The sequence below is a fragment of the Salminus brasiliensis genome, chromosome 5 (assembly GCF_030463535.1).
Source record: "Salminus brasiliensis chromosome 5, fSalBra1.hap2, whole genome shotgun sequence".
Taxonomy (NCBI): domain Eukaryota; kingdom Metazoa; phylum Chordata; class Actinopteri; order Characiformes; family Bryconidae; genus Salminus; species Salminus brasiliensis.
Window position 1 is genome coordinate 34,115,557 of NC_132882.1, and position 72,089 is coordinate 34,187,645.

Genomic DNA, 72,089 nt, shown 5'->3' on the forward strand with positions numbered 1-72,089 from the left:
CGGTTTGCTTGTAATCAGTGTATGTGCATTAAAGCTGAGTGAGTTTCTGGGCTCCAGATAGACTCTTGCATCTTTCATCCATCATGGGGAACGCAAAAGAATTGTCAACGGATCTACAGGCAAAGGTAGTTGAACTGTAGAAAACAGGAAAGAACAAAATATTAATTTACAGAAACTGGAGGAAGAATGGGCAGCTTTACCATCTGAGAAAATAAAGAGCCACAACTACAACAAAAGACTTCAAGCGGTCATTGATGTAAGAGGGGGCAATACACAGTATTAAGAACTGGGGTATGTAAACTTTTGATCAGGGTCATTTGGATGTTTTTGGTTGTCAATATGATTTAAAAAGAGAAAACAGTCGTTTGACAATAAATGGCTTTATCCAAACACTAATCATGAGTGGAAGAAAAGTTTGTGTTAACATTCATTCTCTGAAAAAAGCAAAAATTCTGCCGGGGTATGTAAACTTTTGAGCACAACTGTATCTCTAAAAGCACATGTTTGTACCTTTTGGAATGGAGACACAGCTGTACCATAGTTTAAAGCTACATTTTAGCCTCTTAGGATACGTTATAGTACCTTTACTGGTATAAGAAACATGGATACAAAGAAGGACTTGCGCTGAAAGGTATATCTCTATACTCTCTCTCTCTGCCATATATATATATATATATAATAACATGGTATATGATCACACCATCTTTGTACTTTTCAGTTTATTATGTATGGTGTGCCAAATAGCGGGGTGAGTGCGGTGAGATTCACTGTTAAGCTTGTGTCATGGAATGTAAGGGGACTAATTGGTCCAGTAAAGTGAGCAAGAATTCTCAGATTAAAGAAACCATTGGTAGGTCAAAGTTTTCATTTGGGCTTTAATACCAAAGGTGTCATAAGGTGGGGGTCTCTTTTCCGAGTCAGTGTGTGAGAAAGGTACATTAATTTCTGCCATTCATTTATCCATTTCTGTTAAATTCCTTCTACATTTCTCCTTCTCTCATCTCTTCTTATCCTTTGCAGCTTTTATCAGTTTCTGTCCCTCATTTTCAAACAACTGGAAAATGCCATGTTCTGTTCGTCTCTTTTCTTTATGTTTTTCTCCTTTCTTTTGATCTGCCTTATAAGTAGACAAAAACACTCTCCTATAAGTACCTGCATTGTTTTATTTACATCTGGGTTAAGGGTCCCCTCTATTGGCTATAGTCGATCAATGTCAGGCCAGCATTTATGCCATTTCTCTGATATTTTTGCAATGCCTGTAAGTTAAAGGGTTATTCTTCTGAACTACTGTCAGCCCTGCAGCGCCGCGCATGATTGGCGTCCGGCTCCCTTGCACCTGAGTCGAGTAAGTTCATCAGTGCCTGACGAGCGCGGTTTTGGGGTGAGGTTTTTGTTTGTTAGTTTCGTTGGTTCTGTTGCGTTCTAGCCTTCCTCCCCCCGTTTGATTTGTCCCCTCTCGCTTTGCTCCCGGACTGCTTTCCAGCCTCAGGTGGTTGTCCAGGTTTAACCCCGTTCAGTTGTCACCTGTTTGTTTTCTGTTTTCGGTTGTTGGACCCTGTACTTTGCTGCCTCGTTTTGTTTATGTTTGTTCATTTTGGTTTGGTCATTAAAGCCTGTTTCTCTGCATTGCTCTGTCCCTGCGAGTGTTCCCTTGTCTCGCCTAGCCAGCATGACAACTACATCAACAGGAGTAATTACTTTTCAACTTTTAGTTTCCTCTTTTGACATTACAATGACTCTTTTATTCCCTTACAGTAAATTAAAACAAATTACTAAAACTAAAACTACTTAAAGCTATTTAGATGACTTCCCTGTTTTTTTTTCTTCAAGTCACTATTTTACCATAACCAGTAAAAATTAAATGAATTTGTCAACTTCAGAGGAATCAAAATACTTATTGAGGTGATAGCAATGCACAACACTTAATTTACCTATATTGACCAAATCCTTTTGACTTCAAATCCTCAAACAGTCTCAATAATGAATCACACAGCTCAAATCGGAACAGACTATTGAAACTTGCATATACAACTCTCAACAGAGTTTCCACCAGGTCATTACTTTCCAACACATTAACTGTTCAGTCTGTTGCCAAGCCTCTCTCTTAAATAACTACAGCATTTAGACTACACTAGTAAATTCAGAAATATGCTTATAATAGCCTTGAAATGAAAGCAAACTAAATGTGTATCAACAATACTGACTATATATAGAATGCAGGTAGATGGTGAAACCATACTGGCCTGATCAAAAGTGAAGTCAGCAGCAGCCCCCCCTGCCGTCAGCCTCAATCTGTGTGATGCACTGGACAGCTGCCTTCTCTGCAGCCCCTCCGTTTTCCTCAACTCTCACACACCCAGGTTGGATGAGAAAGAAACAGACAAGCAATTTATATCTTATGGACCCACTAGGCCCTTTAACAGCACAAAAACGTTATCTATCAATACTCAGGTTATATCTATATATATATATACATATATCTTTAAACAAGTTATACTTTCATACCAGGCATCATCAACAAAAATGTTCAATTTTATTTCACTGAAAAGACATCTTAAATTGTCCAACAATACATTTATCACTCACAAACTTTATTTCCAAAAGCTGCGGAGAGGTCGAGGAGAATCAGAACCGATGACAGTTTGGCAGCTTTATCTGCATGGAGCTTCTCTGTAACTGCAATGAGAGCAGTTTCAGTAGAGTGTGCAGCTTTGAAGCCAGACTGGTTAGGGTCCTGTAGATTGTTTAGAGTGAGAAAGAGAGACAGTTCATTGTAGACGGAACGTTGAAGAATCTTTGAGAGAAAGGAGAAAAGAGAAATGGGTCTGTAGTTGCCGATGTCCAAGCTGTCCAGAGTTGGTTTCTTTAGGATAGGCACAACTCTGGCAGAACTGGCAGACTTGAAGGCGGATGGTACATAACCTGACAACAAAGAGCTGTTTATGATAAAGGAGGTGAAAGGAAGGAGGTTTGGAGCAATTGTTTGGAACAGAGGGGATGGAACAGGGTCTAGCGGACAGGTGGTAGAATTAGTAGAGGTGAGAAGATGTAGGAGGTCCTCTGTGGAAAGAGGAGAGAAGTAGGACAGAGATGAGGGAGGAGGAGGACCGTGTCTAGAGGGTGGGGTAGAGGCAGGGGGGGAAGGATCGGCGGATCTTGTCAACCTTTTCTTCAAAGAAGGAGACTAAATGTTCTGCAGAAAGGGTGGTGGGGGAGTCGGGAGGGTTGATGAGAGAGGAGAAGATGGTGAAAAGTTTGCGTGGGTCAGATGCAGATGTTTCCAGTTTCCCCCTGTAGAAAGATGCTTTAGCAGCAGTAACGTCCGTTCTGGACCTGGAGAGAAGAGACGTCGGAGATGGGAGTGGAGGTCAGAGTCAGGTTGTGACTTTCTCTACTTCCTTTCAGCCAGTCTTAGCTCTTTACGGTTGTTGCAGAGAACATTTGACAGCCACGGGGAAGGTGGAGAAGAATTTGCTGACCTAGATGAAAAAGGGCAGAGAAGATGGACAGAGGTGAAGATAGATGAGAGGAGAGTGTTTGTGGCAGAGAGGAGAAATATTCAAGATGTGGAAGAGTGGTCAGAACAGTTGAGCTGAGCTGAGGGGAAAACAGAGCGAAGATTGCAGTGAAGAGTGGAAGAACCTGCAGAAGTAGTGGTTGAGGGGGCAGAAAGGGGGAGTGAGAAGGAGAGAAAGTGGTGATCAGAGACATCCAAAGGAGTCACAGCCACATCCAGAGCAGAGACTGGTATTCAAAAGAGGAAATGTCAAGATTAGAAAAAGAGAGCGGGGTGAAGCGCCACAGAGGAGAGAGGAGCAAGCCTGTGCCGCCGCCCCTGCCAGTCCTTCGTGGAGAGTGGGAAAAGGCAAAGGCAGATGACAAGGCGACTGGAGTTGCAGAGTTGTCCGGGGTGATCCAAGTTTCAGTCAGAGCCAGGAAGTTTAGAGACCGAGCAGAAGCAGAAGCTGAGATGAAATCTGCATTCTGCACTGCAGACTGGTAATTCCAGAGTCCCCAAGTCACCATCTTGGTATTAGAACAAGGTAGGTAAATGAGGTAGCTGGAATTGCGGTGTCTGCACCTCCGGCTGCTGTCAGAAGTGTGGCCAGGAATTGCAAAGCACATGATGACTGACCGACTCCAGGCAACAGCCCAGTGATGACCAGAAAGCAGATTTGCAACAAGAACAAACCACAGCCGTCCATTCAAGCACCCATGACGGAGGTGTCCGGACCTGACCTGGACAGAAGCAGAAATAAAAGAGGCCATGGAGACCCTGCCACCCATCGGACAGGCGGGGGGAATGTGTTATGGGTAAGAACTGGAAAGATTCTGCAGAGAATTCAAACTTGATGAAGCACCTGGGAACAAAGTGAGAGAGTTATTGCAAATTCTTTCATCGGCCTCCCAAACAAAACGGAGTATGAAAATTGCTTTAATAGTGAATTAGCATTACATAAGTTCCTGGATTCGTTCTCATCAAATCAGGACAAGTGGAAAGATTTTCAGTCTTTTTCCCCCATTAATTTTGATGTCAAGAACATATTTGTGAAGTTTTGAACTGGTCGAATCACAGATGCAGACGTTTTGTACCTATCCCGTTTCTGTGAACTCCTGAAACCAGCAGAGAAGCCTGTGGATAATTTAGGCTTTTGGTACGGAGTAAGGAAATATCAAGTCAAGCTCAAAAAAGATTCACAAGGTCATCCTTTAACTCTCCCAAATTTGCTCTCTCTGGGCCCGTACAACGGCAATTACAATTACCTATCAAGAACAAGTGTCCTTTTGTTTCATCTGTCAGTCATCTGACCATCACGCCAAAGAATGTGACACAGTAAAATGTTGAAAATGTGGCCAGTTAGGCCATAAATCTGCTGCATGCTCTAACACTGCCAAGTGCAGTTTGTCTAGCATAGTTGGCCACAGCTTCTTTAACTGCCCACAATCTTACATGAATAAAATAAAATTAGGACAAAGAAATTTGCAGCTAATACTAAATGAAGGAAAGGAACGGAAGAGATGACAAGACAAGAGGAAGAGAGACCTAAACCAAAGTTCAATTCTGTCAAACCAGCTCTGACAAAAACAAGGATATCATAAAATCACAGAATGGAAAAAATGACCCACACAGAACTCTACAAGCATCTGGAGAGACTGTGTCCAGCAGCAACGATAGTGACTCAGAGGAGTCACGAGTGGAGACTACTCATCTCACAGCGGGGAAGAGGAAACGCATGAAAATGCAACTGAGGAGGACTTTAGTACGGGCTCACTTTCTCCGACCACTAAACAAGAGAGAGAACAAAAAAAGGTCAGAAGATGATCTCCAAACGGGAAAACAAAGCAAATGTGACTGTGAAACACTGGCCTCAAGAAGCTAAAAGAAAACGGGTCTTTTCCGAGGAGACCGAGGGGAAGTGTGGATCTGAACTACTGGGAAAAGTTAGAAAAAATGATTTAAATAATTTTCCATGTCTTCTTGCAACCTAGCAGTAGCTAGTTGTAATGTTTGTGGAATTATCTAGTAGGAATAGACCAAAAAGTTAAATGTTTTAATGTGAGAAAAATTTGATATTCTATGTTCACAAGTAAAGTAAGTAAACAAGATTAATTAATTATAATGATATATGTGATATTATGGAGATATGGGGTAATAATAAATCTATTTTTTCATTAGGTGAAGATAGCGATATTATTTTTTACGAATGATATTCAAATTATAAAAGTAGGTTGATGTATGTAGATTTGATGTATGTAGATTTTTTATGTATGGAAACAAAATTAGAGTAATCAATGTATATCTGTGGTGATTTTAATACTATCACAGATGATATAGATAGTTCTTCAACTAATCTAAAAACAATTTTAAGAGAAGGGCGTATTTTAAAACAAATTATGAAAGATAATAAAGTAAATGATATGTTTCGAAGTACAAAGTTCTTTTTCCTCAAAAAATTGGATTTACAAGATTTGATAGAGTCTTTAAATCCCATATTGATAAAATATATACTTCTAAGAAAAAGTTTACTGTCTTATCCTATATGAATAAACTTTTAGTTGAATCAGATCACCTAACAGTATTGACTACTATTAAGTTTAATGAAGGAGAAAGAAATAGGAATTATTGGAAAATGAATATTGATGAAATGATAGATGAAATGAATTGTGAAAATCTTCAAGCTTTAGCAGGATTAAGTTCACTTGAAAATTTAACCCAGATAAAATAATGTCTATATATAAAAAAAAGCAAATCACAAATACATTCTATTAAATTAGGAAATGAAATGATAAACTGATGAAATAAAGAAAAAAGAGTTTTATGTAAAGAAATGTATAAAGAACTATTGATGATTTGATAAACCATTGATAATTTGACAAAAAAAAAACAACTTTTTAGACGTTCACACGCCAAACACTGAAACTTTTGATCCCTTGGAAGATTAAAATTTAAAGACTGAAAATGCAAATGTGAGAAAACAATTAAACCTACAAAAGCACCAGGTCCAGATGGGGATTTATTTGAACTTTATTAAAGAAATGTCTCCAATATTAATTAACACGGGTATATGATGAAGAGATTCAGACGGGTGTATGCATGGTTCCTTCTATGGAGTATTAACGCTTACACACAAAAAAGGTGATAAATCAAATATTGATAATTACAGGCATCTGACCTTAATGAATTCAGAAATGAATTCAGAAATGAATGAAATCCTTGCTAAGATTATTATGAATAGATTAGAAGATGTGCTAGATTTGATTATTGTAAAAGAACAAACATGTGCTGTAAAAGGTTGATATATGTGGAATAATTTGTGTTCATTAAGAGAGATACTATATAATCAGGAATATAGAAATGTTTATATTGTTGCCCTAGATCAAAAAAAGGCATTTGATTCAATTTCCAAAGATTATATTTTTGCAGTTCTCTTAAAACATGTAGTTCTTCTTAGAACATACGGTTTTCCAGGGAGTTTTATTGACATGATTAAATGTTTGTATAAGAAATCGAAAGTTCAAGTGAATGTCAATGGTCAATTAACTGATGATTTTCTGACCCTGAGAGGAGTTAAACAAGACTCCCCACTTAGTGTCGCCTCATATGTTTTAGCTATAAGCCCCTTAATTAAAAAAATCAAAAAGGGTGACACTCTAAATGGTGTTAAAGTTAATAGGAAAAAGTTCATTATCTCTGCGTATGCAGATGACATCACAGTTATCATTAAAACAAGGAAAGAATTTATGAAATTTATGAAATTATTTATCAACTTTTTAGACAGTATGAGCAAGCGTCAGGCGCCATGTTAAACATGTCTAAATCAGAGTGCTTGTAGATTGGTGAAACTACATATAAATTCCCAGTTAATATACCTGAAAAGAATCAAATAAAGATTTTAGGAACATAATGAGAGAATACTGGTTGTGTTGATGGAAACTGGAAAGAAAAGGAACTAGAAATACGAGAAGAAATTAGCCAATTTGATAATCATAATTTGAGTTATAAAGCAAAAATCAGAATTATTAAAATGTATATATTGTATAAAATTCTATTTGTGTCTTGTATATTTCCACCTACAGATGTTTGGAGTAAATTTGGGGTACCACACGGGAGGTGACAAAGCGAGAGCTAGTTTTTAAAAGTAAAGAACAGGGTGGTTTAGGGGCAATAGACTTTGGTCTGAAACCCAAAATAGTAGTTTGTAAAATTATAGCAAATTGATTATATAGACAAGCGGAGTGAGTAGGAAATATTAGCAATTGGAAACAGAAAAAAAGAGGAAGAGCTAGATCTAAAATACTGTATTATAAAATAATATATTCAGACTTTACAAATAAATATGAATGACTTAATATTAACTGGGCTTTTGATTCTAATAAAGATATATATATAAGAATATAGCAGATATTGTATATGGTGGATTAATAAATTATAAAGAGATATATACGAGACACAGCATGGTTAACCTCAGTAAGGCGGATTCCAGTAAGAACAGTGGTAAAATGGAGTTGCTACATAAAGACAACACAATGTCCACAAAGTCCAATGCCCAATTGTAATAATGAAAAAACTTTAGAGCATTTTCTTCTTGAATGTTATAGGTCAAAACGAGTTTGGGATAAACTAAAAGACATCAACCCTACATTTCAAATTACTTAAAAACTGTTGCCTTTGGTATTTTTTAATGATACACTCTCAGAATCCGAAAAGAAATGATATGGTTAATATTATGTATTGTGAAGCATAAACTGTAGAAAACAAGATGTCGCATGTCTATAAGATCATCCGTTTGTCTCAAGTGAATGTGTTTTAAACAAATCATGATGGAATTGAGAAGACGAAGGACTCTAGACTTTAAAAACATAAAGGTGATGTATGGGACTTTTTGGACTTAAATTTGATCTTGATTTTGATTGAGAATAATCTTGAGCATATATATATATATGTAATGTTGTCTTGTATGTTTCTATTGTAAAACAACTTTTCTATTGAATAATAAAGCTATTTAAAAAAGGTAAAAAAAGGTAAATGCAGCTGTGGTGCCTTGGGCCCCCGAGGTACCAAATCCCCCACACAATTTTGGGAAAAAAATCCCACCAGATGCACAATGGTTCACTGTAGTAGATTTTGCAAACGCATTTTTTAGTGTACCAGTGCATCACGATCGTAAGTTCAGGTTTGCATTCTCGTTTGATTGGAAACCATACACATTTACCCGATTGTGTCAGGGATATTGTGAGTCCCCTACCATCAAGGACAGTTTGAGACCTTTGCAGCTAACCCCAGGGTCGGCCTCCAGAACGGAGTATGGGGTTAATAGAGTTGGGTGGGCAGTGGTTACGGATACTGAGACAGTGGCCAGCGGGTCGCTCCCACCCTCGTTTTCAGCACAAGCTGTCGATCTGGTGGCGCTGATTAAGGCATGTGAAAAAGGGAAAGACAAAACAGTGGTCATTTGGACCGATAGTAGATATGGGTAGGGGGTGGTCCATGAGTATGAGGCCATATGGAAGCACAAGAATCCTAACAAGCTCAGCATCTCACTGTTGCAAGCAATACTTTTACCCAAAGCAGTTACTGTTCACAAATACGAGGCACACACAAAGTGAACAGAGGCAATGAAAGAGTGGATGCGGCAGCAAAACTGTCAGCAAGCAAGTCGCTAGTGCAGGGCTCACTGCAAACTATGCATATATGAAACCTGACAATAAATGTCAAAGACATACAAACCTCAGCAACAGCCCAGAAGAAGAAAACCTGGGCAGCAGGTGGCTGCGTAAAACAAGACGATGTACGGCAGGATGCACTAAGACGACCCTGCCTCCCAAAAGTATACTTTAGATACTTTGCAATGATTGCTCATGGGAATGCTCACATGCAAAGGGGGGGTGGTATCTCATGTACAGAAAGAATGTAAATCAAATTACAAGTAGGTGCCAACTTGGCACGGGGGGCACATCCTCAGCCAGACATGCCATTTGAACACGGGCAAATTTTGTTGAACTCACACCAAGTGAGGGGAAAATGTACTGTCTGGTCTGTGTGGACATGTTCTCTAATTGGGTGGAAGTGTTCTGAACAACAAAGCAAAACGCGCAAGCGGTATATAGAGCTCTCTTACAAGAGATTATTCCCAGGTGGGGCCTGCTAAAGCGAACCTCTAGTGACAATGGCACTCCATTCAAACATGAGGCATTCAAAAAGATCAGCGAATTGTCGGTTCTTTTTTTCTATAAATTCCCCCAATCAGCTAATAAGCATTTAGAAATGGTGCATAAAAGAATCCAGCTCCGTAGTCAATAGAAAGGCAGAGTGCAACCTTTATTTCTGCATAAAGTGTACAAAATAAGTTGAAGACTAAGGCACTACAAGTAATGTGTTAGCCTGAGACAGCCAGCACTCTCCCAAAGCAGTCTAAAAAGTGGGGCTCCTCCTGGGCCTTATATACTGTCCTTGTCTAGCTGTGGCTACCCCTACGCATATTTTTTTATCATAATGTCTCACGGTTGGGTCTGCTTATATCACTAAGGGAAGCCCCTTACCCCTGCTAACACCTGCAAGGCCATTTGTGCTGACTACCACACTACTGCAGAATTTTGTTTTTTTTCCAATCAGTTCGCCTCTGATTCACCCCTAGTAGGCTCTGCTTAGTCCCCCAAGGGTATTACACTAATCTTGAGTACAGAAGTGCTGACTGTCTCAGGCATGGTCATTATAGCAGAATACACATAGAAAACATGTTTATGAGTACATAATGTATTCTTACACGCAAATAATCCATCAGTAGCCTGGGCTGTGCAGCTGGTCAAGTTTGAGAAAAAGCAGAGCTGCCGTCCACAAGGGCTAAGAAACAGCTCTGCCTCCTCTTTGCTGGAAGTGCTTGGCCTGCTCTGACTGTTCATACACCACTAAACATTACACAGGATTTCTTCTACGGTGTTAAAAGTTTTCATTTTCCTTCATTAGTTTTTAATATGTATTACTTGTAGCTCAACGCTGACCACCTGAGTGGACACAAAACTCCCTCATAAAAGTTTAGATTTAAAATAAATCAAAATAGTTTTTCAGCCTGAAAGGAGAATAAAAACATTCTGGAAAACATCCTTGATTTTTTTTTTATTTTATTTTATTAAAAGTTTAAATTAAACGTTTTATTTTATTATGAAATTATTATTATTATTATTATTACTCTATACTAATGTTTTTTAGAAATGCTAAATTCTTTAGTTTAACAGAGTCTGTATCGCTCCTCCAGGCTCCGCTCCTCCAGGCCCTGCTCCGCTCCTCCAGGCTCCATGAGACAACATGACAGAACATCTACAACATTTCAAGTGATTTGGAAAATATTAAATACCTGAACTGGATCTCAGGATAGAGAATCTGAAGCAGAGCTGAAGCCTCTGTCTCCTGGTTTCCTGCATCACTGTGGGAGCACAGGTTGTAGCTCGACCGGTCCATGGAGCAGAACTTTTGCGATCACCTGAGACGAATCCTTCTCTTTAGATCTTAGCTCAGCCTGAACAGAGAATATAACAAAATATTAACAATTCAGCTGAAGGTGGCGCTATTGCAAGTGTCACAGATAAGAACAGAGCTTTATGAGGAGAATATTCACACACCTTAAAGTTGAATCTCAGTCTAGATCATCTGAAGGGGAGCCGAAATCTTGGCCTCCTTGTTTCCTGCATCACAGTGGGCTGTGGGAGCACAAGTTCTAGCTCAACCACCAGCCCACGGAGCGGGACTTTCCCTTCAGAATCGAGTCCGGTCAGTACATCGTCATCACCTGGAGTCGTGCTAAAGGGCTACAAAGGATGTTTTCTTTTCGACTTCATCAGGATCTGTTGGAGGAACAAAATGACGAAGATTAAACAACTAAAACATTTCTGACAAATATGAAGTTTTTACAGTATAAAATCTGGAGCTGTCAAGATCTCTCACCACTCGACTCACATACCTTAAACTTGGGGAACTTCAGTCTCCTGTTATCCTGCATCACTGTGGGCTGTGGGAGCACAGGTTTCTGCTCGACCACAAACCAATGGAGCAGGAATTTCCCCTAAAAATGAAACAGACAGTATGTCGTCACCTGGAGCCGTGTAAGAGGGCTACAAAGGATGTACCCTTGTCGACTTCTTCAGGAACTGTTGGAGGGACAAAATCACAAAGATTAAACACTGAATAAATATATTTTTTAGAAATATTCAAAGTGATTTTACAGTATAAAATCTGGGGCGGTCAAGACCTCTCACCACTCGACTCACATACCTTAAACTTGGGGAATCTCAGCCTCCCGGATCTCTGCCTTACGGTGGACTGTGGGAGAACAGCTTCAGCCTCCACCACCGGCCCACAGAGCACATCCTCACAAGCCTGCTGGGAACACGAGGATGCAGAAGCTTCTGCAGAGGAAGCAGAACGAGGAGCATCTTGCTGGGAAGAAGAGAAGGCTTTGTGCACCACAGAGTCCATCCTGAAAAACTTCTTCACCCTCCTTCGAAGTTTCCGGGAGGCTCTGAGAACTGGTGCTACAACATAAGCCTTAGCTGCCCTTTTAACTGCAGCACCAAATGGACTACAGCTGAAGCAGCCGTCCTCCTCCTCCACAACCTCTACGCTTCTGCAAGTTGAACCAGCACCAGTTCTACTGCTCTCGTCCTTCCGCTCAGGCTTTAGAGACTCACAGTTCAAGTCTCGACAGGAGAGCACCTCTGTCTCTCTGCTCAAAGAGGGAGACTGAGACTCTTGCTCTGTGGACTGGAGTGGGTTCACGTCTCGATCGGAATAAGCTCTGCTGTTTCCCTCAAGCTGATCATCGACCGTCACCACAAGAAACCTGCCTATGACTCTGGAGATCATACAGAACAGATGAGGAACATAAGTCATCTTTGATTATTTACTTATTGGTAATGAACTGATACTGTATGTTACCTATTTATCTGTTTACAAAAAGGTTTTAATGGGAGGAGCCAAGATATATCAGGACAAATAAAGCACTTCAGAATCAATTCAGAAACAGTGGAAACAACAAATAAATCAAACATACCGGCTGGTTTTCTCCAAACGCTTCATCCTGTCCTGCTCAGATTTAGTGCAGCCCTTACAGTATGCAGTTTCACCACCAAACACATTGTGTCCCAGAGAGCTTTCAGCCTTAGCCAGTGATGAGCCTTCAGTTCCACTGTTGATGAAAATACAAGAGAAATTTAGCAAAGGAACAAATAACTGACCGATCTGGGGGTGTTTCACAGAGCAGGACTCTCAGTTCAGACAGTGACCTTCAGCCTGGAGTCCAGCCTGTCCAATAGGAGAGGAGCTGAAGGACATTCCGATCCTCACCATTGGGCTAAAGTTATCTGGTAGCTGAGAAATGCTGCTTAGGAAACAACAGGGATTTTTCTCATTAACTTATTAAATATTTCAATACGCTGTTACTATAGTAACAGAGGACTTTGAGCTCATTTTGTGTATATCTGCGTTCATTCAGATATATGAGTAAGTTATAATAATGTTATGATACAGAATAAGAGATTATATATATATATATATATATATATATATATATATATATATATATATATATATATATATATATATATATATATAGGAAAACCTGGAAGTAGATACTCCACCTCCAGCACAATGGGTTAATTATGGTTCTTACCTTGACTGCAGCCATTGGTGCTGTGCCACCTCTGTCACTGAAGGTCGAGTGTGAGGATCAAACTGTAGCAGATAAGAGATGAAGGTGCGGCAGGGCTCCACCACTGTGCTCTTATCTGGATAGACTAAGGCCTTACGTTGGAGACGTAGGAGATTCTCGTCAGTGGAGTCCTTGAAGGGCAGGTCTCCAGTGACCATGACATAAAGAATCACACCCAGGCTCCACACATCACTCTTCTTTGGATCATAAGGAACATCCATAAGCACTTCAGGTGCAGCGTAAGGAGGAGAGCAACAGAACGTCTGACTTACGTCATCAGCGTTTCTATAAAAGCGTCCAAAACCAAAGTCCGCCAGTTTGATCTGGTCATCAGCGGTCAGCAGCACATTCGCACATGTGAGGTCTCGATGGACAATGTCCTGCTGGTGAAGATAGACCATGGCACTGAGGAGCTGGGAGAACCACGTTTTGGCCCGGCTGATGGGTACATGGTGGAGCTCCCTGATCTTCCTCAGGAGATCTGTTGCAGCAGCCTCCATGACGATGAACACCTGTCCATGGTGCATTGAAATGTCATGGAGGTGAACAATGTGAGGGTGGTTCACTGCTCTCAGAATGTCAAGTTCCCGAGGCAGGAATTTTAAATCCTTATCTGTCTCGGCCATCATGTCCAGTATTTTTATAGCCACTTGGTTGGAGTACTTCTTGGACGTGGCCAGTATAACCTTGCTGAATCTTCCCTCACCGAGGTCATCCAGCACCTTGAAGCCCAGACTTTTCAGGGCTCTGTGAGTTTGCATATTTTCCCTGTAAATGGAAGATAGAGAAGTTAGAAGTTCGAAGGTTAAGAACGTTGTGAGGACCCCTTTCCCGTGTGTAGTCCTGTTGGAATTAACAGTTTATTTAATCCTGACTATGTTTTGATCTTAATCCTTATAGCACTGCTAAGACCTGTTAGAGCCCCCTATTCTTTATATCTGTGCATTCATTCAGATATATGGGAAAGTTAGAATGCTGTTATGACACAGCACTGATTCTTATTTCCATTTTAAGATTGAATCAGTTCAAAGTCTGTATATAAAACCTGGGACTGGATACTCCAGTTCCAGCACAGTGGGTTAATTATGGTCCTTACCTCGACTGCAGCCAAGGGTGACGTGCCACCTCGGTCATTGAAGGCCTAGTGTCAGGATCGAACTGCAGCAGATAGGAGATGAAGGTGCAGCAGGGCTCCTCCACTGTGACCTCATCTGGATACACTAAGGCCTTATGCTGGAGACGGGGGAGATTCTTCATATTGGAGGCTTGGAAGGGCAGGGTCCCGGTGAACATGACAAAAAGTATCACACCCAGACTCCACACATCACTCTTTTTAGGATGATCCATGAGCACCTCAGGTGCAGCGTAAAAAGGAGTGCAGGAAAACGACTGACTTAGATCATCAAAGCTTCTATAAAAGCGTCCAATACCAAAGTCAGCCAGTTTGACCTGGTCATCAGCGGTCAGCAGCACATTTGCACATTTAAGGTCTCGGTGGACAATGTCCTGCTGGTGCAGATAGACCATGGCACTGAGGAGCTGGGAGAACCATGTTTTGGCCTGGTCGATGGGGATGTGGTGGAGCTTCCGGATCTTACCCTCGAGATCCGTTGCTGCAGGCTCCATCACGATGAACACCTGCCCGTCTCGTTCCAAGATTTCATGGACATGAACAATGTGAGGGTGCTTCACTACTCTCAGAATGTCCACCTCCCGGTGCAGGAAATCAGGGCTGTTGTCTGTGCTCGTCTTGTCTATTATTTTAATAGCCACTTGGTTCGGGTAATTGTTGGATGTGGCCAGCTTCACCTTACCGAAAGTTCCTTCACCGATGTGGTCGACTACCTCGAAGCCCAAACCTCTCAGGACTTGGTCTGTTTCCATGGTGTCCCTGTAGATGGAAGATAAACTAAATGTTAGACTAATTCTCCCTCTCCTGCTCTACCGCTCTCACTACACACTCCCTCTCCTGCTCTACCGCTCTCACTACACTCTCCCTCTCCTGCTCTACCGCTCTCACTACACTCTCCCTCTCCTGCTCTACCCTCTCCTGCTCTACCGCTCTCACTACACACTCCCTCTCCTGCTCTACCGCTCTCACTACACCCTCCCTCTCCTGCTCTCCTGCTCTACCGCTCTCACTACACCCTCCCTCTCCTGCTCTACCGCTCTCACTACACCCTCCCTCTCCTGCTCTACCGCTCTCACTACACACTCCCTCTCCTGCTCTACCGCTCTCACTACACTCTCCCTCTCCTGCTCTGCTGCTCTACCGCTCTCACTACACACTCCCTCTCCTGCTCTACCGCTCTCACTACACCCTCCCTCTCCTGCTCTACCGCTTTCACTACACCCTCCCTCTCCTGCTCTACCGCTCTCACTACACACTCCCTCTCCTGCTCTACCGCTCTCACTACACCCTCCCTCTCCTGCTCTACCGCTTTCACTACACCCTCCCTCTCCTGCTCTACCGCTTTCACTACACCCTCCCTCTCCTGCTCTACCGCTCTCACTACACCCTCCCTCTCCTGCTCTACCGCTCTCACTACACCCTCCCTCTCCTGCTCTACCGCTCTCACTACACTCTCCCTCTCCTGCTCTACTGCTCTCACTACACACTCCCTCTCCTGCTCTACCACTCTCACTACACACTCCCACTCTGATCAGTAATCAATAAATGGTTCTTACCTTCTCCTGTGTACAAAGAAGCAGTTGTAGAACCACTGTCTGTAGTCCTTAACTGAAGTGGTTCTAGATAAGTAGGTGTAGAACCACTGTCTCTGGTTCTAACAGAGTTTGCTGTAGAGGGTCACATCACGTCACTGCTGAATCCTAACTGAGTCGAAGAGGGAGGACCGCGCTTTTATATATGTGACGTCAGCGGTGACGTAACAATCGCAAAGAACACTGGAGACCAAGTAGGAAGAACCAGTGGGCGGGGCAACTGTCAATCACTTCGGCTGCAGCCAATCAGTTACTCCAGTTTTGCTGTCAATCAGGTTTTATTCAGCCAATCCATACCTGTAACCATTGGGATTTGAAGATGAGGCAGATTATATTATTAAATGATATATAATTATATTATTATTAGGCAGATATTATTATTAAATTAACATAAATTATTATTATAATTAAATTATCATAAATTATTATTAGATATAAATTATTGTAGTAAAATTCACCAAAATGAGCTCTTAAAGAAAATAGGAGTGAACGTATGTTTCTGTGGGTGAACAGCGACACCTCCTGCTCAGAGGGAGTATTGCGCATTTCACCAATCCGCCTCCTACCATGTCCAGTTCAGTCCGGTTTCACCACTGAAAGGATCTGGTGGGTTCAGCCGTTTTCTCCATTCTGTTGAAGTATTTCTGGGCTTAGTTATCGTAACTTCATGTACTGACCATTACATTGGAGGAACACAGTCTGTGTATCTCTTGTTTTTACTGGTTCTGCTTCGTCTGTGTTTCTAAAAATGCTGCTAATTAGCAGCTGTACTCTCTTCCAGCTACAGCTAGCTGTGCTAGCACTGTGCAGCATGCGCTCTAAACACTGTGTGGGACTGATGGGGTTTCTCTGGTGTCCTGTAGCTGTTAGAGTGGAGGAGGACAGGACTGAGGAGCTGCTGTTTTCTCTCTCATTTTACTTGATTTAGATGTGACTCCAGTAAAAGCTCACAACTTGTCCTGCAGTCTCTTTATTGTGGGAGCGAGACAGCGGGGTCACACCAGGACAACCCCAACACCAGTAATAACTGCTGCTCACTGAGAGACTCTGCAGATTCTGTCCCACACAGAGATCGGAGTTCAGTCGGACTAACCGGAGACACATTTGTCCACACAGTGTAAATGCATGTGTCTAAAATCTCCTCAGGATACAGTCCAGATACTCGTCCCATGAAGTGAGCAGGTGTCTAAGGGACGACAGCTGTGGTCAGAATTAGGTCCTGGTTGAAGGTGAAGTGCTGGATCATCCCTGTATTCTAGAAATGAAAACACAGAAGGTAGAAATTCAGTGTATTTCTGTCTTTCTGAAATGAGGAGACGTACACATCACTTCCACGTTTCTCCTGCTTGGCAGGTTTGGGATGGGAATACCGGCTACAGGTGTCTTTACTGTTGGTGAGCTGCTTAAATAAGCGCTATGTGGCTGAACCTGAGCTCAGCTTTTTAATGGATCTGTTAACAGACCTCACTGTTACCTGCATGTTCTGCTGCTGTTCGCTGTTTTCTTTACACTATCAGGTGGTAAACAGCTTATTGTTGTTGTGGAAGATAAATAAACACGTTCAGCTCCAGAGCAGCTGTTTGTCGACTTGTTTCTTGGTCTTTTCTACATTGATCAAGAATACTGCATTTCTAATCCTGTAAATCCTGCATTTTGTACCGTTTCTACTTTAAAGCGCTAAACCCCGCTGCAGAAATCCACCCATAGCAGCGGAGAGGAAACTTTAAATATGAAGAAATAAGAAGTTGTTGAGCTCTTCCTCACAGTTGTGTTTTCTTCTTCCAGGTAAGATCATCAGTTCAGGTAAAGCCAGAGTTTTACCCTGTAAATATAGTTCAGGCAGTTTAATGAAGACAGACCTGGTAAAGGAAATGAACTGGGTTTATTCAGTAAATGCTGCCTCTTACGCTGAAATCTTTATATACAGCACACAGGCTTGTTGCTGGCGCTGTGCCCAGGTTTCTTGTACCAGTTCAGGTAATATTAGGCATCCTAAGAGGCTGAGATGTAGCTTTAAACTATGGTACAGCTGTGTACCCTTTCCAAAAGGTACCAACATGTGCTGTTAGAGGTAGCACTCCAGCAACAGGCCAGTTTGGAGCCTACAGTGACTGAAGTGTTCAGAAATCTCCACACAGATGTTCATAATGTCTTTCCATGCTGTTTTATTTAGTAGTAAACATCCACAGCTTTAGCATTCATTCAGAGAGCATCAGAAACAGAGCTCCATATTAACAGAGCAATGTTTATGAAGGGGAGATTAAAGAGTTAAAAACACAACCTGAACTCCGTACCATTACAAAGGTGACATTAACAGCTACAAAACAATGAGACCAAAGCAAAAAGGTGAAAATGACACCAGTGTTTAAAAGTGGATTTCATCCTGACATGGCAAAGTTTATGGTGAACTCAAACAAGGGGGGAAATCCACCTTAAAGGGTCAGACTTCCACTCCAGAGAAGATCAGCCTAATGAAACACACCTTTACATTACGCACTATTACAAAGACATCAGAGGAGTCTTTACCATCATTTACTGTAATAGCAGACACACACTGATGCAGCTTTTCTTGAAACGCTCCGTCTCTGGCAGCATCACTGATTCTCAGAGTCTTTTGTACGTCTGCTGGTAGAGATGAAAATGGTGAGCTTCTACTTCTGCTTAGCATTTCTTCAAAATCACCTAGGAGTCCTTTAGAGGAGCACTCCCAGCACTGCTCAGCTAAAGAGGCCACAAATGTTCACCGTCAAAGGATGGAGGACATCAGTCTCATCTCTCAACTTTGAGATACTGTGAACGTCTAATAATTTGATGGCTCTGCTGTTTTAAATTCATACTTTGTTCATTCCTTCATTCATGTATTTGTTTGTTCGAATACTGTTGAATGTCTTTCAGCTCCAGGACGAGTTTCACAGAATCACAACAGAGCATCTTGAATCAGAGTTCATGTCCAAACTGAATGAATTTACTCCAAAGCTTCTTGCTCTCTTCAGTTCTGAGGGTGGAGCTCTAGGGTTGGAGTTACAAGCTCTCCTCCTCAAAGTATCCTTCATTTACTTCTTAGTTTGTTCAAATCTTATTACAGGGATTTAATGACCGAACTGCAGGGATATCATTTGCTTATTAGTTAACTCTTCAACAGTTATTTTATTACTTTGACATTGTCTCAACAAAATGTGTATGACATAAATAGTTCATACAAAACTTAGTTGCTGACCAGTTAATGTTGGGCATCTGGTAGCTTGTCAGAGTTTATTAAAATGTTTAGAATCTGTATTTGGGTAATTTGTGTATACATATTCCTTCTGTGTGAGGGACACCAGTCAAATGGGTGTGTATGTAGCTCCTTTGAGGATGAAGCTGAAAGAAAGTTAATAATATTATCGATCATGAACCACATCAGGGATCCTTGATAGACTTTTTTATTTTACAGTTTTATTATTGTGTGTTTGATTTTTACTGTAAAATAACAGTGGCATGTGATGATGAAGAATAAGGATTATCATTTCAGGCTCCCACCCATCCTTGCATTAACATGACCAGTTGTCATTCAGTGCTTGATGGTGTACCTCGGGGAATCGACAGATCAGCTCTTTAAAGAGTAAGAGGTGAGTTGATGTTCATGTAAAAAGGGAAAATAGTCATGTCTCTCTTTTCTTGGCTCATCTTGTATGTCTTGGGAAGGTCAGCACCGATCAGCCATAACATCAAATTCTTGTTTCTACAGTGTCCATTTTATCAGCTCCACGTACTGTATAGGAGCACTGAGTAGTTGTACAGTTACAGACTGTAGTACATCTGTTCCTCTGTCTACTTTATTACCCTGTTCTTCATTGGTCAGGACCCCACAGGACCACCACAGAGCACTGGTGTTATGTGGAGGGTGGATCATTGCAGTCACACTGACAAGGTGAATGTGTGTAGTGTGTGTGTAGTGCTGGTACGTGTGGATCAGACGGCCGTGCTGCTGGAGTTGTTAAAGACTGTCCACTCTCTGTCCACTCTATTAGAAACTCCTACTGGTGTTGCTTCTCCACCTTGTAGGTGTAAAGTCAGAGCTGATCGCTCATCTGCTGCTACACAGTTTGTGGTCTTCTGGTCTTTCATCAGTGCCCACAGGACGCTGCCTACAGGACGCCTGATCCACTCAGGTCAGACACAGCACACACAAACACACCACTACCATGAGAGTGTCAATGGAGTGTTGACGGTGATCCACCTGCTCTGTGGGGGTCCTGACCTTTGAAGAACAGGGTGAGAAAGTATACAGAGAAACAGATGTACTACAGCCTGTAAGTGTAGAACTACTAAGTGCTCCTATATATTCATGATGAAATGGACACATGGTTAGATACAAGGAGGGGACTTTAATGAATTGGCTGTTATTTCTAGCCATTTTTCCAAGCTAATGAGTTTTCTTTCTGTGTGTAATCACTGTCCTGTGTTTTACATGAATTGACCAACTGGCAGATTTCATTGTCCTTCAGCTAACCTAAGAAATGCATTACTAACAGAGGCAGCTATGAATGAGCCTTTTATGTTGGAATTACTTTGTAAAATACTCTTAAACCAAACAGATATAAAATTGTAATTGACATACGTGCCATTATTAAGACTCCAAACTCAGAAATGAGCAACTTTAGGCCCGGGGAGGTTTATTGGATTAAACAGTTTATTTTCTTGTTGCTGTTCGCAATATTCTTGCTGTTTCATGATGCTGATGGAAATCTACAAAATCAAGACGGGAACATCAGGGTACTGACAAGGGGGATGCTGCTTCTACGAGTGCGAGATGAGAGTCACATGACTGAAGCTGGCTATCAAACCCTGTATGAGAGCGGTATGGACTTTGGAGTGAGGAAGAGAAGTCAGACACAGACAAGAGGGTAAAAACTGCTGCCTGCCTCACAAAACTGTTTCTCCATCCCTTCTCAATGGTCTCTTCTACTTTCCTCTTATTCTTAGTAGCTTATTGTGAGACACTGTTCTGTTATTGTGAGACCCTGTAGGCCGACGGATATAAAGGGTCTATGTTTGTGCTGCGGTCTAAGAAAATAGTCGTAATAACCATGGAGTTCGATACTCCCAAAAAGATAAAACTGACTCTGGCTAAAAGACGATTGCTCTTGAAAGACGCTGACACGATTCATGCATGGCGTTTGTCTAACAGTGATTATTTCAGGTTCTATTATCATGAAGAAAATGACAGTGTCGTCTTGTACAGTGGGCCGACATAGAGTTTCGCGGATGCCTCTGAACTTTTTACCTTGCAACGCGATGAATGGCATACTTTCAAAAGACATTTTGGTTGTATGTATACTTCTATTAAATTTAGAAATTCAGATTTCAAAGAAGAATGATGAAGAAGAAAAGATATTTATAGCTCAGGAATCGTATGAACAATGTGAAAGCGGCACCTTAGTGAGACACATTATGCTGATTTTTCTTCCAGTTGTCCCCCATCTCTGTGTGTATATAATATAGAGTCATACTATGTATTGACTTTATTTGTCCAGCCTAAACTACAGACACCTGAATGGCCAACGATCCTGTGAATAATCGTTACAAAATCGTTAATAAAAGTTCATTCACCAACAAAGATAAAAAAAAAAACCAGCAAGAAAGGTAAAACCAAAAGATAATGCTGCCATCCAGTGCCAGCAATGCTCAGTTTACAATCCACAACAGTGGTCAACAAAGCTCCTGAATATCCATCTTCCTACAGAGCCACAGGGCTCAGTTGTAGGGTAGATGAAGCTGATGTTAATTATGAGAGAACTGCAGTGTGGGCCTATGGTTGATGTAGCAGGTAAGGTGATATGTCTTTGGTTCACAGTCCTATATTTTAACTTAAATTGACATTTTCTTCCAGTTTTATTACATTTACATTTACATTTATGGCATTTAGCTGACGCTCTTATCCAGAGCGACTTACAAGGTTACTCGTATTACAGAGGCGGGCCAATGTAGTGTTAGGAGTCTTGCCCAAGGACTCTTATTGGTGTAGCGCAGCATAGTCACCCAGACTGGGAATCGAACCCCAGTCTCCCACATGGTGTGGTAGCTCAGTGGCAACTAGTGGTGTTATCTGTTGCGCCACACCAACCACAACATTATTAAGTCTTAGTCTTTTTTGGTGGATTGGTAGATTAAGCATTGGTAGATCAGCATGTGTTTATTTAACCAGTATCATTGTCTTAAAGTTTATAAATGATCTTTTGAGACATTACACCAATAGAGCACATTCATTTCTCACCATGAACTTGTGGAATGGCTTCATCATGAATACGGTGTCTTTATGCAATGCCAAATGTATGGGTGTAACTAGACGTTAGCATGGTGATACACGTAAATGACAAGAGCTGCAACGTTTCAGAGTTTATTTTCTTGATGAAACAAGCCAAGCCTTTCTGACTGCTTACCTCCCTTGATCTGATGGAGGCCTCACCCTAGCATCTACACTCACTCCTACACCTCACACTAGCTTCTACACTCACTCCTACACCTCACACTAGCTTCTACACACCATATTGGCTTCTACACTACTACATACACTTCACCCCTACACCTCACACTAGCTTCTACACACCATATTGGCTTCTACACTACTACCTACACTTCACCCTAGCTTCTACATTTACTCCTACACCTCACACTAGCTTCTATACTCACTTATACACTACTACCTACACCTCACACTAGCTTCTACACTCACTTCTACACTACTACCTACACCTTACACTAGCTTCTACACTTCATACTGACTTCTACACTCACTCCTACATCTCACACTAACTTCTACACTTCACACTCACTACTACACCTCACACTAGCTTCTACACTCACTCCTACATCTCACACTAACTTCTACACTCACTCCTACACTTGACACTCACTCCTACACCTCACCCTAACTTCTACACTCACTTCTACACCTCACACTAGCTTTTACACTCACTACTACACCTCACTCTATGTTCTACACTCACTACTACACCCTACACTACCTTTTACACTTGCTTCTACACCTCACACTCACTTCTACACTCACTTCTACACTAATCCCTACACCTCACACTAGCTTGTTCACTCAGTGGGTCACAGACTGTGCCACATTTGTGTTATTTGTGTTATATTGTGATCTGTCTCAGCAGACCACCACAGAATTTTCTTTCCACAGCCTGAAACACAAACCAAACAATATGCATTAGATACAGATGCACTCCTTAAGATTTGCAATGCTGAGATTATTTCTAGAAAGTCAGGAGCATGTACTAATATCACACTATCAGCTCCTCTCTATCACCAAAAGACATATTTTAGCTTGTACTGCTTCTTCTCTTAGCATTAACTTCCTTTTCTCCCTGGCTAACCTGATCCTAGGCTGACTTGTTGCATTGGAACCAACTGTGCTGCAAGATCTGCTGAAAAGTAGGCCTCCTGGATGGTTTGTACTGCAGGCACCAGCTAATCAGATTGCAGCATTCTGTGTAGAGTGATGGGATTGGATGAGAGAAAGATGCTTCAGCATGACGTTTATCTTTTCTTTTCTTTTAATGATCTCTACATTTCAAAAAGGCTACCATGCTATATACACAGATCTGAACTTCTACATTTGGGGACACCTGGTATGTACTGCGATCCTTCAGCTTTAGTTCTGCATATTCTCCCAACTACAGATCTAGTTTCTGATTTCTGTCTCTTCCACTTAGATATGTGTCTGTTTTCTTCTTGTTTACCAAGATGCTCCCATTTATCTTACCACTGGATAGGCCGTCCTCAAAGCACAGAAGCCCCTCGAGGATATCCAGGCCGTTTCTAAAGGGCAGGAATCCACATACCATCCTGAACAGAAGGACTCCTAACGACCACACTGTTGCAGGCCTGGCATGGTACCTCCGCTTTAGGAGGAATTCTGGAGGCCAGTATTCCAAGGTGCCTGAGAACATAACAGAGGAAGAGAAATAAGGAGAGCTGAGCACAGATCTTCATTTCTATCTTCATTTAACAGCTCAAGTGGCTATGGGACATCAGGCTCCTCTGAGGATCCTCATTTTGTAAGCAATGTGTGAATGTTGTAGTGATTTCAGTGCCCTTAACTCAAATATACCTGCATAATCAGTATGTCCAGCCTTCCTGACCCAGTCACCACAGCCAAAATCAATGAGCTTTAGCTCCGAGGTGTCCGTGTTGATGAGGAAGTTCTCTGTTTTGATGTCCCGGTGCAGGACACCTCGCTTGTGGCATTTTTTTGCCGCCCCAACTGCCTGGACCATTAAGTTTCTGGCCATGTCTTCAGTGATGGAACCTCCGAAGTTGTCAAGGAAGGCATCCAAGTCCATGCAGGGGTGAGGACGCTCAAGGATTAAAATGTAGCGCTCAGGCTCATCAAACCAGTCGATGAGCTTTATAATATTGCTAACGGGTGGCTCACTCATCGTCTGCATGAGAGCCACTTCAGCAGGCACGGACTTGGAGTCAGCAGGCTGCAGGAAAACATTGTGAGATCAGATAATGAGAACTGATCATGTGAAATCCAGTTCTGTGTTACTACTAGTATGCTTTATGGACAGGTTTTGAAGGTAAAACTGGGTTCTAGGTACACTTACACTTTGGACGTATAGATCACCTTCCTGTTTTGGGACAAATTTAATGGCCACCTGCACACAAGGATAATACAGGGTATTAGGATTATGGGGACTGAAAAGACAATAGAGGAGATAATGAAGTTATGGAGAGACTGAGGTAACAACCTGTAGGAGATCGGAGAGACGTGTTCCCGCGAAGACTGTTCCAAAGCTTCCTTCGCCCAGTTTCTTTCCAAAAATATATAAATCATCAAAGGTATCTGTGGAAAATAGTGGAGAACATGACTATTAACTTTCTTTAGATCATTTATCATGAGTTTATCTATTAACATCACCTGCTGTAAAAGGGGCAGTGGAATTTACGTCATGTAAACTTGGATAATTAAAGGTTCCCTTATATACACAAGACCTTCTTCAGGTCTGACCAATGAACTGACCTGGCTTGGTGGTCTTCGTCTGTCCATGAGTTGTATCCTTGGGACGGTTTACGGTCCCTTTCCTCTTCTTCCTGGTAGAGGCTTCAGTATCAGGAACTGGACTCGTTCCTACCAGAACACTGCGGCTGGATTCCACCTCTGTCCTTTTCCTTTTTTTTCCACCACCATCTGTGTACAGGATGATTTGTATTTTTAATGGAATTTCATAGACCGTGAGCTGCGTATATTTCTGCTAATGGTAATACTAGACAGGTCCATAACATTGATATACTATTTTCTTACGGTAAAGTGTGGTTTAAATGTGCTGAAACTGCACTAGTGTCCATAAACAATGTTGCTAAGTAAAGAGCATTTTGTCCCTTCACTAAAGTCTCATATCAGATTCAAAAGTGGCCTTAAAACAAAAGCAGCTCTAATAAGTAAAACTTCAGCAGGAGTGTATGGACTGACCTGTATGTTTAGAGCGCTGCTCCATCGTTTTCTGAGTGTTTTCGTTCATTGAACTCAACAGAAATGACCAACTTTCAAGTTGTACAGTTTTGCAGTTCTGCATCACTACCCTCATTTATTGTGACATCATAATGAGCTTGTTGCCACGGTGATGTACTGAAATCTAGACATGGGCCATGTATACTCTATATGTATGTATAGAAATGTGTGTGTGTGTGTGTGTGTGTGTGTAAGAGAGAGAAAGATAGAGCACCCATTGCTGACACAGATGTGCAAATGCACACACACAGCTTGTCTTACTGCCAAATACTGCCAACAAAATAGGACAGATAAACAATAATGTCTTGTGTTGTACACCATGCCTAATGCCAGGTGTGGGCTAGAGGGGTGTAAAACCCCCCAGTATTGAGCTGTGGAGCAGTGGAACTGTGTTCTCTAAAACGGAGGTGCTCCATCCAGTACGTTTGGGATGAGTTGGAGAGTTGGTGATGAGGTGGGGTGGTGATCATCCAATATTCTGACCTCTCTGATGCTCTTGTTGCTGAATGCAATCAAATCCTCACAGCAATGCTCTGGAATTGTTGAAAAAGCAGTGAGTAACGTTGATAAGGCCATGGTAATCTGCGCCATGCAGGTTTCGAGAGCTAGGGCCCTTCCTCTCTTAGAATTGTAAGACGTGAGCAGATTCGAGTGATAGCGTGAAAGTTAGCTTAACGAGGTGATAGAAGAGATGTACAGGGGTGATACAAGAGATAATAGATAGATGGATCCAGTAAATAGAGTTAAGTGGTGATGATTGTAGAACAGCAATGTTAAAGAAATAGGTTTCTCAGGTGTGTGTGTTGGAATGAGGTATAGGAAAATGAATGAGCCCTGTCTGGATGTCAGAGAGGGAGATAGGTAAGGGTAAATCTTCATAAACCACTAAAGCAGCCCATATTGGCACCAGGTCACATGCAGTACAAGAATACTGTTAATAAGTCCTGTGGTTGTCGTATGGATCCTGGAATGTGGGTTTTATAGTGTAATTCCAATCTACCACCTGAGAGACAGATTTGACTAGGTTCAGATAGTTATATATAGAAGGTGTGTTACTAACTTTATGCCTTTTACACATTTTAAACTTGTCATATATAACTATATGTACCTTAAATACATTAAATGTAGACATGGTAGTTTTTATATGTATAACCCATTGTTTATTCTATTATTATATCCTTGATTATTGTAAACAAGTTGTAAGATGTATGTAATAAAATGTATTTTATTATTGAGTAAGTACAGTGTGACCTCAGGGGTTTTGTTCTTTTCTCGACACTATGGGTAGTAATGGCAGGCAGGGACAGGTGTATTGGAAGGTCCGATGGGTCGACCAGCCTGAAAGTACACATTATTTTTTGTTCAGTGAGGTTCAACATGTATTTTACTCATACTTGTAGGCTTCCATATTCACTATATACATCGGTAAGACATTTCTTCTTTTTACATTGGCATGGAGTACAGCATGTGGTCGCCGAGGGCAGAGGTACCGTGAGAGAGTTTTTCCTGTCTTGAGTGATTGAGGGACATTTAAGGTAAGATAGCTGCCTGGCAGGTTTTTGCTCTCACACTTAAATTTGGTGCTGAAGAAGGCACACATTGAAGGAATTGTTGTTTAGATACACATGTAACCATGTGTATGTTACTCTTCTATTTGCTTGAGCCTCTGATGAGGTTCAAAAGCGGGGCAGTATGTAGTATATTCATTAGCTATGCAAATGTTCATAGACCTGAGGAAATGGTATGGAGTTGAGGAATAATACAGTGAGGCCCATGGCCTAGACTTGGGAAAGGAGAGCGAGATCCATTCCCAGTCCTAATTTGATAAACTATACATGAATAAGTAAAAATAGGCTGTTGTTTAGACTGGACATACTTTCCAGTGTACGTGACAGGAATGTTAAGGGGTCGGCTGTGTCTTTAGCATGTAGACCATGTACGTTAAACAGTGGTGGGGGCTGATTTTTTATCCCTTATGGATAAGATACTGACATCCTGCATATGGGAGCAGCACAACAACATATGACGTGTAATAGGGTATAAAACACAAGGTGTTCCTCTGTCTAGGGAGAGAGCAGAGGGGCACCCTGAATTGGCAGGCTCTCTCCACAGTGATCACGAGTCTCCTTTCCAAGAACACCTCAATAGTTAAATACATGTGATTTAGATGCAGTATGATTTGGAACTACCACTTAGCTTTAATAAACTATCTGCTAATGTGGCTGTATTTCAGAGAGGTTGCATGCTCACAGATCTGAGTCTGCAGGGTCTAACAGCACTCACTGGTTCTTTCAGAAAGAAAAAAATAAAAATAAAATAAAATAAAATTCAGCATTCAACTTTAGGATTAATGATTCTTTCGCTAAACTATGCCCAGATGTTAAAGTTCAGTCACACGTGACGGATATTTTCCTCAAATATCCAGTGGTTATTGTCCTCAGCTGATTCGAGGAAATTTTCACCATTCCTTGATGTGCCGTGCAGGTACAGCTTCTGGGAATGCTCGTCCTTCAGGCTTCTGGTTTAGGAAAAGTTCACAGTTGCAAGTAAAGGAAATGTTTGCTTTACCCTTGTTCAGGTCGTGAATACCCGTTGCAAGCTTGATTCGAAGAAAGTAGCTGTGGAAACGCTGATTAGATGTCCAGCTGAAATTCTAAAGGGTTCTAAGGTGATTAGAGTTAGGCCCTTTGGTTCTCTCTGTTGGGTGTTTGTTTACCTGGCTGGATAAACTCAGAGAGAGTTCTGTTGGTTCTCTCTATTGGGTGTTTGTTTACCTGGCTGGATAAACTCAGAGAGAGTTCTGTTGGTTCTCTCTGTTGGGTGTTTGTTTACCGGGCTGGATAAACTCAGAAAGTTCTGTTGGTTCTCTCTGTTGGGTGTTTGTTTACCTGGCTGGATAAACTCAGAGAGAGTTCTGTTGGTTCTCTCTGTTGGGTGTTTGTTTACCTGGCTGGATAAACTCAGAAAGGTTGTTTCTTTGTTTGGACAGTCTTTTTATCACCTGTGTAGTCACACCCATTTTCTTCTTCTGGTGTTAAACATGCATTGGGAGTTTCTGGTGGTGTTGTCACCTACATCTACATTTATGTGATTCTTTAATTGGGGGAAGTTTTCTGTCCTCAGCTTTTTAAAGTTTATTAAATGAAATATTAAGATTTAAACAGAAATAAGAGTAGTGTAGCTGTTGGGTGGTGTTGGGAAAACCATGACTCAGGGTGTTTTCTCCTAAAACAGTGAAAATTGGGAGGAGCAACATGCATGAAGCCCCTCCTCCCTAATCGGACCTCCTATAAACTTCACCTCTTCCATCTCTACGTCTACAAATCTGCACAACCCTGCCCCACCCAATCACCTCCCCTGTAACTCTGTCATCATTCCTGGCTCCACTAATCAGAAGTGGGACTTGGCTTCCTTCCACAATGTAGAAGGAGCAACATGAACTCCACCCCCCCCACCCCCGCTCTTACAGTCTTCTCCCAAATCATCATAAGCTAAAGACACAATCTGATCTAGCCAATTATGACTGATGTTGACAGATTCAGCTTCCTATGTAATTTTATTTATAAAGCACATTTTAAAAGAACTAATGCTGATCAAAGTAATAGTAAAGTAATAAACAGGAAAGACAAACATAAAACAAACCAAAACAAAAACACAACATTAACTCTCAACTACATTAAAAGGCCTAGGAATAAAAAATGAGATTTGAGACGGGATTTTAAAAATTGCAGTGTTGGGGCTCGTCTGGCATGTGGTGGCAACTCATTTTATAGTTTAGGTATAGTTTAGTGCATCAGCCTGGATTTAGGGACCACCTGAAGGAGCTGGTCAGCAGATCTGAGTGACCTTGATGGAACGAATGGCTACAAAAGCTGAGAGAGAGGTGGAGCTAAATCGTTCAATGACTTATAAACAAAGAGCAAAATCTTAATCAATCCTAAAACAGACAGGAAGCCAATAAAGGGACGCAAATATGGGCGAGATGTGTTCTAGATAACGTGTTCTTGTTAAAAGACCAGCAGCAGTGTTTTAACTGTTGCTGTGCGATGGAGGCCTGACCGACACCAGCGTGAAGCCCATTACAGTAATCAAGTCTGGATGAAGTTAAAGCATGTGCATAAAGACCCTCTCAAAATCATTGATGGTGTCAGCCCCTCTGTATCGTGCCCTCCCCCAGGCCGATTCCGAGCCGCTGCCCACACGCTCACAGAATGACTTTTGTTGTGTTTCCGTTCTGGTTTTGATTCATGGATTCGGTTCTTGTTCATATATGTTCATGTATGTTCGGTTCAGTGTCTTGATTCGGTTCAGTGTTTGATTCAGGCTCATCACGTCATGTTTAATTAATATGTTTCACCTGAGACGGGGGGGGGGGGGGGGGGGTACTTAAGGGGCTTCAACGCTCAGTTTGACGCCGAGAATTAAATGGTTTGGAACCTTGATGTACCCCGAGAGGTTCCCGTCTCTGACCACGGTGTGTTTAGGCCAGCTTCGGCTCGACTTCTTTGTTTGCGAGCAAGCCACCCGGCGGTTCAAGTACTCAGCGAGGTTCACTCACTATCTGCTAAGTTATTACACGTCACAACATTTCACTGTGGGCTGAGTGACAACAGGTTCTGCTTTCCCTTCAGAGCCGGACCCAGCCAGAAGGTTATCGTTACCAGGAGCCATGCTTGATGTCTACAGGGGGTGAACCCTGTTCGTCTTCTTCAGGATCTGTTGGAGGAACAAAAGGACAAAGATTGACCAACTGAAACTGAAAGTTTTGGACCATCACAATCTCTCAACACTCGACTCACATACATTAAACTTGGGGAATCTCAGCCTCCTGTTTCCCTGCCTCATTGTTGGCTGCGCCTCCACAGCTTCCGTCTCCACCACTGGTTCATGGAGCAAGATGTCTGGAGTCCCATCCTCACGTCTCTGCTCAGAACATGAAGAAGCAGGAGCTTCTGTAGAGGCAGCAGAATGACGAGCACCCTGCTGAGAAGACGAGGAGAAGTCGTGCACCATGGACGTCCTTTTGAAGAACTTCCTAATTCTTCTTTGAAGTGCTCGAGAAGCTCTGAGGATCGGTGCTGCAACATAGGTTTGAGCTGCCTTCTTAAGTGAAGCACAGCTGAAGCAGCCAATCTTCTCCCTCACAACCTGTACGCTTCCAGCTCCACTGCAGTCGTCCTCCTGGAGCGGGAGGACCTCTTGATGAGAGCAGCTTCCCCCATCCTCTTCATCAACAGGTACCACTAAAAACCTGCCGATAACTCTGGAGATGGTAGAGAAGCAACAGAGAAATGTACTTATTGTTAGTGAGCTGACACTCTACTTTATCTACACTACATGGACAAAAGTATTGGGACACCTGCTCATTCATAGTTTCTACTGAAATCAAGGCTATAAAAAAGAGTTTATCCTGCTTTTTTTGGAGTAACTGTCACACTGTGCAGAGAGACAGTTAGATTTTGGCAGGAGCATTGCTTTGAGGATTTGATTGCATTCAACCACAAGAGTGTTAGTTAGTGAGGTCAGGATGTTGGATGATGATAACCACCCCACCTCGTCATCCCCAACTCATCCCAAAAGCACTGGGTGAAGCACCACCATCATTCCAGAGAACATAGTTCTTCCACTACTTCGCAGCTCAATGCTGGGGGGCTTTATACCCCTGCAGCCCTATCCTGGCATTAGGCAGCATGGTGCCAATAGGTTCATGTTTATCTGCTCCAGATTCCTATTCTATTGGCGGTACTTCTCTAAACTGACTAGACAAGCTGTGTGTGTGTAACTTAAAATTGCTGAATGATTTCATTATAATGGGTGTCTCCCCAAACATTTGGTATATGATTAAGTGTATATAAACATTGAGCTTGGACTTGATATCCAGCACAACATTCGACTTGCCTTGATTTTAGCCAGGGGTGCCGAGCCACCTCTTTCACAGAAGGCCGAGTGACAGGATCTTTCTGCAGCATGTAGGAGATGAAGGCTTTGCAGGGTTCCTCCACTGCAACCTCCTCTGGATACTCCAAGGATCTCCGCTGGAGAATTGGGATCATAGCCTTCATGGAGTCGTAGAAGGGCAAGGACGCAGTAACCATGGCATAATAAATCACACCGAGGCTCCACACATCGCTCTTCTTTGGATCATACCTCTGACGCATGTTTATCTCAGGTGCGCAGTAGTAAGGATTTCCACACAATGTCTTGCATAGGTCAGGGAAGCCTCTTGAGAAGCATCCTAATCCAAAGTCGGCCAGTTTGATTTGACCATCAAAGGTCAGCAGAACATTATTTAATTTGAGGTCTCGATGGACGATGTTCTGCTGGTGCAGGAAGTCCACCGCGCTGAGAAGCTGGGAGAACCACGTTTTGGCCTGGTCAGTGGGGATGGGGCCAGTCTCAACGATATGATGAAGGAGATCCGTGGCAGCAGCCTCCATCACAATGTACACACGTTCCTGCATCTCAATAATTTCATGCACCTGAACGATGTGAGGGTGCTTTACTCTTCTGAGAATGGTGAGTTCCTGGGATTGTGCCTCGTAGTCCATTATTTTGATGGCCACCTGGTTTGGGTGCCTTTCAGATGAGGCCAGCTTAACTGTGCCGAAAGTCCCTTCACCGATGACGCTCAACACGTCGTACCCAAAAAATGTCAGAATGTCATCAGTTTCCATGTTTTCCCTGCAAACAGAAGGTAGAATTGACAGTTAGAGAAGGTAGAGGTATTTCCCCTGTGAATTGGAATAATAAGCTGTAGATATTAAACAAATAAGTCAAACCACTGGACTGGGAGAGCGCTTTCTTACATAATTACAAAACTGTTCAACTCAGAAACTGAACACAGCGTTACATTAGAAGAAGGGCTTTTAGAGAATTTAAGTGTTTTTGAGTGTATCGCCCCCTAAAGGCAGATCTGTGTCAAAAAAAGGCATCATCTGACCAGAATCTCTGTTATTTTTTAAATAATTAACATTTGTTTGTTGGATTTTTCAGAAGTGTATGTACAATATATACTGTATTGACAAAAGTATTGGGACAGCTGCTCATTGCTTCTTCTGAAATTAAGGGTATGAAGTATGAAGTTGGAGTAACTGTCTCTACTGTTCAGACTTGGAGGAGCACTGCTGTGTGGATTTGATTGCATTCAGCCACAAGAGTGTTAGTGAGGTCAGGATGTTGACTTTTCACCATCCCACCTCATCATCCTCAACTCCCCAACTCCCACAAGTGTCATGTCCTAATACAGAAGGGGTTCTGTTCCATAGAAAGAGGGATAAACACTAAAAAGCAATGGTTCTGGTCACAGTCTTTACGGACCTGCATTTGAAGTTCTGATGAAGGAGCTCTCTTACTCCACACTAAAGGTTCTGTGTTGTGTGCAAAGACAAAGCCTTGTGCATTACGTCCAGTTGGGGTTCTAGACTCACACACTCATTAGCATAATGTGACGCCAGCCTTCTTTTGGCTCGAGCGGTTTGGTGTTGTTGTAATCAGTAATTAATAAATGGTTCTTACCTCGTCCTCTGTGCGAGAGAAGCAGACGTAGAATCTGTTTCTAGGTTCTAGATAATAAGGATCTAGATAAGTGTCCACCAAATGATGTCCGCACCAATAGTACCGTAGGAATCAACTGTCTCGCGAGCTGCTGAATCGTAACTGAGCCAATGAGGGACAACCTGCCCTTTTATAGGTGTTCCGATTCCGTGACATCATCAATGACATCACAATGGAGGGTGGAGCCTGGGCACTCTACAGTGTTCTGAGAAGCAGAGCTGTGTGTCCTTCATTGACTGTACACACAGTGCTGTGCAAAAGTACTGCCCCCCTCTGGTGGTTCTCTGTTACTGCAGATTTGCAGCGATTTCTTTTAGAACTTCCATCAAAATGTTCTAGATAAAGAGAACCTTATAAATCACTAAAAACACTACTGCATTGATTTACACAACAAATGTATTTTGCATGCAGATCAGCCCTGTGAAAAAGTATTTGCCCCTTCAGTTACTTCAGCAGCACATAACCCAAACTGCAGTGCTAATCAGACTGAGCTGATTGAACACAGCCAGGTCTGCTGAATGAACCCTCACTCATACTGAAGTTCAGATCAGGTCTGAATGACGGGATTCACAGAGCTTTATAGCAGAAGTACTGATTCAGGGTCTCCAGCTACCTGTTAAGACGCGGTGGAGATTTCCCCAAGAAAGGTGCATAAAGGAGCTGAGCATTCTGGGAAAAAGATCATCTGCACTTAATATAAGGGGAAATGGTTCAGTGTTTATTACTGGTGTGACCCTCAAACAAGCAGCTATTACTGTAATAATCCTAGACTAATAGACTGGCCAGTTTCAACTGGTCAAGCTTGTAGACCAGTTTAATTCTTGACCAGTATAGTGTATGTTTTTATTTGAGGTTAATGGTTTAACTGGTCTACCAGTATGACCAGCAAGACCATACTGGTAGTTCATCAAGCTTAACCAGCATACTGGTTAAGCTTGATAATAGGAGACTCTATTGTTCGACACGTGAAGATAGCTAGTCCTTTAGGGGCTCCAGCAGTGACTGTTAGCTGTTTACCGGGAGCCAGAGCGCCGGACATTAGCGGCAACCTTAAGCGGCTAGCAAACAGGAGATATTCGAGGATAGTGATTCATGTAGGGGCCAATGATATCCGTCTGCGGCAGTCAGAAATAACTAAGGATAATATTAAAGAGGTGGTTAAACTGGCCCAGACTATGTCCCATCCCAATGAGGCGCGGCGCTGAGTCCTACAGCCGACTCACAGCGCTGAAGCGCTGGATGTCCAAGTGGTGTTCCGAAAATCATGTGGGCTTCATAGATAACTGGTTAAAGTTTGAGGGCAAGCCTGTTTTTTTTTTAGGTAGGGATGGTGTCCACCCCACGCGGGAGGGTGCTGCCTTACTTTCGTGCAGCATAGCTCATAGTCTGCTAGTTAGTAATCATACCCTAGATTTAGTCCTGACCCTGGGTGTTAGCATTGATCAGCTAAATATTCTACCTCAAAGCTCAGTAATATCAGACCATTATCTAATCTCCTTTGAGCTTCATCTTAGGCAAAATGTAAATTCTTCTCCCCAACACTGCCTAAAGCGCACAATAACACCAATGACAGCTGTACAGTTTACTAAAAATCTCCCACCCCTATCAACCTTAGCTTACACTCCGTCAGACCAAACGGAGCTCGTCAAATTAACAAACGATCTAGAGAATACCCTTCGATCAACCTTAGACAAAGTAGCACCGTTCAAAAATAAAATGATGAGGCCAAAAAGGCTCGCACCGTGATACAGTGATCATACTCGTACCTTAAAACAAACTAGAGCGCAAATGGCGGACGACCAAACTAGAGGTGTTCAACTCTGCGTGGAAGGACAGCCTTAGTCAATATAGAAAGGCACTCATTAAAGCTCGCTCAGCGTATCTGGCCTTGCTGATCGAGAAAAACAAAAACAATCCCAGAGTTCTTTTTAATGAGATCTCTAAACTTACTAAAAGCCAGGCAGATACTCAACCCCAGATCCCAACATCTTTAACCAGTCATGTTTTTATGGACTATTTTAGTAATAAAATAGAAAATAGACAACAAGTCCAACCCTGCTCATTAAATCAAACATGGCCGTCACCTGATGTAGCTGCTTTAGAACATAACTTAGTTGTAGAACAAAGGCTGGAAGCCTTCTAACCACTTCCACAGCCTGAACTAGAAAAAATTATATCCTCAGCTAATTGTACAACATGTACACTCGACCCGATTCCCTCTAAATTGCTAAAAGAAATTCTCCCCATTATAATCGGACCTCTTTTAACAATTGTAAATTCATCCCTTAGCCTTGGGCATGTACCCCAAACCCTTAAAATAGCAGTTATAAAACCTTTAATCAAGAAACCAAATCTTGATCCTAGCGTATTATCTAATTATAGACCCATCTCAAACTTAACATTCGTATCTAAGATATTAGAAAAAGCTGTGGCCCAACAACTCTGCTTATACCTGAGTAAAAATTACATGTATGAGAAATTCCAGTCTGGATTTAGACTCAATCACAGCACAGAGACAGCCCTAGTGAAGATTACGAATGATCTCCTTCTTGCCTCTGATCAAGGCTACGTATCTTTATTAGTCCTACTAGACCTTAGTGCAGCCTTTGATACAATAGATCATTCTATATTACTAGAATGATCTATTGTATTACAATATGACCAAGCTAGTTTACCAACATCATAAGAATGACCAAATTTGTTGACCAGCTAAACCAAACTAGAAAACCAGTATGACTTGAAAGCTTGGACAAGTTGGCCATGCTGATGAACCAGTTAGTTCATCACACTCATACTGGTCAACCAGCTTGGTCATAATGATTGACAAGCTTGGTCAGGTCAAATAACAACACCACATCCTATGCAAAATCCATTGCAGGTCATGCTGGTCGACAGTTTGGTCAAGCTGGCTATTCTGGTGGACCAACTTGGATAGGTTGGTCCTGCAGGTAAACCAGTTAAACCATCAAACTCAAACACCAACAAACATACCCTTTGCTGCCCAAAATTCAAGCTGGGTCAGAACATCTCCAAAACCTCAGGCAGGTCTTGTAGGGGGTTCCCAGTATGCAGTGGTCAGTACCTACCAAAAGTGCTTCAAGGAAGGAGAACCGGTGAACTGGTGACAGGATCAGGGGCGCCCAAGGCTCTCATTAATGCTCATGGAGGCCCCGCCCACCTCACAACTTACAGGACTTAAAGATCTGCTGCTAATAAAAAAAAATACTAAATAAAACTTGCTGCCTAGCAAAAACACAAACACTGAATCTCTCCCAGAGCTGAACTGCACTGGATGCCTTTTATTGAAGGTATTGCTGGAGAAGGTCAGAGAAGCACATTCTAAATATTAGATATGATAAGATATGAACTCTGTCATTCCTAACAGACCATTATTAATTATTACTTAACAGATATTTATTGCACACTGCATAATTTGAACACTACCCCTAATTATTATTCTTTGTCTGCATTGTGTTGCTCTTGTTTTCTGTATGCACTGTGTCTATGTTACATCATGGTCCCGGTGGAATGTTGTTTCATTTCAAACTAGCTGAGTTTTTCTTAAGTATCAGTGAAGCACTTTTGTAAGTCGCTCTGGATAAGAGCGTCTGCTAAATGTCATAAGTGTTAATGTAAAAGGGAGACAAAGACAGTGGCTCGGGTCAGACCACACAACACTATTCCATCCAATTATTTCTATGCGGCGTCAGCGAGCTGGAAAACGGGCCTTGTCTAACATTGCGTGTTGGACAAGGCCCTTAGCCAGCGCACTAACACCATGGTAGTGATGTTGGATGAGGCTGTAATCTGGCATGCTAACATTGCAGTAGCCATGTTGGACGACACCTGTAGATGGTGTGCTTTTGAAGGCGTGTTTGTGTTAGCTGTCTTTTGGTCTGACAAAAGTATTTGGACACCTGCTTATTCATTGTTTCTTCAGAAATTAAGTATATTCAACTATATTAATGTCCAGGGAAAACTTTCTACTCAATTTCAGAGCAATGCTGTGAGGATTGGATTGCATTCAGCAATAAGAGCATTAGAGAGGTCAGAATGTTGGATGATCACCACCCCACCTCATCGCCAACTCATCCCAAACGTACTGGATGGAGCACCTCCGTTTCAGAGAACACAGTTCCACTGCTCCACAGCTCAATACTGGGGGGTTTTACACCCCTCTAGCCCACACCTGGCATTAGGCATGGTGTACAACACAAGACATTATTGTTTATCTGCTCCAGAGAGTCCTATTTTGTTGGCAGTATTTCTCCACAGGGACTAGACAAGCTGTGTGTGTGCATTTGCACATCTGTGTCAGCAATGAGTGCTCTATCTTTCTCTCTCTCTCACACACACACACACACACACACACACACACACACACACCTATACATACATATAGAGTACACATGGCTCATGTCTAGATTTCAGTACATCACCGTGGCAACAAGCTCATTATGATGTCACAATAAATGAGGGTAGTGATGCAGAACTGCAAAAGTGTACAACTTGAAAGTTGGTCATTTCTGTTGAGTTCAATAAACGAAAACACTCAGAAAACGATGGAGCAGCGCTCTAAACATACAGGTCAGTCCATACACTCCTGCTGAAGTTTTACTTATTAGAGCTGCTTTTGTTTTAAGGCCACTTTTGAATCTGATATGAGACTTTAGTGAAGGGACAAAATGCTCTTTACTTAGCAACATTGTTTATGGACACTAGTGCAGTTTTAGCACATTTAAACAGCACTTTACCGTAAGAAAATAGTATATCAATGTTATGTCCCTGTCTAGTATTACCATTAGCAGAAATATACACAGCTCACGGTCTATTAAATTCCATTAAAAATACAAATCATCCTGTACACAGATGGTGGTGGAAAAAAAAGGAAAAGGACAGAGGTGGAATCCAGCCGCAGTGTTCTGGTAGGAACGAGTCCAGTTCCTGATACTGAAGCCTCTACCAGGAAGAAGAGGAAAGGGGCCGTAAACCGTCCCACCAAGCCAGGTCAGTTCATTGGTCAGACCTGAAGAAGGTCTTGTGTATATAAGTAAACCTTTAATTATCCAAGTTTACATGATGTAAATTCCACTGCCCCCTGCACAGCAGGTGATGTTAATAGATAAACTCATGATAAATGATCTAAAGAGAGCTAATATTCATGTTCACCACTATTTTCCACAGATACCTTTGATGATTTATATATTTTTGGAAGGAAACTGGGCGAAGGAAGCTTTGGAACAGTCTTTGCGGGAACACGTATTTCCGATCTCTTACAGGTTGTTACCTCAGTCCCATAACTTCATTATCTCCTCTATTGTCTTTTCAGTCCCCATAATCCAAATACCTTGTATTTTGCTTGTGTGCAGGTGGCCATTAAATTTGTCCCAAAACAGGAAGGTGATCTATACGTCCAAAGTGTAAGTGTACCTAGAACCCAGTTTTACCTTCAAAATCTGTCCATAAAGCATACTAGTAGTAACACAGAACTGGATTTCACATGATCAGTTCTCATTATCTGATCTCACAATATTTTCCTGCAGCCTGCTGACTCCAAGTCCGTGCCTGCTGAAGTGGCTCTCATGCAGACGATGAGTGAGCCACCCGTTAGCAATATTATAAAGCTCATCGACTGGTTTGATGAGCCTGAGCGCTACATTTTAATCCTTGAGCGTCCTCACCCCTGCATGGACTTGGATGCCTTCCTTGACAACTTCGGAGGTTCAATCACTGAAGACATGGCCAGAAACTTAATGGTCCAGGCAGTTGGGGCGGCAAAAAAATGCCACAAGCGAGGTGTCCTGCACCGGGATATCAAAACAGAGAACTTCCTCATCAACACGGACACCTCGGAGCTAAAGCTCATTGATTTTGGCTGTGGTGACTGGGTCAGGAAGGCTGGACATACTGATTATGCAGGTACATTTGAGTTTAGGGCACTGAAATCACTACAAAATTCACATATTGCTTACAAAATGAGGATCCTCAGAGGAGCCTGATGTCCCATAGCCACTTGAGCTGTTAAATGAAGATAGAAATGAAGATCTGTGCTCAGCTCTCCTTATTTCTCTTCCTCTGTTATGTTCTCAGGCACCTTGGAATACTGGCCTCCAGAATTCCTCCTAAAGCGGAGGTACCATGCCAGGCCTGCAACAGTGTGGTCGTTAGGAGTCATGAAGCCATTCCACAAGTTCATGGTGAGAAATGAATGTGCTCTATTGGTGTAATGTCTCAAAAGATCATTTATAAACTTTAAGACAATGATACTGGTTAAATAAACACATGCTGATCCTTAATCTACCAATCCACCAAAAAACACTGAGGTACTCTAGTCATACTGGCTCATATCAATTTGTACTGCTGCTGTTTTTAAATACTTCTAATCAAAGCACATAAAACTTGAAGAAAATGTCAATTTAAGTTCAAATATAGGACTGTGAACCAAAGACATATCAACTTACCTGCTACATCAACCTACTACTTAAACCCTGTACATAGGCCGACACTGCAGCTCTCTCATAATTAACATCAGCTTCATCTACCCTACAACTGAGCCCTGTGGCTCTGTAGGAAGATGGATATTCAGGAGCTTTGTTGACCACTGTTGGGGATTGTGAACTGTGCATTGCTGACACTGGATGGCAGCATTACCTTTTGGTTTGACCTTTCTTGCTGTTTTTTTTTATTTTTTTAATCTTTGTTGGTCAATGAACATTATTCACAGGATCATTGGCCATTCAGGTGCCTGTAGTTTAGGCCAGACAAATAAAGTAAATACTCAGTATGACTATATTATATACACACACAGATGGGGGACAATTGGAAGAAAAATCAACATAATGTGTCTCACTAAGGTGTTGAGCCACCATAAGCTTCCAGAACAGTTTCAATGTGCTACAAGTTTCTGGAACTGCTCTGTAGGGATGAATACCACTCTTCTAAAAGATAGTCCCTCAGTTTTATTGATGGTGGTGGAGAGTGCTAAGGCACGAGTCCCATTGAGGTTCAACTAGGTTGAGATCTGGTGAGTTTGAAAGCCATAGAATTTGAGTTCTATCATTTACAGAAGACCAGCATAATGCCCTCCACAGCATAACCGAACAACCAGACCACTTACTGCAGGGGTCAAGCGTTCAGGTCTGTACTGTTCTCTTCAGGTAGGCCACACATGCACTCACCCACTTGTGGAGAATATGGTGAAGCATTAGAAATCAGACGGTCTCAGCAATGCCTGCGATTGTCGCACCGCTAAGCTCTCAGGTGGTCATTTGTCTTTGTATCAAGCGGTTTCTGCACAGTAGCCTGGCTTTAACACTCTTGTCTATGTAGGTGTGGACGGACTGTTCATGCTGACAGGCTGATCATATCCTGCACTGCCATTCTCCATCATCTGAGTAACATCTGCTCGTCCGGTTTTCGTACATATCTCAGTATCACATGAACATCACGCTCACTGACTGCGAATATGTGCTTTCAACCAGATGAGCAGTCAGAGACTGAGGCTACTGCCATCTGTGTCCCAATACTGAACCCTCTTTTAGAGTCAAATATTTCTGGATCACAAAGGCAAGAGGAAAAGATCTGAGTTCAACTGCATAGGATCATCTATTAGCGACCATTCGCTAGTCTTCTGTTTCTGAATGAAGGTTAGAGAAGTGGATTTGAGAAGGTTGGCAGTTCAAACCTTGATGCTGTGTCACCAATTTTGTGAGCAGTTACTGAAGTTAAAATTGTCGCTAATCTGTCCAAAAAGGATTTTGTCCTGGGTTTAATAAACTCTCATAAATTGCTGTTCAAGAAGGGTATATTTTCAAGATGATAATGTTGATAAGGGAGTTAAACGGTTATCAGATCAGTAATAAATGTGTGAGATATCTACCTTGGCTAAAGTAGTTCGTTTCAGCTGTCAAGCTGTAGGCTAGCAGGATTAGCATCTTGTTTAAGTGTAAATATAGATTGTTGAGTGTAAACTCCTGCTGAGCGAATTTTCCTGTATCCAAGTTGGTGAGCCAACCCGAGACTACACTTCCCAGAGTACTGTGCGAGTGACGTCAGTAGCGGGGGCACCCCCAAACGGAGCCGCAGAGAAAGATACACACACAGAAAAGAGGAGCAGACACTCAAAACACACCTAAAGCCTTAGTCTACTCAGGTAGTGAAGATTTAGACACACTGTCTGACACCTTGACACAATATTACACACGGGGGGAAAAGGAAATGACGTTGAATTATTATTACAAAAAGAAAAAACAGTTGGTTCTCATTTCAAGTTCAGAAGAATTATTGATTAAAGTTGAGTTAAATATCTCACGAATACTTGACTCTGAAGTTTTTTCTAACATTGAAACTGAGCTGAGTGACTTATGTGCACTGGGTTTTGGTGTTATATCTGAACTTGTGCATTTTTCCCAGTAACTATTTAAATTTTTATAGAGCCTCATTGAACTAAAATTTCCCTTCATAACTCATTTGTACCCCCTCCTCTAATTATTTTAATATTTTGTGTTTTCTTCCCCATCAGCCTCCAACAACCATTCACACGCACACGCGCACACACGCACACACCCCCTTTAAAAGGAGGTCACATCATTTCTGTTGTCGTGGAAAAATTGTGACAGAAATGAAAAGCTGAGTCTCTGAGTCAGGATCAAAGTGAGTAACAAATGTATTGGAGTAAGACAATGCAATGCATAAAATCTTCCTCAGTGCAGAACAGTTTCTCAGAGTCTTTATACCCTCAGCCCCAACTTGGTTATGGTACAATTATCAGTCCATTCCTTTATGTAGCTAGAAGCAAAATCATCACTGTATATCATATTTCACTCTTTTGCTACCTGTTAGCAGTGTTCGGGCACATTCCGTCCCCAGTGCACCCCCCTCACACCGGCCTTGACCGATTTTGGCCATCATATCTTCAGCTGGAGGTGAAAGAGGAAGAGAGGAACAGGATGTGTCTTACACAAGCATACATGGTCATCACTGATTAAAAGAAATTAATAATGCCCTCTTACTGATTATGAAGCAATTTAATTAACAAGTTCAATCCTTCCAGATTGCTTTCATCAAACAAAGGTCCCAGCCCCAGTTCAGAAAAAAAAGTTTCAGTGATACAGTTACACAGTAACTCTCCACAGCAAAGCAGAAGCACCAATAACATGAGAATGGGCAATATCATGAGGAATACACTGCTTAAGTTAGCTAGAATAGATCCCCAACCTCAAGACTATGAATCAACCCCTCGTTCTTCATTCCTGAGTTGGGCAGCTACAGTGCGCATTCGGCACAAAACCATGCTGATGTTACCCTCCTGAGCATCGTTGGGAGAAATATAAGTACAACAGTGTTCACCAACCATGCTACAGACCCCCCCCTTCCTTTGCTAAGAGTAAATCCAGTGCCATGCGATTCTGTGTAGTCACTAACCTCAGTGCAGTTAGTTCGGACCTTACTCCTTCCATCCCCTTAATGGTCTGGTTTACAGTAGCTAATCTATAGTGAACCCTGTTGAGGTCTCTACGTAAGGCCCCCACCCCATACATTGGAAATAAAATCTCAGCAAATCGTTTACCTTCAGTAGTTAGTTTGTGTTCATCAGGTGCGGATAAGTTATTTGATGTGTCACGTCGAGTGTGGAGGCGGGGGTGCATGGAATACAGGGTTATGTGTGCACTCAAACGTACCAAAGCACAGCGGCCCCACTGCAGTTTGGGCAAATACAGCAGTAGTCTATGGTGACAGTGCCAGTACCAATCAGGTATCCAAATGGGTTTATCTTTGTTGAAAGTGGTTAATCCCCCAAATTCCCTTACCAAATTCACGGAGCTGTTGCATTGACTAGGATCTAAACCCCTTTGCCAATTACTAATTTGATTACCTGTGAGTCCAATACATTCTTCCCTGGGTGTCTAAAGTAAACTCTCTCAGAGCCATCAGAATCATGTTTGCAGTTAGGATATACAGTGGCCCTATGATGGCCAGCTCAGCATGTTCCTCCTTCATCTGTGCAGGTCCCATATCAGCACCCAATCACATGCCTTGTGGTCATGGAAGGGCTGGTCAGCCGGTTGCGGCAGCACTGCTTTCACCTGTTTAGACACAGACAGAAGCGCCTCACACAATGAGACGCAATATGCCATGAGAGAGTGGTCAAGTAACTGATTGTCCAGTGGGGGTGGACCTAATTCCGTATTGGGAGGCCTGCCAAACACTATCTCAAAGGCACTGAGACCTGTTCTTTTTTGTGGCCTGGTTCTGCTTTGCCAAAGAACCAGGGGGAGGCACTTAACCCACTTATCACAGGCCTGTTTGTTGTGTCATTTTTGCAAGACCATTTTTAATGGTCCCATTAACCCTTTAGACTGCCCCAGCGCTAACGGGTGATAGCTGCAATGGTGTGCCATTGTCACCTGAGACTTGTTGTGGCAGGCCCCACCTGGGGATTACTTCTCTGAGGAACGTTTTTGCCAGGGCTTTGCCATCCTGAGTACCTGTGGGGAAAGCTTTAACCCATTTACTGAACATACATACACAGACCAGGAGAAACCGTTTCCCTTCTGCCGGTGTTAATTCCACAAAGTCAACCTGCCAGTGCTGAAATGGCTCTGTCACTGGGGGGTGACCCACAGGCTGTTGTGACAGAGGTTGTGTGTGTCTGTGTGTGTTTTGTGCCTGTGAGACAATTAGAACAAACATTTTGGGTGAGTATAGAGAGTCCGGGTGAATATCAGTGTCTTGCTATCATATCCATTATCCCCCCTTTGCTCATGTGACTCCTCCCATGAGCAATAGCAATTAACCCTTTCATGTATGTCTTTGGGAGACATGGTCTATTTGTTGCAATGTGTATTCACACATTGTTTTGTTTGATGCACCCTGATTTGGTCCACTGAGCTTTTTCTTGAATTTCTTGCAGGGTGGGTTTCTCTTGATCTGTTACAGGCGCTGCGCGAGCTGTGCATTTGGCCACATGATCTGCGAAGACGTTTCCCTCAAAGGAGAAGGCGAACCAGAACCTGCTATCTGGATGGTTTGGTCCACTGGAGAATGCATTCGCTAAATCTACCACTGTGTAATGTGTGTGGTCTGTAGGAATTTGAGACAAAATAGTATGGGGGTTTGGTAGTTCAGGTGCTCAAGCCTGAACTGCAGCATTTACTGCCTGCAGGTCCTGAACAAACCTCCACTCATCCCGGTCGGGTTTCTTGACTGGAAAAATTGGTGTCCTAACTGGTGAATCTGGATATGGCACTATGACCCCTGCCTCAAGCAAAGCTTGAAACACAGGTCCAATACAGTCAACCGCTTCAGGTTTCATGGGGTACTGAGCTTGTCAGGCCTATATGTGGATTTAGGTGTAATGGATAATGGTTCACAGTCTTTAATCAATCCTATATCATGCTTACTAGAAGCCCACAGCTGAGGGGGAAGTGAAGCAAGCTCCAGTTCCTCCTCTTCTTCTCTTTCAGCCAGGACTAAAAGGGGCACTTCCTCGTCTTTGTGGAAGCGCTATACTGCACATTGGAGGCGCTCTGTATTGGCCCAATCATTAGCCCTGGCCACCCTCTAGGCCCATGGCCCGATATCTTGCCATGGGAGGGTGCGTTTAAATCTGGCCAGGGAGACGTGGGGTTAAGAATTTCCTACTGTGAATAACGCATTTTGCTGTTTTGTTAGTGAAACTAGGGCTTCCGCTGTTTTATCACTCCATATGAGTACTGTGGTTAATAGGGGTTCTGTCCCCGGTGTGAGGAAACGTTTTTCATAATCATGATCAGGGCCCTGGCTGATGTGAGGTGCAATGTAGGTTACTCTTTTTCCACTGCAGGGGGTTGATACCATTTTTTCTGCCTCGGATAAAAAAAATGCCTGACCGATTCTCCCTGCTCATCAATGCTGCGCCACATGTAAGCATACACCGGAACACCCTGACGCTACCTGTACCATGCATGGTTGTTCTGAAAAATCTACAGCCAAACCCTCCGGGGAGCTGATTAGAGTACACCCTAGTTTACACATCAAATCTCTGGCCAGTAAATTCACAGGACAAACAGAAGACATCTGTTTGTCTAAGGAACATCTGTTTGTCTAAGGAACATTGGAGGGGCACAGACACCTTTTCTCTGACCACTTCTCCCCCTACTCCTATTAATGCTTGAGATTTTCCCTTTTTCGTGTCACAATGAAGCTCATTAGTCCTAATCACTGAATGGCCCACCCCGCTATCTACCAAAAATTCCAAACTCCTCATTTCTACAATCAAAGTCAATTTTGGCATACTTAATGGGCATGTAAGCTGTTGCACTAATGAAAGATAGGGAGAAGAGGAAGGCACTTCCCTTTTTGCTGTGTCAGTGGGTCCCTTTTCACCATCCTGCCCCTCCGCCGCTCGTCACTGCTCCTGATGCACTGCTGCTGGTTTTCCCTCCTCCTGGACATACTGCTTGGAACAATCCCTGGCAAAATGTCCATGCTTGCCACAACTGTAGCATCGATTCACCCTGATCCGCATTTGATTGGTTTGGCTGGAAAGCCCATTGCCAGCAAATCCTCTTCCTCTGCCCCTGCCTTGTCCTCGACCATCTGCCTCCCCCGTGTGGAGCGTTAGTGGGGAAGGCTGCAACTTGCTGTACCATCGTCGACATGGCTTGATCCAACGTGTGTGTTCGCTTTTTCTCTTTCTTCTTTGACTGAGCGTTTAGGAGGTTCTCATGATGCTTGTCATGGTCCTCTATGATGGCGAGGGGCTGTCTGGTATACCCCACGCAATGCTGCTTGATAGCGTTTGAGAGCTCAGATCTCAGACCCATCAGGAAGCTGTTGCGCAGGTGTGCTTCCCATGGGGTCACATCTTCTGGATTATTTACTCTCGCCGCAGACGCTTCCAGTCTGCTAAAGTCTGTGTGAACTCTTGTCAGGCGGACCAGATAATCCTGAACAGTCTCTCCATCTTGCGTCCTCCTACTTGTGGGGAAGTGGCCCCACTGCCGCTTGTTCGGGTGCTGCTTCAGGCTGGTTCTGGTTTCCCGCTGGTGCTGGTCTTCTTGGCGGGGCAGCGTAGAGGTCAGGATCGGCAGCAACTGAGACACACTGAGACACTGGTTTAGTTTTACCCCCCTCCCTCTTTTCTCTCTGTCTGCCTGCGCTCTGCTTCTTCTATCCAAAACCCAATCGCCCATAACATGCTTTATGTTTCGCACAATGTTTAATCACTGCTTGTGGGCACCCCACCGGTGCTTTTCCCACCCTATCCTTAAACTTATACAGATATTTCACACTAAGGCTCCCAGTAGTCAGGAATCCGAATCAACCAACCTTTTTAGCCCCAACAACCACGTCTCACATCCCTTTGCCTACTTATTCAATATTTGTACCCTGTACCTAAAACTATTAGCACTCCTTCCCATGGCCTGGACCTATTGCTCTAGTGATACGTCTATCAATAGAGGCCTCGCTATGACCAGGCTAGTCTTCACTTGTTACACCGTCATGTAACAACTTCATCCAGGACGTAGTGCTCAAAGAAAAGGTGGAGGGGAATAAAATTTTCGGAAATAATTATTCTGTCACTCACCACCACCAATGTTCGTAGAATAGGCTTGGATTGCGAGCGGAGGGACGATCAGTCACTCTCACCCCCGTGGTACTTCTCCTGCTTCAAACCAGAAGCGTACGGCAGTACTTCTTCAGGGCCATGCTGCATCAGGCAGAGAATAGTGGAGAACGACGGTGACAAAGCCACCTGGCGATGTCCAGGACACGGGCACCTGGAAAACAGGAGACCGTGGCATTACTCTTTAGGGTCGATACTTTTCAGTGTTTTACAGAAGAATCTCCAACAGTGAGAACACCGCCCTGAGGAGTCGTCCTCGGTGCCGGAGCAGGTGAAGAGCTGAGGTCCTCAAACCAGTTAGCAGAGGTGAAAATGGCTGTGGTGGTGGAGGATCCCTCTGCGTTTCCCAGCCACGCTGACACTTCCAGGCCCTCTCAGGTGTGGGAGAGGAGACTATGACCCTCTGTGTCTGTCGTGCAGGTAGTGCTGGAATTAAGACGAACGCGTTTGGAGGAGTCACAGGCAGCCTCCAGCCTCGTCTTCAGTCAGTGGAGTTCGGACTGCCTCTACAACGGCAGCAGTCAAGCTTGATGACCTCCTTGAAGAGTACCCATAGATCTCGCTCCTCCGCGGTCTTCAAGTTTCTCGAGTATAAACAGACCGAAACATAAACACCGTCAGTGAGAGAGTACTGAACAGTAACAAAGGGAGCAGAGAGAACAAGGATCACATCAACTGACTCAGATAAAGACGACAAAGCAGGGACTCAACTGTTCGTGTCAAATCAGAGTTTTAAAAGCAGAATCGCATTGAAAAAAAAATATACAGTCATGCCCGAAAGTATTCATACCCCTGGCAAAGTTTGACTTAAATTTACTTTTATTTAACCAGAAGTTATATTTTTGCCTTGAAACGACACAGGCATCTCCCAGGAGATAACACGATGATGTACAAGAGGCATCATTGTGGGAAAAAGTATTTCTCAGCTTTTATACACATTTGAACAAAAAGTGGCATGTCCAAAATTATTCATACCCTTTGAAAACTGTCACAGTATATGGGAAAATCCAAAGTTCTATACCATTCCAAGTAGTCCAAGCTGTTTTAAAGCATCCTAATTACCCTGATTCATTGGGAACAGCTGTTTTAATCAACTCAACAGGAGAAGAACAACAGCTCTCTGCAGTTGGTTTGTGGACAGTCATGGCTAAGACAAAGGAGCTCACTAAGGACCTGCGGCTGTGCATTGTGGCCGCTCACAAGTCAGGAAAGGGCTATAAAGCCATATCAAAATGTTTTCAAGTTCCAGTGGCTACAGTGCAAAGTATTATTAAAAAATACAAGAAGTTCCGCACTGTGGAAAATCTCAGAAGATGTGGTCGGAAGCCAAAAGTGACACCTGTGCTGGCCAGGAGAATAGTGAGAGAGGTGAAGAAAAATCCAAGGATCACCACCAAGGCCATCCTGGTGAATCTGGACTCTGCTGGTGGCGACATCTCAAGGCAGACAGTTCAACGGACACTGCACACTGCTGGGTTCCACGGACGCAGGCCAAGGAGGACACCACTTCTCCAGAAAAGGCACACAAAAGCCCGCTTGACCTTTGCAAATGCTCATCTGGACAAAGAAGAAGACTTCTGGTGTTCTGTTTTATGGTCAGATGAAACAAAAATTGAATTGTTTGGCCACAATGATGTGTGCACCATTTGGTGTAAAAAAGGAGAAGCCTTCAACCCTAAGAACACCATCCCCACTGTCAAACATGGTGGTGGGAACCTAATGTTTTGGGGGTGTTTTTCAGCCAATGGACCAGGGAACTTGATCGCAGTAAATGGCACCATGAAAAAAGAGCAATACATCAAGATTCTCAACAACAACATCAGGCAGTCTGCAGAGAAACTTGGCCTTGGGAACCGGTGGACATTTCAGCACGACAACGACCCAAAACACACAGCCAAAGTGGTGAAGAAATGGTTAGCAGACAAAAACATTAATGTTTTGCAGTGGCCCAGCCAGAGTCCTGACTTGAATCCAATTGAGAATCTGTGGAGGGAGCTAAAGATCAGGGTGATGGCAAGGAGACCCTCGAACCTCAAAGAGTTGGAGCTCATCACTAAAGATGAATGGGCAAAAATACCAGTGGAGACATGCAAAAAGCTGGTCAGCAATTACAGGAAGCGTTTGATTGCTGTAATAGCCAATAAAGGCTTTTCTATTAATTATTGAGAAGGGTATGAATAATTTTGGACATGCCACTTTTTGTTCAAATGTGCATAAAAGCTGAGAAATATTTTTTCCCACAATGATGCCTCTTGTACATCATCGTGTTATCTCCTGGGAGATGCCTGTGTCATTTCCAGGCAAAAATATAATTTCTGGTTAAATAAAAGTAAATTTAAGTCAAACTTTGACAGGGGTATGAATACTTTCGGGCATGACTGTATATATATATAGAAAAAGTGTAGGATAGGATTACTGCGTTTATATGTCAATGCTTTTAGCCATTCAACATTGCAACAGGTAGACATGGGACATTGAGCATGGTAAGGCCTATCAGCTGTTTTGCTTGCACCACTTTAACCAGAGATGCACCCTTTATTGACCCAATATCATTCATTCTGAGACCAGAAATGTTTTGGAAATTCGTCAACAAAAGTCATTAGTCTCAGTCTCGTCATTCTCACCTGGCAGCTCAGATCTTGACCGTGTAACCGAAGTATCATCAATTATTTGTATCCTCAATATATTTATACTGGTTATACTAATTTCCCACAATTAAAACAAGCACCTTCTCTCCTACCTTCAGTCTCTCCTGCTCCAGAGTCTCTTGCCTCAGTCTGGCAGTACATTAACTGAGCTTGTAACAATGGCTCCTGTATTAATTTCACGTGTAGTCTGAACTTTCTGGGTATTAAACCCTGCTCTGTTGTTTTAGAACCATGGAAATATTATCAAAATTATTATTATCATCATCATCATCATCATCATTTCCAAAACCTTGCTTAAGAATCTTCGAATTTTCAAAAAAATTAATTTGGATCCCTTTACAAAATTATCCTAAAACATTGTCTGAATATTTAGATTGTTAGGGTTGTTTAAACCAGAGAATTTTTCAGGGATCGAAATGTATCGCAATTTAAAGTTTCCAAGACAACTGGGAGACTGAAATTATCTTAAGGCAATGCTTTGGACATCTTCATCCTTTGAGTCCGGTTTGCTGCAAAAACTCAATGATCTAAAACTAATTTGAAAATGAAAATATCAAAGGGATCTGGGATAAAGTAACCTGAAGGTCTAAATACAGTGTCACGTCTCCTGCTGTTTATTCTAAATTCGTAAGGCAAGCAGTCTAATTAATTTACTTACAGTCACCTTGGATACAGAGTCTCTGAATCAGTAGAGCGCCTGAATTGACTCCGAATCACTCAATGGGATGTGGGTGGCCGCCCGTGTTGGTTTCTGATTCTGTCTCTGAAAACTCTGGACCTAGAGGAATATTGGGATCTCAGTAGAACCTCAAACTGTGGTAGTGGGATTTGCTTCTCCATGCTTAAAGAATCAACTCGATCAGTCAGTCTTAGGAATGTAGAGAAACACTTTAACCCTGCAGTAAACGTAATGCCGGTGGAAGGTGCGCTGGTTTCATCCTCTTTGATGTCCTATGCTGATCACTCTGATGATTTCTGAGCCCCCTGTAATGAGGCTGGTGTGAAGTTGATAGACTCCATTGTGTCAAAGTAACAAAAGCCACCATCTGTCTGTTTCTGAAAACAACGTATACATAGAATATTGAAACACCTGAAGATTCCCCCACAATATTGCAGCGTCAACGTACAAGACAAGAAAACCAGATTCACCATTTGACATTTTTTGTTACACTGATGGGATTTTGTTTCCTCCGTAACCCAGCTGTGCAGAGAACACACAGTGAAACACACACAGTGGACAGTGAGCACATGTGGTTGGAGCAGTGGGCAGCCATTGCTGCGGTGCCCACAAAAGAAGGTGAAGGGTCTTGCTCAAAAGTGGGAGTTTACAGAGCCTGGGTATCAAACCCACAACCCTGTCATCAATAGCCTGGAGCTCTAATCGCTGAGCCACCACTGCCCCCCTAGAGCTGCTTATCGTTACCAGATTGTCTCTATTATTATTGGGCTTCGAACATCAGGGCTGTTCCTTCATGTTACACGAGTTGCTCTGTTCAAAACTACCCATACCAGAATCTTTGTCTAGCTGTTCACTAAACCAGACTGTGAAACAATCCCTGATAATCTGACTGCAGTCTGAAGAGCCTTTTCACTAAATAAATGATCTATATACAGCCCGATTATGAACAACAACAACAACGTTCACTCCACAACAGCAATATTCAGGGTGACTCTTTAAGGGCTTTATCTGGGGAACTCTTGTTCAATAGTGTAAATTATTTATAGTGTAAATTATTTACCTAAATTTTTGTAACTGAGTGTCTTGCTATCCCTTTCTGCTGTCACACTGAATTTCCCCACTGCAGGACTAATAAAGGACTCTCTTATCTTCTTATCTTAAAAGGTGCTGGCTAAGACTGCTTAGATTGTTTTACTAAGGAAAACAGAAACCCTCCTACCTACAATTGGGTGCAGTGGTAAATTTAACTCTACTTGGCAACCTGTCTTGAATTAAATAGACAATATGGACTCTGATGATTAATTGGCTGGTAAGCACCCAATATGAAATATATTTCTCTATTTAAAATTCTGCAGTTATTTACATTTACTCTCTTATCCTTTGTGTTTATTTGGACACTTGTATGTGCTTTTGTAACTTTTATAAAATTACCAGAATTTTTTGAGTTAGAGTTTTAAATTTAGCATAAATGCAAAAAGACTCCAGGGGCCTCTGTGTGAACTGATTTTATGACCCCCACCAATGTAATACACAGACCTACGCCCTTAATTTAGTTTCACAGAGAGTGAACTAAGGTGGTCACTTCAGACAGGCCTGGACATGTACTGGCTTAAGCAGGTTGGAGGTTTGGAGTCTGTCTTTTTGAGGCTGTGGACAGGTGTCTATTATACAGATAATGATGTCCAACAGGTGCCATTAATACAGGCAACGAGTGGAGGACAGAAGAGCTTCTTAAAGCTACAGGTCTGTGAGAGCCAGAAATCTTGCTTGTTTGTGGGTGACCAAATACTTATTTTCCACCATAATTTACAAATAAATTCTTTAAAAATTCTACAATGTGATTTCCTGGATTTTTTTTCTCATTTTGTCGCTCATAGTTGACGTGTACCTATGATAAATTACAGACCTAGTAGGAGAACTTGCACAATTAGAGGCTGACTCTTTTTAGAGGCTGATACTTTTTTGCCCAACTCCTGCTTGTACTCGGAAAGATGGAAGAATTGATATAAATTCTAATTCTATTTTTAAAGCAGATTGTCAGACGTTACAATTACAAACCATGACAGTCTCAATACTGCAGGATCTGTCTGAAATACTATGAGTAAGACTGATATTACTTTTTAATACAAGCAGCAAAAGTGACAGAATAAATGGGTGGAATCAAGTAAATAATGTAAATCACTTACCTGTAAACTATGCGACACATCTGTCCCACAGCCAGCAGTGGAGCTCAAAAAGCTGGGTAAACTGTTCGCTCACTCATCGGTAGGTGGGCAGGGGGCTGAAGACTATGTCCAGAAGCGTGCAGCAGTGTTTCTTCAGGACCTTGCTGCATTGGGTGGACAATAGTAGAGGTTAAAGGTACAGAAGGAGTCACACTGCCAATTCAATTCAAAGTTTATTTATATAGAGCCTTTCACAACAAATGTCACAAATCGCTTTACAGAGATCCTTGTCCACGTCTCTTACGAGCAAGCACCACAATGGAGGTGGTAGCGACAGTGTCAAGGAAAATTCCCTCATACTAAGAGGAAAAAACCTTGAGAGAAACCAAGACACAGTCTGAGGAACCCATCTGCCTTAGGTCGACCCGCACAGCACAAACATTACACTAAGAACTAGACAGAGAGATAATGAAGAGCTATAGCTAATGTAGGAACAGGTTATGAAGTATGTGTGTGAGCAGGTGATGGACATATGCTCAGTGTTAATGTTAAAGTCCATGCTGAGTAGAGCGACAGGCCTGATTCCAGAACATGGATGAATGAACACCTCCAGATTGGACAGCAGGGCATCTCAGTACATGTAAAAAAGAGAGATAGGGGTTAGGATGGTTGTGTTGTGTGAGTAGTGGGACAGGCCTGATACCAAGACGCAGGAACTGAACCAAAAAAGGGCAACTCCAGGCAGGCAGCTCAGGACATGAGAGGAGAGAGACAAAAAGATGAAGATTAGAACAAGGTTTACGTTTAGTGAGAGACCTGTAGCAGAAATAGTTAGAGATACGACCACAATAGTAGTAATAAAAAGCCTGTAATCAGAGCAGGACAGAACTGTGGTGTTATGTAATTAAAACAGGACAGAACACAGAACTGGTGAGTTATCTGAAAGCTGGTGTAAAGAGAAAAGTTTTTAATTCAGATTTGAAGACTGAGAGTGTGTCTGATTCCCGGATATTAACAGGGAGGTTGTTCCAAAGTTGGGGGCTTTAGAAAAGAAGGCTCTTCCTCCTGCATTGTTTTTTCTAATACGTGGGACTGATAATAGGTCAGCATCTTGCGAGCGTAGTGTACGTGGAGGGTTGTAAGGTGTAAGAAGTTCCTCCAGATAATGTGGGGTCAAACCATTGAGAGATTATTATGTTAGAAGTAGCCTTTTATAATCCATATGAATTTTAACAGGTAACCAGAGTAAGGATGAAATAATTGGACTAGTTAGTACCCTTAAGCTGGAAGCGATTTACATGAAGTTTATATTATTTACAGAAAGTGTGCAACAATTATTTAAACAAAATTAGGCCCATTGCACTAATTATTGGAACACAATTTGTTTTGTAAGCTCATTGACCCTTGACCTACATATACAGGGGAATCCAATTATGAGAAGGAGGTTAAGGTTTTTCTCCTCTTTGCATCTCCTCTGAAGAGTGGAAACATGGGAGCCTCAACACAACTCACAAATGACCTGAAAAAGATTGTTCAACATCATGGTTTAGGGGAAGGATACAAAAAGCTCAGGCTGTATGGGAGAGTAATGCAGAAAAAGCCTTTTCTGCGCACAAGCCACAAACAGAGCTGCTGTAGGTCTGCTAAAGTACATTTTGACAAGCCAGCTTCATTTTGGAATAAGGTGCTGTGGGCCGATGGAACTAAAATTTAGTTATTTGGACATAAGGGGGCTGTATGCATGGTGGAAAGAGAACAGCATTCCAAGACAAACACTAGCTACCCACAGTAAAATCTGGTGGAGGTTCCATCATGCTGTGGGGCTGTGTGGCCAGTGCAGGTACTGGGAATCTTGTTAAAGTTGAGGGTCACATGGATTTCAGTCAATATCAGCAGATTCTTGAGAACAATGTTCAAGAATCAGTGAGAAAGTTGAAGTTGCGCCGGGGCTGGATACTGCAACAAGACGATGACCCTAAACACTGCTCAAAATCTACTAAGGCATTCATGTAGAGGAACAAGTACAACGTTCTGGAATGGCCACCTCAGTCCCCAGACCTGAATATTACTGAAGATCTGTGGTGTGATTTAAAGCGGACTATACATGCTCAGAAATCATCAAACCTGACTGAACTGGAGATGTTCTGTAAAGAAGAATGGTCCAAAATACCTTCAACCAGAATTCAGACTCTCATTGGAAGCTATAGCTGTTATTTCTGCAAAAGGGAGATCTACTAAATATTGATGTAATTGTTCTTTAAACAGTAAATATCCTAAAATCTGGTCTTAGAAACTTCGAATTTTAATCAATTTGGATCACTGAAAAATTCTCGGGTTTAAACAACCCTGAGAACCAGGGTGGTTGGTGTGGCGCAACAGAGAACACCACTACCTGCTACTGAGCTACCACACCATGTGGGAGACTGGGGTTCGATTCCCGGGCTGGGTGACTGTGCTGCGCTACACCAATAAGAGTCCTTGGGCAAGACTCCTAACACTACGCCGGCTCACCTCTGTAATACGAGTAACCTTGTAAGTCGCTCTGGATAAGAGCGTCAGCTAAATGCCATAAATGTAAATGTAAACCAAAATATTCCAAAACAATCCCTTAGAATATTCCAATTTAAAACAAATCTGGAAAAGTTCCCAGTTCAGACAAACTGTGAGACTGAAATCATCTTAAAGCAATGCTTTGAACATCTTTGTCCTTTGAGTCTGGATCACTGCAAAAAGTCAATGGTCTAAAACAAACTTGAAAATTAAAATATCAAAGGGATCCGGGTTAAAGTAACCTGAAGGTCTAAGAAAATGGTGTCTCGTAATCAGTAAGGCAAGCGGCCTAATTAATTAGCTTACAGTCACCTCGGGTACAAAGTCTCGGAGTCAGTAGAGCGCCCGAATTGACTCAGAATCACTCATTGGGATGTGGGCGGCCGCCTCTGTCGGTTTCTGATCCTGTCTCTGAAAACTATGGACCCAGAGGAATATTGGGATCTCGGTGGATCCATAAAAACTGTGGTAGTGGGATTTGCTTCTCCACGCTTAAAGAATCAACTCGATCAGTCAGTCTTAGGAATGTAGAGAAACACTTTAATCCTGCAGTAAACCTTTAATCCTGCAACCTGTGATGAGGCTGGTGTGAAGTTGATAGACTCCATTGTTTCAAAGTAACAAAAGCCACCATCTGTCGGTTTCTGAATACAATGCATACATAGAATATTAAAACGCCTGAAAAGATTCTCCCACAATATTGCAGCGTCGACGTACAAGACAAGAAAACCAGATTCACCATTTGATATTTTTTGTTACACACATGGAATTTGTCTTGCCCCCGTAACCCAGCTGTGCAGAGAAAACACACGCACACCTGGAGCAGTGGGCAGCCATTGCTGTGGGCCCCAACAAAAGACGGTGAAGGCCTTGCTCAGTGGCAGTTTGCCCAGCCCAGGTATCTAACCCACAAAAAAAATTCTCTAAAATGTGATGTCCTGGATTTCTCATTTTGTCTCATTAGTTGAAGTGTACCTATGATGAAAATTACAGACCTCTCCAATCTTTCTAAGTAGGAGAACTTGCAATCAGTGGCTGGCTAAATACTTGTTTGCTGTATATTTATATTTAACAGCCCAAACTCAACGTGAAACTGCTTGAACTCAGAAAGATAGTAAAATTTATATAAATTCTAATAAGATTTTTAAAGTAGATTTCCCGACGTTACAATTACAAACCATAACAGTCTCAATACTGCAGGATTTGACTGAAATACTATGAGTGACACTGATGTATTACTTTTTAATACAAGCAGAAAAGTGACAGAATAAATGGGTGGAATCAAGTTAATCCTGTAAATCACTTACCTGTAAACTATGCAGTTCACTAACCAGACAGTTTGACTGGGAAGGGCCTGTCAGTCCTGGCTTGGTACCTTCTTGATGTTTCCGGAAGGACCCCTGGCGGCTCAGGTGATGCTCATCTCTGGGTTAGAGGACTGGAGTTTGGACAGCCTCTACAACAACAGCGTGATCTGCCATAATAGCTTGAAGACCTCCTGAGAGCTTGTTCCTCCACGGTCATCTCGGAGTAAAAACACAGACAACACTGTACAGAAACACAGGGAGCAGAGAGCACAAGGATCACAACAAGAAGACAAAGCTAATAAAAATCAACATATCCACAAAAGTGGCACCAAGTTCACCATTAAAGAGTACAATAGGCTTAATTACCTGAATGTGGTCAATGATCACAGTGGTGATGGTTGCAGTGTTTCACAATATTCAAACAGCATGAAATCCTTGTTCACTGTAATTATGATGTTTCACATTATGCAGTAGAGAGCATGAAGATCAAGGAGAAGATTGATAAACTGAACTGTGAAGTCTGCAGACAAGAGAAATCTGCTCAGAGTAGAAACAGAACCTGATGCACGAGCAAAAGCAGTACTAGTACATACTGACCAAGCTGATCCTATAGATCCAGTAAAAGGGGGGGGGGGGGCTGAAGCATGGAGCACTGGGCATTAGAAATATGACAGCGTTCTGGGTGAATGATGAATAAGTGATGAAGAATTGAGGACAGACTGATGAATAAAGACTCTGAAATAAACAGAATACATGCACAATATTAAATAAAAGTTCAGAAAGGCTCCAGGTCTATATCATAGTGCTACTAAATGAGCTCATTCAAAGAGAGAGGTGTATACGCTCAACAGACAGGAGAAACAAAGCTAATAATTACTACTCAAAGCTTATATCAAGACACCAGCTTTAACCTGCCTCTGACCGTTTTCACTGGTTAAACTATGGGGTTTTAGCGCCCCCACAAGGACGAAAAGAGGAAGAGCAACAGCCTCTGAGCAGTAGTTTAATAAACACCAGGACGTTGACTAAGAACACAAATTTAGCAAATATCCACAGAATTACACCATCCATACTAACCTAAAACAGCTCAGTAGCGTGAAACATGAAGAAATAACAGAAACCATGAATATTCAGTAATACATAGGTAAATACTGAAGCTACACTGCTAAGGAGATAGCTAGCATAGCAACAGAACTAAACCATTCCCAAACTAAATGAACAGCAGCTTACTTCGTGTCTCAGACTCTAAATTAAAGGCACCCACAGTCACACAGCTTGAGCAGTTTCTAAAGTTCAGTCTTCCAGAGGAGCTACAGAGCTCGGTCACACCGGCTCGTTTGCCCTGCTGCAAGACCACGCTGCTTTACAGCGGAGGCTCCTGATTGACTGAGACTCCGCATTATATACTGACCAATGCGGCTGAAGCTTCGTGAATATTAAATGAGGTCACTAATTTAAGGAGCTTTTGGACAGATCCAGGGTTGGAGATCCACTCAGACATTTACTGAGGATTACTCAGATGCAGTCTGTGAACTTCCTGAAAACTAAGGGTGAAACAGTTAAAGCTACTGAGAGATGTTTGGCCGATTCGTCTCCAAATGAAACAGTAAAATGTATTTGTTCACATAATGGTTCAGAGTTCACAGCAACAGATTTACAGTCATTGCTCTGTAAGCAGGGGATAAGGTGTGAGACATCAGCAGTATATATATACAGTGCCCTCCATAATTATTGGCACCCCTGGTTAAGATGTGTTCTGTAGCTTCTAATAAATTTAGTTTTTTTCTAAATAATATAGGACCACGATGGAAAAAAAAAAAAAAAAAAAAAAAAGAGTAAAATCCAACCTTTAACTCAAGTGAATTTTAAGGGGGAAAAAAAAATCCCTGACTAAGAAATAATTATTTTTCATAAAATCACCTGTTCCACAATTATTGGCACCCCTAACATTTCTTAGGAAATAAATGTAATTAAAGTATTTCTGTCAATTCTACAGTAGTTTACGAAGTTGATCAGAGTATGTAGGAACATTTAATTAGTATTTCACAACTTCCTATTTCCCTGGGGTATAAATATGACGTGACACAGAGGCCATTTCTCTTCAACATGGGAAAGACAAAGGAACATACCATTCAAGTAAGGCAGATGTGTGTTGACCTCCACAAGTCAGGCAATGGCTACAAGAAAATTGCCACTCACCTACACCTGTCCATATCTACTGTCAGAGGAATTATTAAGAAGTTAAAAAAACTGGAACAGTGGTAAACAAATGGTTCACCACACACAGAATCAAGCTCCTCCCATGGCCATCTCAGTCCCCAGACCTCAACCCCATTGAAAACCTGTGGGGTGAGCTGAAGAGGAGAGGACCCAGGTCGCTGGATGATTTAGAGAGATTGTGCAAAGAGGAATGGTCAAAGATCCCTCTATCTGTATTCTCCCATCTTGTGAAACATTAAAAGAGAAGATTAGGTGCTGTTTTGTTGGCAAAAGGGGGTTGTACAAAGTATTAACATCAGGGGTGCCAATAATTGTGGCACACATGATTTGATGTTAAACAATCATTTCTTAATGTAGGATTTTTTTCCTACTGAATAAATTCACTTGAGTTAAAGGTTGGATTTTACTCTTTTTTTCCATCGTAGTCCTATATTATTTAGAAAAAAACTCAATTTATTAGAAGCTACAGAACACATCTTAACCAGGGGTGCCAATAATTATGGAGGGCACTGTATATATATATATATATATATATATATATATATATATATATATATATATATATATATATATATATATATATATATATATATTCAATGACTCTACGTTGACAGAGAGAAAGCTTAACCTTTTAAGGAGGAGAGTATTTGGAGTCAGATACTGAAGATCAGACACTGACCAAATTAAATTTTAAACCACCTTTTCCAGCTTTCAAAACAGGACCACATTGAAACAGCAGTTTGGAGTCTCACACAAAATACAGGCGATCACGTGATTGCTTAAAAAGAAGCATGGTTGCATCACTGACATCAATTCCCTGGTCCCACTATAGACCCGAGCACAACAAACCGAATATAAATGGATATATGAACAAAAGATTACATAAAAAATAACGTTCCATTAAAAGAAGAAACACAGGCAGACATCACTGTATGGCGCTCCGGTTTCAGTATGGACAAAGCTTATGGACACACACGTGACTCAATGTGGCAATGGTGGCATAGTTTTTTTCAATTTTATTTAAACAACAGGTGGCGCAGTAGAGCTGTAAAGCTGAGAAACCTCGACTCTACTGCTACAGCGTCAGTAACCAAAAAGCTAAAGCATATATTTGCCCGCCATTGGGCCTCGGAGATCCTCATCACGGATAATGGACCTCAGTTCTCGGCAGCAGAATTCACAGCCTTTGTCAGAGACTATGACTCCACACAACCTCACTTTCTACAAAGTAACGGTGAAGCTGAGAGGGCTGTAAGACTGTGAAATATCTCCTGAACAAGGTAGAGGATCCACACAAGGCTCGCATGGCTTATAGAGCCACTCCCTTAGCCCATGGATGCACAGCTACTGATGAGCTGCAACATCAGGAAGCTTTGGCCAGGATGGTCTGACCTCCAGGAAAAAGGACCAGGATTTTACTGGTTCAACAGAAGACACAAAATGAAGACTAAACGTGAGCTTGTACCAGGACAAAGGGTATGGGTGAAGAACACCACCGATACAGGGACTATCAGCGGCCCAGCCAAAACACCCAGGTAATACATCATCAACCTGCCATCAGGACGTCTTAGAAACAAACAAACAAACAAATCTTTGCTTTTCCAATATTTAGCATCAAGTCTGTATCTTCCCCCTGCCCCCCTTTCTTGCCTAGGGAAATATGTGATTCATATGTTCTCTAAACAACTCACTCTGTCTGTCATCAAAGACTACATGCGCGGCTGCAAACTGATCAACATAGTACACATAAGATACTGATATAGTTTTATATACTTTTATACCACAATATGTTCATACATAGTCAACACCATCTGGAGACAAATAAAACAATGTAAAAATGGAGGATTTTCCCATTCAACCTTTCACAGAGCTCCATGTGACCCATCCGGTTCTCTACTCTGTCAGATCCCAAGAATATTCTACTGGGCCTATTTTAAGTGGAAATATCCCTACACTAGGACCAGCAGCAGAAAAACCTTTGTAGGTTTAGACTGAAAGCTCCCAATAAGTCACGTCCTAGTAAATTCACAGGGCAATGTGTGGAGACTGTAAACCAGTGTATTACCCGTATTCACCTTCACAGGACTGCACAAATGTTCTGAGAGTGGTAAGCCTGAAACATCCACTGTAAGAATTGTGTCCGTACTGACGGATATGGGTACTCAAGTTTCTAAGTGTTTCTAACTGAGAGACTGAAATTATCTTAAGGCAATGCTTTGGACATCTTTGAGTCCAGATCGCTGCAAAAAGTCAAAGGACAGTGACGTCACGTCTCCTCCTGTTTATTCTAAATTCATAAGGCAAGCAGTCTAATTAATTTACTTACAGTCATCTCGGGTACAGAGTCTCAGAGTCAGTAGAGCGCCTGAATTGACTCAGAATCACTCATTGGGATGTGGGCGGCCGCCTCTGTCGGTTTCTGATCCTGTCTCTGAAAACTCTGGACCCAGAGAAATATTGGGATCTCGGTGGAACCTCCAAAACTGTGGTAGTGGGATTTGCTTCTCTGCACTTAAAGAATCAACTCGATCAGTCAGTCTTAGGAATGTAGAGAAATTCTTTAATCTTGCAGTAAACGTAACTCCGGTGGAAGGCTTAGAACTGCGTCTAACAAACAAACAAAATAAATAAATAAATAAAAACGGTACAGGTCAGTTACACCTTTTCTACCCCACAAATACACGATGTGTGTGACATTCACACACTTACTGGTTTTCAACAGTTCTTTTAATCTCTATTTGCTGAAGCACTGGTTGTCATCACCTTTGATGTCCTATGCTGATCACGCTGGTTTTCTGAGCCCCCTGTGATGAGGCTGCAGTTTGGAAGGGTCTTTTCACTAAATGAATTCTCTATATACAGCCTGATGATTAAAAACCACGTTCACTCCCTCTACCATTGATGAGGCCTTTTCATCTTGGAGAGAAAAAGGAGTAAATGTCTTAAATCTGTTTATTGACAAAAGGTTTTCATCTTTTGAAAAACTTCAAAATGAAGTTGATCTGTTACTAAACTCATTTCATATAAAACCCTTAAAAGTATTAAAGCAGCAGTAGGTGGAGGATCCATCTGTCAATCAATATATTTACTGAACGGTGGTAAAATATTGTAGACAACACTCCTCATCTACATGTTTAACACATTATAATTCAGTTTAAAATAGTGCATTCCTTACACTGGACTAAGACAAGGCTGGATGAATGAATGTTTAACATGAATCTAATGTATGATATAATTCCAAAAGCCAGTCATTTGGACAAAACCAAAACGGACCACAAACGACTGGCAAAAACAGAACGTGTGCCTGTGTTGATTCTGTTTGACATCTGTTTTCTACTTCTTTTCAGGAGTCTTCAAACAGCCGATTCAGCCTTTCCCTACAACAGCAATATTCAGGGTGACTCCTCAAGGGCTTTATCTGGGGAAATCTTGTTCAAAAGGTGCTGGCTAAGACTGCTTAGATTACTTAAAGGGAAACAGAAACCCTCCTACCTAAAACTGGGTGCCGTGGTAAATTTAACTCTACTTGGCAACCTGTCTGGACTTAGACAGACAATATGGACTCTGAGGATTAACTGGCTGGTTAGCACCCAGTCTGAAATCCATTTCACTATTTAACATTCTGCAGTGATTTACATTTACTCTTACCCTTTGCGTTTCTTTGGACACTTGTATGTGCTTTCATAAATTCATATTACCTGAATTTTTAGAGTTAAAAAAAGACTCAGCTTCCAGGGGTCTCTGTGTGAACCCATTATATGACCCCCACCAATGTTATAAACAGACCTACACCCTTGATTTAGTTTCACAGAGATCTAGTCAACTAACATGGTTAGCAATCATAACTTCATTGACAATGACTGCTTTAGGGGCTAGAGATTGTGTATTTAACAGCCCAAATTCAATGCAGAACTGCTTGAACTCGGAAAGATGGAAGAATTTATTTAAATTCTAATTGGATTTTTAAAGCAGATTTCCCAACGATACAATTACAAACCATGACAGTCTCAATACTGCAGGATTTGTCTGATACTACACTTGTCTGGTACTTACACTGATATACTACTTTTTAATACAAGCAGAAAAGTGACAGAATAAATGGGTGGAATCAAGTAAATCATGTAAATCACTTACCTGCAAACTATGCAGTTCACTAACCTGACACAGTGTGACTGGGGAGGGCCAGTCAGTCCTGGCCTGGTACCTTCTTGATGTTCCCGGAGAAAACGATGTACCCCAGGCGGCTCAGGTGAAGCTCATCTCTGCGGTCAGTGGGGTCAGTGGTCAGGGGGTAGGAGACTATCCTGGCACCTTGAAAACAGGAGACCGTGGCATTACTCTTTAGGGTCGATACTTTTCAGTGTTTTACAGAAGAATCTTCAACAGTGAGAACACCGCCCTGAGGAGTTGTCCTCGGTGCCTGAGCAGGTGAAGAGCTTAGCAGTTAGCAGAGGCAAAAACGGCTGTGGTGGTGGAGTAGCCCTTTGCCTTGTCAGCCACGCTGACACTTCCAGACCCTCCAGGTGCGGGAGTGGAGAAGACGACCCTCTGTGTCTGCTGCGCCAGTAGAGCTAGAATTAAGACTGTCGCGTTGGAGGAGTCATGGGCAGCCTCCAGCCTCGTCTTCTGTTGGAGGAGTTTGGACTGCATCTACAACAGCAGCTGGATCTGCCGTACAAGCTTGACAACCTCCTGGAGAGCTCGTTCCTCCGTGGCCGCCTCTGAGTAAAAACACGGACGACGGTCAGTGAGACAGAATACTGTACAGTAACACTGGGAGCAGAAAGCACAAGGATCACAACAAGAAGACAAGGCCACAAAAACTGTACAATGTTCACCATTAAAGAGTACAATAGACTTTATTACCTGAATGTGGTCAATGATCACAGTGGTGATGGTTGCAGTGTGTTACAATATTCAAACAGCATGAAATCCTTGTTCACTGTAATTATGAAGTTTACATTATGCAGTAGAGAGCAAGCTTGATAAACTGAACTGTGAAGTCTGCAGACAAGAGAAATCTGCTCAGAGTAGAATCAGAACCTGATGCATGAGCAAAAGCAGTACTTGAACTAGAACAGTTCACAGCAAAGGGTTTTCAGTCACTGATCAGTAAGAAGGCGTGAGACCTCAGCACCTTGATCACAACATCCAAAAACAGCAGAGAAAAACTGGAGAACCCTATTTGATATGGAAAGGTGAATGCTAGTAGAGATCAAATTACCTAAAGAATTCTGGACATCTGCTGTAATGACCACTGTAGTCATTTGCAACAAGGACTTAAATAGCCACTAGGCTTAAAATGATAAACTCCATCTAACAAGGATGTTAAAGCCAATTTTCTGACGTTACGATTATAAATTATGCGGAAAACAGACAGACAGTCTCGATACTGCAGGGTAAGATACTATGAGAGACTCTGATTTATTACTTTTTAATAAAAGCAGAGAAATGAATAATAAATGGTTATAAAATTGAGTAAATCATGTAAATCACTTACCTGCCAACTATCCAGTTCACAGACATGACCGACCGACCGACCGACCGACCTCAAACGGCTCGGGTGAATCTTAACCCTTTTGGCTGCGTCTGGTCCTCTAACACAGAGATAAGTCTATTATACAGACATGGAAGAGCGAGGGAGACGGTTATGGAAATGGCGGTAGAGGACACTGGCATGAGCACTTTCAAAACTCTACCATTTGTTTCTGCAAAAGAAAAACGACCAAACATAAAAGGCATCCTCAAGTTTTGATCGGATTATAAGAGACAGCAGTGCATCTATGACTGTATAATCCATTTTAAACAGCGGTACTCACAGATGCATAAATACAACATGGAACGTCCTGACGCAGTATTAGTATTAGTACTAGATCCAGCATGCTTGATGTGAACAAACAACAGTTGGATTTGACTGCATGTACAGAGTTGACTTTTGCATCAATGAAATTAACCAGCCTGGAAAAAAAAATGAACTGAGCAGAAAAACACAATCTTAGAAGGCCAGCAGTGGGACTACCTCTGGCATCTTAGTACAAGGAAACAATAGTACAATAGATCTGCATCAACTGGAACTAGGCGTGTGGTATCTTCATCATTGACCAGGTCTCACTGTTCGGACACCAAGGGGAAGTTCGCTCCTCCACTTTGGCGCCAGGAAATGGCTCGCTCTTGTTGGTAGGTGGGAAGGGGGCTGAAGACGACGTCTGTATTTCTGTAGCGTGAGGCAGGGCTCCTTCAGGACCTCGCTGCATCAGGCGGAGAAGCTGCCTGGTGATGTCCAGGACACTGGCACCTCGAAAACCCGAGACAGTGGTGTTACTCGTTGGGCTCCGATACTAAGTGAATCTCCAACAGTGAGAACACCGCCCTGAGGAGTTGTCCTTAAACCGGTAAGCAGAGGTGAAAAGCCCTCTGCTTTACCCGGCCACACAGACACACCCAGGCCCTCTTCGGGAGTGAAGTAGAATTAAGACTACCATGTTAGAGGGGTCACGGGCAGACTGTCTCTACAAAAGCAGCTGGATCTGCTGATCCAGCTTGACAACCTCCTTGCAGAGCTTGCTCCTCTGCGGTCGCCTGGTTCCTTGAGGGTAAACACATTCAGAAACACAAACGACGGTCAGTGAGAGAGTACTGTACAGTAACAGGGAGCAGAGAACACAAGGACCACAAAAACTGGCTCAGATAAAGAAGACAAAGCTGATATTAAGACTAAAGTAGGGATGGTTTAGCTTCTAAAGCAGGATCGCATCGAAACAAAAAAAAAAAACTATAAATATAGGAAATGTGTAGGAAAGGATTACTGCATTTAAAATGTCAAGGCTTTTAGCCTTTCAACATGATCACAGGTAGATCACTGAACTTTGATTCTAAATCCAGCAAAACTAATAATAATAAGTCCATATGGATCTGCATCTGTCTGTCGTAACAAAAGGGATGTTTTTATTTATTATCAATATATGGGCTACCCTCAATGTATACCCTTTGCTTTTACCAATATTTAACATCAAGTCTAGATTTTCCCCCCGCCCCCCTTTTCTTGCCCAGGGGAAATATGTGATTCACCTGGCTCTCTAAACAACTGTCTCTGTCCTTCATCCAAGACTACATGTGCGGCTGCTGATCATCATAGTACACATAAGATACTGATATTGTTTCAGCTGGTATCTTTTATACCACGATATGTTCATACATAGTCAACACCATCTGGAGACAAATAAAACAATGTAAAAATGGAGGATTTTCCCATTAAACCTTTGACAGAGCTCCATGTGAGTCATCAGGTTCTCTGCCCTGTCAGATCCCAAGAGTATTCTACTGGGCCTATTTTAAGTGGAAATATCCCTACACTAGGACTAGCAGCAGAAAAACCTGAATCTGTACATTGTAGGTTTAGACTGAAAGCTCCCAATAAGTCACGTCCTAGTAAATTCACAGAGCAATGTGTGGAGACCCTCCATAAGTACTAAACTGCTGCACCCGAGTCAATCAAAACGGATTTCCCAGCAAATCCTTACATTTAGACTGGGTTCCTCGCTGGGTTTCAAAATCCTCTTTACAGACTGTCTACATTTTCTCCCACCTTATCCTATTCAGCATAGTCTGGTTCAGTAACTCAACTCCGGTTATTGCTGCTCTGACCTTCTAGATCTATTTTGCTGATCCAGAGTACGGCTTCTGCATTGTTGCCACTTTCCTGATCTGCACGCTCTACAAACCAGTCTGATCTCCCACAATTAAAACAAACACATTCTTTCCTAACCTTAAGTCCCCTGCCTTAATCTCACAATTTTTTGTATTTACAAAACCGTCTATTTACAAAATTGTAACTGTAATACTGGAAGCCGAGCAAGGCTGGAGTAAAGCCCTTTAAGCATTAGGTGGGGCTGTAATTTGGAGTTCAGTGAGTCTCTGAGACAAAGGGTTTAAGTTGATTTAAGTTGCAGATACCTAAAGAAAGAGGTGCTGGACACATTACATTGCTCTTTAATCTTTAATAGCCTGAAAAGATCAGACAGCAAAGAAAAGTGGAGAATGATGGTACCGAAGTCACCTGCTGATGTCCAGGACTCAAAAAAAGTCGTTACTCTTTGGTTCCAATACTTAAGGGTTTTACAGTAGAACCTCCAACAACGAAAATACAGTCCTGAGGAGTTGTCCTCGGTGGGGGAGCAGGTGAACTCGAAGAACTGAACCTTGCGCCAGTAAGTCGAGATGAAAACAGGCTGTGGAGGTGGAGGAGCCCTCTGCTTTTTTTAGGCCACGCCAACAGCCCCAATGCCAGTGCGGGAGTAGAGACAACAACCCTCTGTGTCCGCTGTGCCAATAGTGCTGGATTTAAGATGGCCAGCATTGGAGGAGTCATGGGCAGCCTCCGGACTCGTCTTACGTCGATGGAGTTTGGACTGCCTCTACAACGGCAGCAGTCAAGCTTGCAGAGTACCTCCTTGCAGAGTACCTGTAGATCTCGCTCCTCCACGGTCTTTAAGTTTCTCGAGCATAAAAACACAGACAGAAACGCAAACGATGGTCAGTGAGACAGTACTGTACAGTAACACAGGGAGCAGAGAGCACAAGGATTACAACTGGCTCAGATAAAGAAGACAAAGCTAATATTAAAGACTATAAAGTAGGGACTCAACGGTTCGTGTCAAATCAGAGTTTTAAAAACAGAATCGCATCAAAATAAAAAATATATATAGAAAAAGTGTAGAATGGGATTACTGCGTTTATATTTCAATGCTTTTAGCCATTCAACATGATCACAGGTAGACATGGGACATTGAGCATGGTAAGGACTGAATTGCCTGCACCACTTTAACCAGAAATCAACCCTTTATTGACCCAATATCATTCATTCTGAGACCAGAAATGTTTTGGAAATTCGTCAACAAAAGTCATTAGTCTCAGTCTCGTCATTCTCACTTGGCAGCTCAGATCTTGACAGAAGCCTCACCAATTATTTGTATCCTCAATATATTTATACTGGTTATACTGATTTCCCACAATTAAAACAAGCAGTTTCTCTCCTACCTTCAATCTCGCCTGTTCCAGAGTCCCCTGTCTCAGTCCAGCAGTACATTAACTGAGTTTGTAACACTGTCTCCTGTATTAATTTCACGTGTATAGTCCGAACTCTTTGGGTATTAAACTCTGCTCCCTTGTTTTAGAACCATTATAATAATAATAATAATAATAATAATAATAATATCATCATTTCCAAAACATTGCTTTAAAATCTTTGAATTTAAAGCATAATAAAATAAATTAGGATCCCTTTACAAATTTCTCTTGGTTGAACACTACTGAGAATTAAATATCCTAAAACATTGTCTGAATATCTAGATTCTCAGGGTTGTTTAAACCAGATAATTTTTCAGGGATCGAAATGTATCACAATTCAAAGTTTCCAAGACAACTGTGAGACTGAAATGATCTTAAGGCAATGCTTTGGACATCTTTATCCTTTGAGTCCAGATTGCTGCAAAAACTCAATGATCTAAAACTAATTTGAAAATTAAAATATCAAAAGGGATCCAGGTTAAAGTAACATGGAGGTTTAAGAATATGGCGTCCCGTCTCCTCCTGTTTATTCTAAATTTGTAAGGCAAGCGGTCTAATTAATTTACTTAGTCACCTCGGGTACAGAGTCTCAGTCAGTAGAGCGCCTGAATTGACTCAGAATCACTCATTGGGATGACTGCTGCCGCCTCTGTTGCTTTCTGATCCTGTCTCTGAAAACTCTGGACCCAGAGTTGTTTCAAAGTAACAAAAGCCACCATCTGTGTTTCTGAAAACAACATATACATAGAATATTGAAACGCCTGAAAAGATTCCCCCACAAAATTGCAGCGTCGACGTACAAGACAAGAAAACCAGATTCACCATTTGATATTTTTTGTTACACATATGGAATTTGTCTTGCCCCTGTAACCCAGCTGTGCAGAGAACACACACGCACGCCTGGAGCAGTGGGCAGACATAGCTGTGGGCCCCAACAAAAGACAGTGAAGGCCTTGCTCAGTGGCAGTTTGCCCAGCCCAGGTATCTAACCCACAAAAAATTCTACAATGTGATTTCCTGGATTTTTTCCTCATTTTGTGTCTCATAGTTGAAGTGTACCTATGATGAAAATTACAGACCTCTCTAATCTTTCTAAGTAGGAGAACTTGCACAATCAGTGGCTGACTAAATACTTGTTTGCCCCACTGTATATTTAACAGCCCAAACTCAATGTGAAGCTGCTTGTACTCGGAAAGATAGTAAAATTTATATAAATTCTAATAAGATTTTTAAAGTAGATTTCCCGACGTTACAATTACAAACCATAACAGTCTCAATACTGCAGGAATTGACTGAAATACTATGAGTGACACTGATGTATTACTTTTTAATACAAGCAGAAAAGTGACAGAATAAATGGGTGGAATCAAGTTAATCCTGTAAATCACTTACCTGCAAACTATTCAGTTCACTAACCTGACAGTGTGACTGGGAAGGGCCTGTCAGTCCTGGCCTGGTACCTTCGTGATCTTCCCGGAAAGAACAACGGACCCCCTCATCTCTGGGTTAGAGGACCGGACGCCACACTGCATCAGGAGGAGAATAGTGGAGAACGATGGTCCGTTTAGGGTCAATTCTTTTAAGTGTTTTACAAAAGAATCTCCAACAGTGAAAACACCACCCTGAGGAGTCGATCTCTGTGCCAAAGCAGAGCAGAGGTCCTTGAACCAGTTAGCATAGGCGAAAAATGGTTTTGGTGATTGAGGAGCCCTCTGCTTTTCTCAGCCACGCTGGATGCTTCCAGGCCCGCTCAGGTACAGGAGTGGAGACGACTACCCTGTGTCCGCTGCACCAGTAGTGCTGAAAATAAGACCACGGCATCACAGGCAGCATTCCAGGAGTCATGGGCAGCCTATAGCCTCGTCTTCCGTCGGTGGAGTTTGCACAGCCTCTACAACAACAGCTGGATCTGCCGTAATAGCTTGACGACCTCCTGGAGAGCTTGTTCCTCAATGGTCATCTCTGAGTAAAAACACAGACAACGGTCAGTGAGAGAGTACTGTACAGCAACACAGGGAGCAGAGAGCACAAGGATCACAACAACTGGCTCAGATAAAGAAGACAAAGCTAATCTTAAAGACTATAAAGTAGGAATGATCACTTCCCGTTCAGTGTTGAATCATGTCTCAAGCTTTCAAAGCAGGACCACATCGAAACAGCAGCTCGGAGTCTCGCTCAAAACTAAGCATTGTTGCTTTACTGAAACAACCACAGGTCAAGGCGCATCAGTTGCCCGGTCGTCCTGTATAATGTACTTAAATAAAATTTATAAATATAGAAAATGTGTGAATTTGGTCGACTTCCATTTAAAAAGACAACAATAAGTATTTTTTGCATTGAAGGTCAGGTGTTGTTTCCAAACCGACAAAAGAGAATAAAACTTGACATAATCCTCCTCCGTATTCAAGGGTTTTTAACTGGAGACGATGTGAAATTACCTCTAATAAAACATTGAAGTATTTCTGTGTTCAACAGATGTTCAGTCTACATGCATATGCAATATTGTTTACGAGGAGAACAAAGCAGTTACATACTGAAATACATGCAATTAAATGTAGATAAAATTACATTCAATGAACAGAAGAAACACAGGCAGACATCACTGTATGGAGCTCCTGCTTCAGTTTGGACAAAGCTTATGAACACAAGTGAATCAGGCAATAGTGGTATAGTATTTGTAAAACAGGTGGCGCAGTAGAGCTGAGAAGCTGTGAAGGGGGGGTTGCTAAGGGGATTATAATTATTACTCCTAATGTCAGCAAATTATAATAATAAGCAAAATAACATACTTGCACAAGTACTTTGCTCAATTGCTCGATGTGTACTTCCTAAAAACTAAGGATGAAACCATAAAAAGCTACTGAGAGATAGTACACACTATCCAAAGAGATGGGAAAGCACCTCAGTACTCAGCTGATTCAGATACTGGAGATCAGACACTGACCAACACTGACTACTGCTACAGGGTCAGTAATAAACCTTAGAGCTTTAAAGAGATTCATAGCCTCAACCCAGAATGTTGATTTTGTTGAAAGAGAAGAGGACTTCTCTCATTGAAAATGACACATTTACTCTGACCCCTCTCCCAGAAGCTGAACATGCAGTGAGGGGAAGGTGGGCCTATGATTAAAAACTGTAGATGGACCAGAAACGTAATCAGATAAAAATGCCTTTACACACTGAAATCAGGCGGCAGCAGAAACACAATCCCAGCATATCGTTAAGAGTAGTAGTATTGAATGATGGTGTTGTAGCAAGAGAATTTCTATCAATTCTGAGAAGATTCTCTGACGCTCCAATTACAAAACATGCGACTGACAGAGACTCTCGATACTGCAGGGTTTGTCTGAGATACTATGAGGGACACTGATATATTACTTCTTAAAACAAGCAGAGAAATGACAGAATAAATTATTATAAAATCCAGTAAATCCAGTAAATCATGTAAATCACTTACCTGCCAACTATCCGACGCATCTGTCCAGCTCTGGAGCTCTGAAGTGGAAAGTGATGTTTATTTATATAGTCCCTTTCACAACAAATGTCACAAAGCGCTTTACAGAGATCCGGGTCCACACCTCTTATGAACAAGCAATATAATAGAGGTGGTAGCGACAGTGGCAAGGAAAAACTCCCTCATACTAAGAGAAAGAAATTTTGGGAGAAACCAAGACTCAGTCCGAGGAAACCATCAGCCTTAGGTCGTCCTGCACAGCACAAACAAACATTACACTAAGAACTAGACAGAGAGATAATGAAGAGCTATAGCTAATGTAGGAACAGGTTATGAAGTATGTGAGTAGGTGCTGGACAGAGAGATAATGAAGAGCTAAAGCTAATGTAGGAACAGGTTATGAAGTATGTGAGTAGGTGCTGGACATATGCTCAGTATTAATGTTAAAGTCCATGCTGATGAAGTATGTGAATGTATAGCAATGGAGTGTGGTATGAGTGGATCATTGCAGAACTCAGAGCAGAACCGTAATACAGCAGGGCAGTGGAGAGCCACGCTGAGTGAACATCAGGGCACAGCAGGAGGAACAGGGCACCTCAGCACATGTAAAAGACAGAGAGAACAAAAAGGAAGTACAGAAAGAAAAAAGAGGGTTAGGCGACATGTGTGAAAAGGCCTGATTCCAGAACATGGATGAATGGACACCTCCAGACTGGACGGTAGGGCATCTTAGTGAGAGAGTGAGAGAGAGAGAGAGAGAGAGAGATATTAGGGTTAGTTGGTTGTGTTGGAACTCTTTCACTAACCTGACTGAGAAGGGCCCGTCAGTCCTGGCCTGGCACCTTCTTGATGTTCCTGGAGAAAATGACAGACCCCCAGGTGGCTGGGGTGAAGCTCATTTCCCCGCTCCCGAAAGCTCGAGACACGATTCAGCATGGAACAAAAGCCACCATCTGTCCGTTTCTAAAAACAAAATGTATACATATTAAATATTGAAATGCCTGAAAAGATTCCCCCACAATATTGCAGAGTCGACATACAAGACAAGAAAACCAGATTCACCATCTGACATTTTTTCTGACTGATGGAATTTGGCTTCCCCCTGTACCCCAGCTGTGCAGTGAAAAAACACACACACACACACACACACACACACACACACACACACACACACACACACACACACACACACACACACACACACACACACACACACACACACACGGTTGGAGCAGTGGGCAGCCATTGCTGCGGTGCCCACAAAAGTTGTTCAATAGTGGCAGTTTGCAGAGCCCTGGTATCAAACCCACAACGCTGTCATCAATAGCCTGGAGCTCTAACCGCTGAGCCACCACTGCCCCCTACAGCTGCTTATCGTTACCAGATTGTCTCTATTA

The 72,089-nt window shown here is 42.2% G+C and overlaps 2 protein-coding genes across 2 annotated transcripts; both read right to left on the minus strand.

The window, feature by feature from the left end:
• Positions 1 to 20,705: 20,705 nt before the first annotated feature.
• Positions 20,706 to 25,426, minus strand: LOC140556607 (serine/threonine-protein kinase pim-1-like). The gene is made up of 8 exons (XM_072680686.1): positions 25,402 to 25,426; positions 24,952 to 25,119; positions 24,680 to 24,774; positions 24,536 to 24,586; positions 24,037 to 24,412; positions 23,689 to 23,865; positions 23,335 to 23,412; positions 20,706 to 20,773 (listed from the first exon to the last, which is right to left on the minus strand). The coding sequence occupies exons 1-8, from the start codon at positions 25,424 to 25,426 to the stop codon at positions 20,706 to 20,708; spliced, it is 1,038 nt and encodes a 345-aa protein (XP_072536787.1).
• Positions 25,427 to 30,097: 4,671 nt separating this feature from the next.
• LOC140556608 (testis-specific serine/threonine-protein kinase 6-like) lies at positions 30,098 to 32,123 on the minus strand (the record flags this gene model as incomplete). The annotated part of the gene is made up of 3 exons (XM_072680687.1): positions 30,098 to 30,156; positions 30,240 to 30,701; positions 31,325 to 32,123. Coding segments are annotated over 3 exons (1,320 nt in total), but the record flags the coding sequence as incomplete, so codon positions are not given.
• Positions 32,124 to 72,089: the final 39,966 nt, after the last annotated feature.

What these genes read in the sequence shown, in the direction of transcription:
- LOC140556607 (XM_072680686.1), bottom strand. Translation starts at nt 25,426, where the DNA reads ATGGAGCAGCGCTCTAAACATACAG. An exon ending in GCAGCGCTCTAAACATACAG is followed by an intron (nt 25,120 to 25,401) that starts GTCAGTCCATAC and finishes TCCTGTACACAG; the next exon opens with ATGGTGGTGGAAAAAAAAGG. An exon ending in TGGACATACTGATTATGCAG is followed by an intron (nt 23,866 to 24,036) that starts GTATATTTGAGT and finishes TTATGTTCTCAG; the next exon opens with GCACCTTGGAATACTGGCCT.